The sequence below is a fragment of the Chenopodium album genome, chromosome 25, assembly GCF_948465745.1.
Source record: "Chenopodium album chromosome 25, dcCheAlbu1.1, whole genome shotgun sequence".
In the NCBI taxonomy this organism is placed as follows: domain Eukaryota; kingdom Viridiplantae; phylum Streptophyta; class Magnoliopsida; order Caryophyllales; family Amaranthaceae; genus Chenopodium; species Chenopodium album.
Window position 1 is genome coordinate 21,854,571 of NC_137858.1, and position 72,089 is coordinate 21,926,659.

General features: G+C 37.7%; 2 protein-coding genes and 1 non-coding gene across 3 annotated transcripts; all 3 read left to right on the forward strand.

The window, feature by feature from the left end:
- The first annotated feature begins 12,430 nt into the window (after window positions 1-12,430).
- Window positions 12,431-34,683, forward strand: LOC145613877 (uncharacterized). The gene is made up of 6 exons (XM_081668916.1): window positions 12,431-12,914; window positions 13,187-13,254; window positions 13,309-14,298; window positions 14,392-14,643; window positions 33,466-33,588; window positions 33,844-34,683. Exons 1-6 carry the CDS (start codon window positions 12,431-12,433, stop codon window positions 34,681-34,683), a joined length of 2,757 nt encoding a protein of 918 aa, XP_081525042.1.
- An 82-nt stretch (window positions 34,684-34,765) lies between these two features.
- On the forward strand, window positions 34,766-35,233 carry LOC145613878 (uncharacterized). Its single transcript, XM_081668917.1, has one exon. It carries the CDS (start codon window positions 34,766-34,768, stop codon window positions 35,231-35,233), a length of 468 nt encoding a protein of 155 aa, XP_081525043.1.
- A 10,978-nt stretch (window positions 35,234-46,211) lies between these two features.
- Window positions 46,212-46,318, forward strand: LOC145615762 (small nucleolar RNA R71). The gene has a single exon (XR_014107353.1). It is a non-coding gene; the product is annotated as a small nucleolar RNA R71 (small nucleolar RNA).
- The last annotated feature ends 25,771 nt before the right edge of the window (window positions 46,319-72,089 follow it).

Here is a 72,089-nt window from a genome sequence, read left to right on the forward strand (position 1 = left end):
TGGAAACATAAAGTTTCAATTTTGTGATAAAAATTTGGTTATCTTCATGTTGGAAGATATAATTTTCAAGGATTCATAAAATTTAGATGTTGGAATTTTCATTTGAACATTAAAGTTCATATTTTTCCAACTTCCCCTTACTTTGTCAAATTCTCAAGTTTAATATAAATTGATTAAATTAAAAGTTGTTATTGCACCAAGCTAAACCAATTTAATTAAGAATGGTTCTTGGAAGTATTTTGGTTATTTGCACTTTGAAATTTTATTAAGTTGGACTTGTTTAAAATTTTTTCATTTTTGCTCATTAAGTTAGTTCTAAAATTAATTTAGAATTATTAATTATGTCTCGCGAAATGGGATCAAAATCCCGAGGCCATGGCACGCAAAACGAGGCAAAACCTCACTTGTCTAGCCGAGCTGCATAGCAGCCCGCATGGGGCTGCCAAGGTGGCTGCCCCGCCTTGCGTCCGGCCATATGCGCGGCAACAGCACGCAGCCACGCAACAGCAGCCATGGTTGTGCGTGCGGCAGTGGCAGCAGCTCAAGGCTGCTTGCCGCGGGCCGTGTGTGCGGAGCTTTTGTGTGTGTATGTGCTTGGTGCGGTGAGGTGAATAGCCGTAATATGCTTGGTTTGCACGAGCCGCGATTATTCGAGTTTCCTTGGCAAAACGCTTAAAGCGAAAGCCAGTTGAAATGCGGTCGGCTTAATATTGCTTATTTTGCCATTTTATTTATTTTAATTAATTTTGTTCATTTTAATTAAATTTTTGGGAGGCTAGGTCTCGGTTTTGAGCGACATTGGCAAAATTTTATTTTGACGAGTTTGGGTGCTACCGACTTATTTATTTGGATTAATTAAGGTAAATGCGGAATTTAGTGGGAGCTTCAATTATAAATGACGTCAATTACATAATCGGTTAAACAACTTTGACTAGTTTTAATTAGGCGTGTTAATCGGATTAACCACCTAGATTAGTTACTAGTGCGCGCGTTGTTTAAATGCATTTTACTTGTTTGATATTGTAAATTGCATGGGTCATTCACAAATAGTGAAGGGATGAATGGAATGTATGTTCTCTCTCACAGGTTTTATGAATTGGCAACTAGTAGGACCCGATTAGGATAGAAAATACGGACTACGTGCCGTTATGTATTTTTGTAAATCTAAATACAGTCTACGCACCGTTAAGTATTTTTATACCTTAATATTTAGATTATTCCTTGTCGTAGACACTAGTATATGCATAGTTTGGTTAAGTCTTGAACACGGATTATCTTGGAAGACAAAGCCTTGAATTGCAAGTGAAGACCTTTTGAAGACTTGAAGAATTCAAGGGGTCATGCTAGTTGCCAATATGCATCTATAATTTCGCTTAATATTTTATGCTTATATACATGTGAATTAATCGTTAGATGCATGTGTTAGTTTTTCTTTATGTTGCGATGATTAGTCAAGTTCACTTAAATCAACCAACATAGAAATCCTAGGTCCCTAATAATATTGAGTCAAACTTGCCTTTCCAAAACAACACTTAGCAACCGAACGAGGGTGATGGTAGGCTACGCCAAAGTGAGGTGCCATCACTTCTCCAAGGCTCATAAGGCACACCGGGTGTGCTTGTTGGTTTTGTTTTAACTCGTTGGTATGAGTGAGGAGTCCTCACATACTGTGGCAAAAGAGATACATCGTCAAAGATGCATTAGATGCGACGATTGTCTAACCAAGAGTGGCTTAGAGCCATTAGCAAGGCAATGCTTACCCTAGAAGATTGAGTGTTAAGACAAGCCAAAGCATGCTTAACCACTCTTTGTTTCTTCGGATCTTGGAATCGCCTTATTTTCACAAAACAGGGACAATTTTACGTGTAAATAAGACGTTAAATAAGTATTGAAAATTTGCATGAATAAAATTCAATATTATTTAAATAATTTTGAATGGTTTTTCATTAAAATTCTTTCAATTGTAGAATCATGTCTTTAACTAATGACAATGACCTTATGTACCCGGAACTTCCCGAAAAGTTACCATTTTTGCTCAATTTTGTGAACTTTAAGGAATGGGAAGATGAACTCCGAAAGACACTCAGAAATTGCTACCTAGAGCATATCTTGGACACTCCGATCCCCAATTTCTACTCGAAAGGGATCATGAGTGATGAAGCTCATGAAGAATGGAGCATGGATTGCAAAAGAGTTTCGAAACTCATGGCAAACTCCATCCAGGTTCAATGGAAGGAGGTTTTCTCTAGCTATTTTCCGGACATGATGCTCAAAGCTCTTGGGATGTAGTCAGTTTTAGGGTCACCAAAAGTGCTAGGGGCAATTATGATGGTCACGTGGAGGATGTGAGTCAGTCTCCAAAATGAGGATAAAGCCACCGCAAGATGGTTGTCTCTCGAAAGAAAGACAAGAGGTATGGGGCAAAGTCTACAATGCGAGACTTAGGCCAGGAATTCCACTTCAAGCTCATGTAATTAACATGACAAGGCTATTCAACCATCTGGAGCTAATTGACAAACCAGTGGAAGACGAGCAAGCGGTTATATGCTTCTTAGATCTCTTCACTCGGGATATGTGGGGCTTAAAATGCGTCTCACCGCCAATAGGGATACACTGTCCTTAAGGGAAGTCATCCAAGAGCTCCAAAAGACCTATTCTTGCAAGAAAACTAACTTTTCCCTTAGACCAAGGAAGAAGGAGTTCAAAGACAAGAGGAAGATGCGTTGCTTCTATTGTGGTAACCCCGGATACTACAAAAGAGAATGCGGCATGTATCTGGATGATGACGCGAAAGGAAAAGTAACCTCAACCTCAGGTATCATCTTATACACTTGAATATAAGCAATTTTAAAAGGTATTAGATACCGGAAAATTGACTCACAATACACTCCTTTTTCAGGAACCAAGGGAGCGGTGCTTTTTCAAGTGGAAATGAGTATACAAGTAGGATGAAGATGATCTATCCAAGAAAAGTTGTAATCTCATGTTTTGTCTAAAGAAGTAGAACTTATTTAGTTTTATGCACCATACTTTTGATGTATTTCGACGTTGGACGTTGTTTTCATCATCCAAGACTTTTGTTTTGATGTCTTGAACATATTTATGGAATGACACTTTCACGTGTTTTTAGACAAAATGTTTGATACCAATGACAAGAAAGCTAAGACTACACCGTCTAGTCAAACTTACTTGTGGCATTGTCGTCCTGGCCACATTAACATCAAACGCATCAAGAAGCTTCTTCAAGAAGGAATTCTTGACTCATTTGATTTAGAATCCTTTGAGAATTGCGAAGGATGTTTATTAGGCAAGATGATAAAGCAACCATTCTCCAAGTTAGGAGAAAGGGCTGGTGACTTGTTGGGACTAATACACATCGATGTATGTGGGCCAATGAGTACACCCGCAAGGAGTGGTTATCGATATTTTATAACCTTCACGAACGACTATAGTAGATATGGTTATGTCTATCTAATGTCGCACAAATCTTAATCATTTGATAAATTCAAAGAATTTCAAAAAGAAGTTGAAAACCAACTTAGCAAGAAAATCAAAGCGCTTCGATCGGATCGAGGTGGCGAATTTTTGAGCCAAGAATTCGATGACCATCTGAAAGAACATAATATACTTCCAGAGTTGACACCTCCGGGAACTCCTCAATGGAATGGAGTATCTGAAAGGAGGAATCGAACCCTATTAGACATGGTCCGATCGACTATGGGTCTTAGTGAACTTCCAATCTCTTTCTGGGGACATGCACTTTTAACTGCAGCACTTACACTGAGTCGTGCTCCGTCAAAGGCAGTGGAAAAGACTCCATATGAATTATGGACAAATAAACCTCCAAGGTAGTCTTTTCTCAAGATTTGGGGATGCGAAGCCTATGTCAAGAAACTCATTTCTGACAAACTTCATCCGAAATCTGACAAGGTTTACTTTGTGGGTTATCCAAAGGAAACCGAAGGGTATTACTTCTACAACAAATCCGAGAACAAAATGTTTGTTGCTCGTGATGGTGTCTTTTTGGAGAAGGAGCATCTCTCCAAAATGACAAGTGGGAGGAAAATCAAACTCGACGAAGTTCGAGAGGACGAGAAACAAGGACAAGTTGACAATCAAAGTGCTCACGAAGCAACTGTTGACATTAGTCAAAATCAAAATATGCAAAGTCAAACCGACAAGGCAAATGCTCATTCCATTACCCTGTGTAGGTCAACTCGGCCAAGATCTCAACCTGACAAAGGTGTTGTATTAACTGAAGATCAGGACATCCTAGTAGTGGATGGAGATGAGCCGGCAACCTACAAGCAAGCTATGACGAGCCCCGACTCTGCAAAATGGCAAGAGGCCATGAAATCCAAAATGGACTCCATGTTTGAAAATCAAGTATGGGACTTGTTTGATTTACCCGTAGGTTACACACCTATCGGATGTAAATGGATTTTCAAGATGAAAACCGACAAAGATGGAAATGTATTCATTTACAAAGTAAGGCTGGTGGCAAAAGGTTACAGGCAAATTCACGGCGTTGATTATGATGAAACCTTTTCTCCAGTTGCAATGCTTAAGTCCGTTCAAATTCTTTAAGCAATTGTTGCATATTACAATTATGAAATATGGCAGATGGACGTCAAAACCGCCTTCCTCAATGGAATTTTGGAAGAAACTGTGTACATGACACAGCCTGAAGGTTTTGTCGAGCAGAACAATCCTAAGAAGGTATGCAAGCTTAAGAAGTCCATTTATGGATTAAAGCAAGCAAGCAGAAGTTGAAATCTGCGATTTGATGAAGCCATCAGTAAGTTTGGTTTTATAAAGAATCCAGATGAGTCTTGTGTTTACAAGAAGGTCTGTGGGAGTGACATCGCCTTCCTAGTCTTATATGTCGATGACATTTTGCTCATTGGAAATAGCATTCCGTTGTTAGAGTCTGTAAAGACTTGGCTCGGGAAATGTTTTTTCGATGAAAGATTTGGGAGAGGCTCAGTACATACTAGGCATCAAGATCTATAGGGATAGGTCAAAGAGGATGATAGGAATGAGTCAAAGTACTTACATCGATAAGGTACTAGCTCAATTCCAAATGGAAGGAGCCAAGAGAGGGCACCTACCCATGTCACATGGCATAACCTTAAGCAAGAAGCAGTGTCCAAAGACACCTGATGAGCGAGAAAGGATGAGTCGTATTCCATATGCTTCGCTTATTGGATCGATCATGTATGCCATGATATGTACTAAGCCGGATGTATCGTATGCATTGAGTGCTACGAGCCGATACCAATCAGACCCAAGAGAGGCGCATTGGACTGCGACCAAGAATATTCTGAAGTACCTGAAAAGGAACAAGGATAAATTCCTGGTCTATGGCTGTAAAGATGAATTGGTTGTTGAGGGATATACCGACGCAAGCTTCCAGAATGACAGAGACGACTCCAAGTCACAATCCGGATACATATTCTGTCTCAATGGAGGAGAGTTTAGTTGGAAGAGTGCAAAGAAAAACACAACCGCTGATTCTACAACTGAAGCCGAGTGCTTGGCAGCATCTGAGGTAGCCAAGGAGGCAGTTTGGATTCGCAAGTTCGTTGATGAACTTGGTGTTGTACCCTCCATCAAGGGTCCAATACACCTCTATTGTGACAACAATGGAGCTATTGCTCAGGCTAGAGAGCCACGAGAACATCAGAAGGTCAAACATGTCCAGAGGCGATTTCACATGATTCGAGAATGGAAGACAGAGGGTGAAATCAGAATTTGCAAAGTGGGAACGGATGACAATATAGCTGTAAGCGTCATTTAAAGTGCGCCTACGTAAAAGCATGTTGTGAATATGCTTGGGACTCTTAGGAAGTAGGAATTGACATATACTATTAGGGACACGATTAGGGACAAGGAAAGTAGGGAGCCGCCAACAAGTTTTTAAGGAACTTGTAAACCGTTCACGAATCATAAAAGGCAACCACGAAAAGGGGACAACGAAAGGCAACAACGATTGACCCGTGAAGGTTACACCCCATTCATAATCCATGAGATTACTAACTCCATATGGTTCGAAACCACGAAAAGAGGATCGGGGATGATGGTACGAAGTGAGTCATGGAGTCACATTCGCCCGTATTAGCCTCTACTCGATTCTTATTATGAAAAGTATTCCTGTGAACTCAAAGGCATGCAAACAAAGATTCAATTCGCTCCAAACTATTATTATCCTAAATTGGTTGAATATTAATGCACACATAATTCTAAAATATTAGTGATCACTTGATTAAATAACAAGATTAAAGGAACCTAAACCGATTGTCCAAATTATCTTATTAGGCGTGATATTCAATTACATATTCCCTTTAAACATGCAATATGGTGATCATAAATAATAATAATAAAATCAACATTAATATTGGAAGCAATTCAAAAATACTAGCGTTAGTCCAAATCAAATAAAAATAATCCTAATCATGATACTAGCAATAAGAAAATAAAAAAAGTAATTAAATTAATTAATTACTCACATTCCGCGCGTTCCTTTAAATTGCTACATCATGAATAAATTGTTAGTAACTTCAATAAAAAAAAAATCAAATTGAAATTAAATTAACTAAAAAGTAGAGTTGATTTGGTCCAAACCCTCTGTTAATTATAACTTTCACACCTTGGTTTAAGGTCGAAACCTCGGGTTAAATATGGACTCCTTGGAGTGCTTAGGGGAAGAATGATGTAATTAGGAATATAGGTTTGAGGCTTAGAATATAAGAGAAAGAGAAGAGAATGATTTTTGGTAGAAAAGAGAGGAAGAGAGAAGGATTTGATGATCAAGCTTGTTGATGATTGAAAAAGGGGAGATATGACCTATATTCAAAGGGGAAAAAGAGGGGTCGAATCAAGAAAAGATAAGAATTCAAATCGGATAAAACTCTTGCGATAGACAGCAGTTTTTGCGGTTTTTGTTTTTATCATTTCTTTTGATCCAGAAATCGAAATAAGATTAATAAGATATCTTTGGAAAGCTCTTGAAGTCTACTTTCTAACCCAATTAGAATCAAATTAAAATATATTTTAGAATTAAAGCTATGGCCGAAATAGTGGGACGGTGTCAGTTTTGGATAGAGTTTCGTATTTCGCTCATATCTTTTTCGTTATAGCTCGGAATTAATATTATAATATATCATTGGAAAGATAATTTTGAGAGCTATCCAACTATATAAGAATTAGATAAAAACTATGAATCACAAAAAAAATATCTTACAATCTTTGAACGTCTTTCAATTCGAATCGAATTACTAAAGGAGTTTTATTCTATTTCAAACTCTTTAATCTTATCTTTTTTAAAAGGATAATTAGGATCTTTTAGAAACTTATAGAAGCTTCCAATTAATCCTAATTGTATTAGGAGTGGGATTAAATCCTTTGGACCCTCCACATGATCATTGGGTCGTAGGTAAGGTGGGCTTAGATTCGGTTTGGACTCAGTTTAGTATTTTAGCCATAACTTATTCGTTATAACTCAGATTTGGGCTTATAATATAACATTGGAAAGCTCTTTTCAAGCCCCATCCAACCATATAACCATTAGACCCAGATTATGGACCAAAATAAACTGATCTAAACGTCTTTATAAAAAGAACACGAAATGAATGATTTTAAAGGACACGAATGAATTATTTTGGGTTTAAAGGCACGAAAAGAGGAAAATAAGTTATGATTCGGAAAAATGGGTTAGGAATTGGGTTGGTTTATGAAATGTATTGGGAATATGGATTTAAGTACTCCAAGGTTAAATACTCAACCCGACCAATAATGGCGGTGAAAGGTTGTTCATCATCGGGTTTGATTTTGGGGAGACATTTTTAGGTGTCTACAGAAGCCCCCACTTTGACTGAGTTTGTAGAAACGACAGTTTCAAAAAAGATAGTCAATGTAGTCGATTGGGACGGAGAATGATTTAAGACGTTCTGTGATCTTAAATCACTTTGTATACGCCGATACCTGCAGAAAAATGTTTGTTCCAAAGATAAAAAAGTAAAGGGATAGAATGCATATCTGACACCAGTGTATCGGTGACAAATGAGTTTGGTAGCTTCCTATGCTTGAAGGAATCCACCGGATGATACTTTCCATGCTTGAGGAAAGTCGTCAGATGACGTTGGCAGTTTTCTATGCTTGAAGAAACCCACCGGTTGAGATATTTTCCATGCTTGAGGAAAGTCGAGAGATGACAATTTTCCATGCTTGAGGAAAAACTTGTCTGATGATGAAATTGCAAGTCTCTGTGTATCGAGAACCTTGCGCCGTGAATTGTCTTCGCTTGGGAGATGATCACTAAAATGATGATAGTTGAATTGTTCCCGAACGTGGGCTATAGTTGGTTCGCTTGTCCCCAAACGTGGGCTGTGAAAGGTTTGCTTGTCCTTGAACGTGGGCTGTAGATGATCTGCTTGTCCCCGGACGTGGGCTGTAGATGGTCTGCTTGTCCCCGGACGTGGGTTGTAGATGGTCCGCTTGTCCCCGGACGTGGGCTGTAATAGAGACCTGCAAAATAAAATTTGCCAAGGGACTCGTGTAGACTATGATTGACTTGACCAACTGACTTGACCAAGTTTGACTTGACACGACTTGACATGACATGTGTATGACTTGTGATTGTGTGTGTGTGTATATGTATGATTTGAGTGTATGAGCAAACACAAGCAAACAAAGATGAAAAAGCAAAAATTTTCCGTCATTTTTGTCATGAGAGGAGCGTACCGACTTTCTCCCGAAGAAGAAAGACATGAAAAAAAAAGTTTTATTTTCGAACTTCCCTTGATGAGAAAATTTTGAAAAAGTTTTTTAACTTCCGCAAAAGAAAAATACGAAAAAGGAAAAGAAGTTTAAAACTTCCTCGTTGAGCAAAGAGAAATGAATCGCATGGATTTTCTTCTTGTCAGATTGAACTGCTCGTCTTGAAGATAATGTATGCAATACATGTTCTTAGGCTAGGAGGCTAAGGACAATTACATCATGTGACACGATAGATGAATTAACTTAGGTCATGGAGCTAAGCATCATATATGGTGTACAGAAATGATCTCGAATGTCGCTTAGGTCTGGAAGCTAAGCACGTATATAGATGAAGTGATCGATGTGTATTGCGTAATGAATGTTGCTTAGGTCAAGGAGCTAAGCACGATATGCTTTGCATGATTACAGATCTTTGATATATAAATGTTTCTCAGCACATTATGCGATGCGTGAAACAATGAATATTGCTCAGGTAAGGAAGCTAGGCAAGTATACAATGTTTCTTCTAATGAATGTTGTCTTGAAAGATGATGACATACACAGTGTTGAAACAAGATTTCATGATAAAGGGTTCTTAAAGGGAAGGATGATATGGCTATGTATGTGTGAGTGAAGTGTGTGAAAGTGATACTAAGGTTGGCTGCAAAGGTAGTGGTGATGGAAATAGATTTGTGAAGAGTCAAAGATGATGACTCTCTTTAGGCTGGGTAAGCTAAGAGATGTGGGTTCAAGCCCCCAAGTCTAGCTCTAAATGGGTAAGGGTAAGCATCGGATATTCTTTGACTCGATCATGCATGGATATGAATATGAATGTGGCCGCACCTCAATGTGAGGTTGCCTACGTATCCGTTAAGAATCAGGCCGAACGTCGCTCTAACCGAACTTTGCACAAGTACATGTACATCATAAAGAGGTCTTTTGAGGGTTGTAATGTAGTTAAGCTGATGGTTTAAGGAAGAAAGGGGTAAAAAGGCTCAAGACCCGAGAGAATCCCCCCGAGATGTGTAATTGTGTATTTGAAAATTTTTGAATTCGCAAGTTTTAGTTTTCAATTTTTTTTTTTTTTTTTTTAATTTTTTTTTTTATTTTTTGCTTTGAGCCTTTTTTTTTTTTTTGAATCAATGTAGGCAATCTCAGATCATGCGGTCCATCACTCACTCAGCATTCATGTTTCTCAGGCACGGTACCAAGCACTCGATGAGAGACGTAATTTGAGACGTGTTCATATCAAGGACATTTGGAGCACTTGCTTTTAGACTTTGCTTTTTATCTACATTTTTTTTCGGCTTTTTTTTTTTTTTTTTGCTTTTTTTATTTTAACTTGCTTTTTGGATGTTACACAAATTGCACACCTTCCCATCCCAGGGTTAGGTGAATGTGGGTTGAATAAATAAGGTCAATCGCTAGACGAGGCTCAAAGTGGTTGATGAAGAAATGGATGTAATACCCCTAATTTTTGGAAATATTTTCTTAATTAGTAATTTCTTTAATTAATTGAAATAATTAAATATTTCTAAATTATGATCTTGGTCGGTCCATACTTTATTAATTACCGTTATATTCCGTTTTTAATTTTATTTTCCGGATTTTATCTTAATAATACTTAACAACTTTAGCTTAATTATTATCTCATGAATTACATCTAATCTTAGTTTTGATATTATCTATATATTTTAACTTGATTTAATTATCAAATCTAATTATTTTATTTATTTAAGAATGATTTTCGTTTTTTATTTATTAAAAAAAAAAATTATTTTGGCCGTGAGTTAAGAAACTCAAGCCAAGTGCTTACTTATCTTTATCCTATTTAAACTTATAAATCATTTAATATATCTTTCTTAACCATATTAGTATTTATCTTACTCCATCTCTAATCCTTTCCATTGGATTTTCCCACATGAATTAACCTAGACTAAATTTCACTCATATTCATTTAACAAACTTACATTTATCATGTTCCCATGTTAATCTCAACCCTCCTTTAACTCTATCTTACTACCCCTTAAACACTATAAATAGGCTATCAAGGAGGTGCAGTGTCACGTTCTTTCCTTCACCCTTCTTTTTTTTTTTTTTTTGCCACAAGTCTTGATTATTATACTATGATTATTATTACTAATATTATTCCTTTAAGAAGCTAATAAATTATTTACCACTTTGATACTAATAGCACTATTTTGATAAAAGTTAATAGTTTGGTAGTTCATGCACTAGTGGAGTATTATTTATAGTTTTGTGTTAATTTTGTTAACCTTATATTAATTAAGGTTATTTTAATTGTGTAGGAGGAGTCCCTCGATCATGGTCAAGTTTAGTGATCGTACCTTAATTGTTCTCGTGATCAAGGTACGTATAGGTGGCCAGGTCTTTGATACAATGCGTGTTTTGGTAAATGTTTGTTTGAATGATTGTTTGAATAAACGTATGAATTTTTAAGTTAACGATTTTCATGATAAGTTGAAATATATAATTTTACGATTTAACGGTTTAATCTTTAAAAGTGTTGATCGATTTAATAAAAGTTGTTGATTTATAAATTACTTAATTTAATTAATTTGCTGCTCATTATGGGCCTGAGTATTTGGTATTTTAATTGTCCCTCTACCCGGGACTGGTTAAGTAAGACCATGAGCTTTGTATGATCTGGTCTTTCCTCGAGTATAGTATAACTTGCTTGGGGGGGGGGTGTGCACACTTAGGTGAGGAAAATTGGTTTAGGAATATATCAAAAATTGAGAAGTTTATAAATTGAAAATCTATTGGTTTGGAAAGCTTTTATTGATGAATATTACTACCCTTGGAAGGTTTAATTATTTTTTTGGAAAGTTTAATTTTGGAAATTGACTCGTGACAGGTTTAAATTTAAATGGTTATTTCGAAAGCATGTTTGCCTGATAAAAGTATTTACATGCCTTGCACTTATACGTACTTAGCGTTTTTGCTAATCTGTTTTCCTTTTTGTTTTGGTTCGCCCTGTTTACCATTTTGGTAAGCAGTCTTGATTTCAGGTGTGAAGTTGTTCGTGCGCATACTAAAGTCGGGATTGGGATCACATAGTTAGGAATTGATTTTATTTATAGATGGACAAGTTTTAATTAGTTTACGTTGAAACAGTTATTATGGTTACTCCTATTATTAATAAAAGTTAGTTATTTTTCCGCTGCAATTTGAGTAATTAATTAAGCCTTACGTTTTCACGTTGCGGTAATACGCCCAAGTCTATCTCTACGGTATTTGTATACGTATAAATATAGTATTTACGTAGAGGGAGATTTGGGGGTGTTACAAAGTGGTATCAGATTTCCGGGTCTGAGAATGATTAAAATTGAGAAATAAAACTTATGGGTAGACATAAGATGGGCATATAGGATAGTTTGTGTTATCTCAGATGATGGAAACTGTTAGAAGACATTTCTTTGATCAAAGGCTAGTAAAATCGGATGCTATCTCTGTGCGTGACTTTATAACAGACATTGTTTGGCATGCTACTGATATTAAAAGACACATGAATATGAAATTTATGATTGAGGAACCCTGGATCATCCTACTGGCCTTAGTTCACCTGCCCAACACACCTAAATATAATATATTAATAAAAAAGTATAAGAATTTAATTAAACCTAGTGGGTTGTGGAACATAGATGCCTATATGCATGAAGGAAAGTGGCTAGGAACTTTAACCAATTTTAAGGCAGACTTACATTTTACTGAAGTTGAATGGAGCCAACCCCCAAGACCAGTAGTTGCTGAAATTCCGCTTCAACTTACACCTCGAGAAATACATAACTTGAATAATCTAAACCATGATATGCCACCCTTACCACCTCCACGTTTGCACCTCGACTATACATCATCAGATGACTCAGAAATCCCTCACCCATATAACTTTGAATCTCCACGTCATTCCCCTGAACCCCCTATCCCAAGAGGTCAAGTATCTAGCCCAAACCACAGAACAAATTGTAAACTTAACCCCTATGTTAGCCCGAACCACAATTCTAGCTATGGATCTTGTCGTAGCCCAACTTACAGTGAATATAATCCCACCTTTTTGCTTGAACCTAACCAAAATCCAACCCACATGGCTAAACTTTTAGATCCTGATTCCCCTCAACTTTCCACAGGAAACACAGGTGACGTGGCCAGAAAAGATGATCCAGCAAGCTAAGACCAAGAGTAGAGCTTCAGAATAATAATTGACTGATTTCTTCTATTAGTAGCAAGTTGTTTTGTTTTGTAAGCCAGATAGTGGCCCTTATGAATTCTTAGTGACAAGATTATTTGTTTTAATAAGCCTATGTGGCTAAGTATGAAGTTTCAATTATTAATAAGAATTCTATGAATTTTTTTTATAATAAAATGTGTATTTGTTATTCTAAGTTATTCAGGATGTCTTTGAGAGTAGGAAGTAGTTCCAAAATGAGCTCTACTCTTAGGAGGCTAACTACCATTGCTGAGAACATGAGCCAACTGGTGAGTCAAGGGAACCGTAGCAACGACTTGGATTAGTTTGGGGAAGTTTTTAAGAGGGTGGCAGCTGTAAAGCCACCCACTTACCTTGGGAAGGAGGATCCTGCTAGTTTAGAGAATTGGATAAGGGAATTTCACAAGCTATTTGATGCTATTAACTGTCCTGAAGAATTAAAGGTTAATAATGTTGTGTATTGCTTGAGGGAAGAAGCTGATCTGTGGTGGAGTCAAAATAGGGATAGGCTTTTGGAAACCCCTAACTTTGGATGGAAGAAACTAAAGAAGGCAATAAGAGACAAGTTTTACCCTGCGTATCTGAAGAAGCAGAAATGCATGGAGTTTACCAACCTAAGGATGGGGAATATGACCATTAATGAATATTATAATAAATTTATTGAGTTGATGAGGTTTGCACCAGAGGTAGTACCCACGGAGGAGTTGAAAGCCCAAAGGTTCAAGCAAGGTTTGACCCTAAGTCTTCAGGGGAAGTTGGGAGGGGTAACCTTTGAAACACTAGATGAAGTCTATGGGAGAGCTGCCCACCTATATGGGATTCGAGGGAGAGAGTTAGAGAACTCAACTGGAGGGAAAAGGAAGAGTGATGGGGGTTCACACGGAGTTGATAAGAGGCCTAGGATTGAGGAGAGTTCTGGGGGAAATGGGAAATTCAACAAGAGGGACAATAGAGGAAACCTTGGGAAGGGAGCTAATGGACAGGGAAATAACAATCATGGGAATGGAAATAACACTAGGCCTAAGAGAAGTTACTTTTGTAAGAGATGTGAGAAAAACCACCCAGGGAAGGACTGTGAGGGAAACCCTGTGACTTGTCGTTACTGTCAAAAACTGGGGCATCTGGGGTATGAGTGCTACACCAAGGAGAAGGATGTGAAGATGGGGAAAGTCCAAGAGACCAATAACCCACCTAAACCACCCTTGACCAATGGATTAGCTCAGAGGAATGGAACTAGTAGCGGTGCAAGAGGGGCCCCTAAGGGTCGTGTGTTCGTGATGAATCATCGTAAGGCTGAGGCTTCTAATGATGTGGTAATTGGCACTTTCATTGTTTGTTCTTTGAATGCTAGAGTCATGTTAGATTCTGGTGCGTCTCATTCTTTTGTTTCAAAATCTCTAGTCTAGAGATTAAAGTTAGAGAGTCCATTATTAGTGTCTCTAGATGTTTCTATGCCAACTGGGGAGGTGAGAAATTGGTCTAAGTTACATAAAGGGGTACCTATCACCATAGCTGGAGTAGAATTTCTTTCAGATTTGATTGAGTTTGAGTTGCAAGACCAAGATGTGATTTTAGGGATGAACTGGCTAGGAAAGTATAAGGCTCACATAGATTGTGCTGCTCAGAAAGTGAAATTGTTGGGTCCGAGTAAAGTGACAGTGACTTATAGGAAGGAAGGTGTAGGGAATATTTCAAACATTACGATAACCCCAAACGTGATCCCCACTGTGATCATACACTAAAGTACGGTGGCGTTCCAAAGGGAAAGAAAAAAAGAGCAAAAAGAGTCGCCAACAAGTTTTAGGAACTTGTAAACCCAAAAGACAATCCAAAAGGACCATCAACTACTCCATAAGGTCTTGAACCAAACAGGGTCCGGGGATGAGGGTACGAATCCAATCTACAAAAGAAAGGACCCGCCCTATAAAATAGGCCTCTACTTTGTTCTGCTCGTATTCATGCGCGCTTTTCGAATAACATACAAACATTATATTAAACCTACCCTGTTTAATCTATGTTGGTTGAATATTAATGCACAAATAATACTATTATTGGCGATCACTTGAATTAAAATCACATTAGCCTAAACCAAATTAATAATTATCTCATTAAGCGTGATTTCAAGTACAAATTCCCTTTAACAATCATAAAAGGTGTGATCAAGCAATTGAAATATATCAAGCAACATAATAATAAATCAATAAACAATAATGATAATAGCATGATAAGGCATAAAAAAGCTCAATAATAATAGCAAGATCTTAGGCATGATACTAACAAGGTTAATAACAAACCCCTAGCATGTCACTAAACAATAAAGATCAAAGCTTTAAACCTAACATGGTACTAACATGATATTAGAAAGAGTAAAGGCATCCTAAACATGATACTAGAAAGCATAAAATAACATCCTAACATGATACTACGAATCATAAAACAATAATAAGCATGCTTTCTACATTGAAAGAGAGTAATAAGATTACATACTTTGAAGCCTCGTACCCCTTTCTAATAACAAAATGCACAAGTTAGTAAACTTCAATGAAAATCAATAAAGAATAATTAAAGAATCAAATTAAAATCAAATTAAATAAAGTTTTGACTAGTTTTGGACCAAACCCTCAGAAATTATCAAACCTTGCACGTCTAGGGTGAAGGCAACTTCGAACTTGGCTAGGTGTTTCAAGATCTTGTGAATGCGGAATTGTGTATGTAAAAATCTAGTTTAGAAAGAGAGAGAGAAAGAAAGCATATATTGCTTAGAGGGAGAATAGAGAGATTTAAGGAAGAATTGATGAGAATTGATGAGAGTTCATGATCCTGAAAACAGGGATTCGGACCCTATTTATAATGAAAACAGTCCGTAAAAACATAGAATTTGATAAGGAATAAAACTACACGCTGTCGCCAGGAATCGATTCTGTCGCGACGCGACAGGGTCTGTCGCGAGGCGACAAGGTCTGTCGCGCGGCGACAACCTGTATTAGCGCGTTTTCTTCACGCGGAATCCGATCTTTAATCAACTTGATCTACGGAATCCGTACAGAAGATAAAATACGTATTTTTAAGATAATAATATAATATTTTACTCCAAATAAAAGTCTATTTTAAAATAATTAATTATTAAATCTAATAATATTAGAATTAAAAGGAATCTTCTAGAAACTTCTAGGAAATTATAAATAATCCTAATAGTTTTAGGAATAATAATTAACATTGGGCCCTCCTCTAGATCATTGGGCCGTAGGTAAAATCCGGTTTGGGCCCAGTTTAGTATTTTGGCCATAACTTCCTCATTATTCATCGGAATTGGGCTTATAATATATCGTTGGAAAGATCTTGTCGAGCCCCATCCAACTACACTATTATTGGACCTTAATTATGGACCAAACTAAACTGGTTTGGCTATTTTCAAATAAATAGAGTTATTTTCAAAACAGAGAGAATAGAATTTTAATTAAAACTTAACTGCAACACTTGACTTTCAACCACTTTCACCTTATTCGATAATGGTTCGACGTGAAAGGCATTCATCACTAGGTCTGGTTTTGGGGAGACACAAATGGGTGTCTACAGAAGCCCCCACTTTGACTGAGTTTGAAGAAACTTATGTTTCGAAAAACGAGAGTCAAAGTATTGATAGGGACGGAGAATGATTCAAAACGTTCTGCGATTCCAAATCATTCTTATAACGCCGATACCTGTAAAACAATCATTAGTTAAACAGATAAAAGAGTTAAGAAACGCGTATCTTACACCGTCGAGTACACGTCTCTGAGCGTAACCATTTTGCTGTTGCTTTTGTTGTTTGTGACAACCTCCACAGTGCCTCGTGAACGCCATCATTGAAGATAAACATATGTCGTCGTCTTCAATATTCTTGGTGACAATCCTCCACAATATTTCGGGAACATCGTCGAAAATAACTATATGTCGTCATCTTCAGGTTGTGGCCGTACGTTGCCACGGCAGTGCGTCGCCGCTGTAGACAATCTCATCTTTACCTTGAGGGACCGTCGAAGTTGACCTTGCTTCGCCATCTCCAAAATTTGTGACACTACCTCGCCACGGCCGTGCTTCGCCACTAGACAACTCCTCTCTATGTTGGGACATCGCCAAAGAATCATTCTGCTTATTGACCCTTAATATATTGTTATTATTGTTATTTTTTATGTTTGTGCCAGTACTTCGGTGATTTTGTCTTTGTAAACCATTATTTCGGTGCATTTATTGAACCAATATTTCGGTGCCTTGTTATGAGCCAATACTTAGGCGCTTTAAGCTAAGTGAGACGATCTTTCACCAAGTCGATCACTTAATGCATCTGCAATCAAGCTGACTAAATCATGTCAATTTGCTTAAAGGGGCTAACTGGCGTACCAAGGAACCCAAACAGCTAAAATAGGCCCACAAAGTCATGAGGAGGGGCCCAGTATTCTGTCGCCGCTCCAGCGTTGGCCGGAGACGCCTGTCGCGAGGTTTTGCCTCTGTCGCCACGCGACAGGGTCTGTTGCCTAGCGACAATTCTGTCGTTTGGCGACAGAATCGGGGTTTTAAAACCCGTCTTCTTCTTCATTTCCGCTGCTACTCTGTTTCTCATTCTTTCGCAAAAAATTTGATTCACTCGTTCTTGCTCATTTCTTAACCAAATTCGCTCAAACTTGTTGCAAATCGAAGCTTTTCCCATCTATTTTCCCGATCTATGTAAGTTTTTCTCAAACTCTACTCGGTTTTTGAGGAATTGCACGTTCTTGCTCGCGAATTTTCGAAAATTTCGAAACTCACTTTGCTTAATTTGCCTTGTTCGTTGAATTTTATGCCTTGAATTTGTTTAATTATGCTTGTATATTACCTTGGGAGTATTTTGAGACTTGTTTGAATCAATTTGGTGAAAAAACGAGTGATTCACCATTGTTGGACCTCGTAAGGTCGTGAAGAACAATGTGGGTCGTTTTTTGCATTTTTACTGCTTTTGCTTGTACAATTTGTCACCATATTCATCATATGTTTGCAAGAAATTGTTTATTTGCTTGAAAAATGCTTCCATGCTTGATTGAAATTTTGCTCTGTTTTAGTACTACGTACTCTGTTTTGCGAACATAGTATCATGCGGCCTAGGTGAACCTTAGATACTATAGAGCCTTAAATTTAATTACTTTTACATACTTTAGCATGGCTAGACGACGTGGTTCTGGTTCTCGATCGAGAGACACGCGTCGAGAGGACGAGCCCACCAGTGAGGGCGAGGACGTGCCTTCTACTTCCAGGCTGGGTCTCATGCCAGATTGGGACGAGCGCACCCTGTTTCACGCGTCGGTTCATCATTTGTCGGAGCGAATCCGACGAGGTCTTGCGAGTGGGAGGACCCGTAGCCACGGCTCGGGTAATTCTACCATCATTTCTTTGTACGACAACTTCATCAGTCGCAATGAGGGGCTTCGTCGTCTTTGGGAGTCATGTGGGTTGACTCCTCTCCTGCAGGCCACCCGGGCCATGTTTTCATACGATGGGGGTAACCTCATCGTTCGAACTTTGGTGGAGTTCTTTTGGGACACCACCAACACCTTTCATTTTCCCTAGGGTGAGATGACAGTCACTCCAGCTGACTTCAGCCTCATTACGGGGCTAGAGTTCCAGTCTACTCCTCTTCCTTTTGACGCCGGTGTCACCGTCTATTCGCCGGAGGTTCAGGAGTTGTTGGGGCCGATCGTTGTTCGGACCCAGACTGAGGCTCAGTCGGGACAGCTGAGTTCCCGATGTATCCGTCGCTGCACGCTGGCTGGAGCTTTTGAGGATGATGCTACCACCCGAGAGCAGCGGGTGCGTATCTTTGTGCTGATTCTGCTATCAGGGACATTTTCCCCTGATCGAGGTAGTAGAGTACTTCTTTACTACCTGTCCGCTGTTCGCGATCTTCATTTGGTCGGGACATATGACTGGGCCAGCATGGCCTATGCGGACTTTCTACTGGGCTTGCGGCGTTCCTGTCGTCACAAGGCCTTGTCTGGAGAGGTTGCCCTTTCCAGCTTTTGGAGGGTCGTAGAGGTACATCTCCTTTCCTTTTTGTGGTTTTAAATCTAGATTTAGAAGCAGAATCTTTACTGATTTTTGTCTTTTCATATAGATTTGGTTCTACGAGTACTTTCCTTCTCTTGCGCCTGCGAGGCCTTCTCCTCGCGTGCTCCCCATTGCTGCCAGTTGGGGAGGCCGCAGAGGTCCACCGGAGGTGTTGCGCCTTCGAGAGATGATCCTCTCGGTAGGTTTCCATAACTCATACTTGCTTTTATCATCTTTTAGTATTAGTGCCTTATTTAGCGATTTTTGCAGGAGCCTAGCCCGGTCTATCGACCTTGGGCTACCTTTCCTATTTCTGCGCTGGCGGCGCAGTACACAGCTGAGCATCGTTACTTTCTGGGGACGTACGACGCGGTGGTCTACCTAGGGGAGAGGGTAGCCATTCAGCATTCCTCAGACACTTTTGTCGTTCCTGCTCCTCCACCCCAGCATATGTTCCACGATGCTTTGTAGCGGGATCGTGCTGGTAGACCTACTCTGGGTACTCCTTGGAGGTCCTACGTTCTCCTCGAGCAGAGCTATGAGGAAGACCTGCTACCGTTGCTAGGTCCGGCTACTGTCCTTTCAGAGGAGGCAGCGGTATGCTTTTATTTATTTTTTTTTGTTTATCTTTCTTTAGGTAGCCCCCAAGTATTTTTCTAACTTTTATTCTTGACAGGCTGGCCCTAGGGAGTTCATTCCTCCGAGGATGTCCATACGCTACCAGGGCATGTACGGGCCGATCGAGGAGCTTATTCCGCCGGCTCCAGAGGGAGAGCAGTTTGTGGAGCGGTCTATTCCTCGTCACCAGACTCGAGTAAGTAACTTCTCACCTATTATCTTCATATTTGCTTCGTAATTGTTACTGACTTAGTTACTTTGACAGTTTTCTCGCGAGGTGGTGACGGCTATGGCTAGGTGCATAGACGCCTTTCGTAGCCAGCTTGTGAGGTTGCGGAACCGCGCTACCTGTCGTAGCAACGATGCTGAGGAGGTATTGCTTTTTGCTTTTATCATTTTTGACTTGCTTTTCATTTATACTTGCTAACTTTGATTTACTTTTGCAGGGGCAGCCTATTCCTTCTCCACGCACTCGGTCGAGACCCGAGCCTAGGAGAGAGACTACTAGGTCCGACTCGAGGCGTCGCCGGACTACTTCCGGTGGTCGAGGTGGTCGTTCTGAGGTCGCCGCTGTAGAGGACTCGGCGTCATCACCTGAGGATGTTCTGACCGGGTCGACCATTCGAGGTGGGATGGGTGGTGGGACGTACGAGTTTGGCTCGTCGTCGCAGCATCCTTTGCAGCCCCAGCCTCTTTCTGTCGGGTTTCAGGGTGAGGTTAGGTGGCCTGGCCCTGAGTTGCAGTTTGCGCCGCCTGGTGGCTCAGGGGACGATGATGGACATACTCCACGGAGTAGGACATTCTTTGATACATTTGGCTTCCCTCGCGACTTGCGACCTCCGGCACCGTAGTTGTACCTGTGTTTTATTTATTTTGACTTTTGTAGGACTTTGTCTATTTTATTCACATGATTTATGTACTAGACACTTGTATATATTTGCACTTATTATTTATTAACATTTTATCTACATGACTTATTATTTATTAGTTTTTTATTGTGCATGTGATTGTGTGAGAAAGTGTAATTTTTGCGCAAAATTTCCGTCATTTTAATATTAGTGGAGGGTACCGACTCTCTCCCCCAAAAAAGAAATGAAAAAAAATGAAGGAAAAAAGTATAATTACCGAAAATAAGCCTAAGATTAATTAAGCTTAATAAAATATAATAATAATAAAAATAATAATAATAAGGGTGTATGGATAAGAAAGGAAAATAATAAAAAGTCAAGTCAAAGTCGAATTGAAGCAAGTAAAAACACAGTTTCCTACGCGTAATAGGTGTCGCTACGAAGAAATATACTGGCTCCACGTAATTAAACCTGTCGCCACGCGACAGCCTTTGTCGCCACGCGACAGTTTTGTCGCTTGGCGACAGACTCACTTTTCCTATTTCCTACGGAAATTGAAATATGTCGTGAAAAAAAACTTATAAATAGCCCCCGAATCCTCCGTTTACTGCATTATTAAACCAGTTCATTAATTAATTAATTAACTAGTAATCATGCCTTTATCTAAAAGAACTTTTTGTGGATACATGAATGAGTGGTGTCGTCTTTTAACTTCTAAAGAGAAAAAAGCATTAGATACTTTCCGCATGGGGGGTATGTTTGGAATAAAGGGGGTGAGTCTTGACATGGACTTTATTTACTCTGCCATAGACTATTGGGACACTAATACTCACTGTTTTAGATTTTTCCATGATGAAATATGCCCTTTACCGGAAGAATTTGGAGCCAGTATAGGCTATTATTCCACAGATCTTGCGGTAATGCCTAGAGTTAGTGAATATTATTATAAAGATTTTGAATGCTTTTTTGATCTAAGGGGTACGGCCTTAAAAAATATAGTGCATGGTAATGTAGTTGATTTGACAGAATTTGCACATTACTTTTATGACAATCCTAATCCTGATTTTCGTGTCCATAAGAGAAGGGCTTTCCTCTTTTGCATGTTTAACCAATTACTTTTAGTTAGTGGTAAGGATAATGAAGGCCAAACAATGATTATATCTGTTATAGAACAAGTTGAGTCCGGGAAAAATCCAATGCCGCTAATTGTTGGAGAGACCATGCTATGGTTGGATGCATTAAGAAAGAATCCAGGAGCACCTTTTCGAGGTTCTCCAATTTTATTACAGGTATGAAATAATACTATTCTTAATTACAAAGAACTAAAAATATTTCTACACTGTAATACTAATCAAACACATATTTTACAGATATGGCTCATGGAGAGGTTAAAACTTATTAATCCTCCTGACTATATACACACATATGATCCAAATTGCATAGTTCGGCGAAAGAAACGATTTTTGAAGATAGGTCGCCGTGAATGGAGCAAGGTGTTTGCTGCCGGTGATTTTACCATAATCTGGATCGTCCCTTGGTGGAAAATTGAGGCGATGGTTGGTTGTAATAACCAAGCATAATGTCGTCTCCCGAGCTTGTCGAGATTGACCTTCTATTTTCCTTGTAGAGTTATGAGACAATATGGTCTCGCACAAACCATCCCTACAGGAGATCTCCGTCGTCCTTATGAATTTCATGTGTCATAAGATGTTGAGCGCTTTGACAAATATTGGAGTGGTAGGCCCTTATGGGAGGTGGTTACCCACAAGGATCCACCTTGTTTGTCAAGCAAAGTGAAACAATGGCTTGATGGAAGATTCCAGAAATCGCAAGTCAAGATTGAGAAGACCGATGTGAAGAATCGTCTAGGTGACAAAAAGGTCCCTGCTAAGGAACGCCTAGGGGAAAGGAGCGAATTCAAAACTCCTATTATGCCAAGGAAGAAAAGTTCTAAGAAAGACAAAGGAAAAAGGAAGGTTGACTCTACGAAAAGGAAAGTTTGGGTAGAGAAGAAACATGGGGTTTTAGCGAAGGGGGAAACTATCTATACTAAAATAGAGTGTAGATCTTCTAATGGATGTCTCCTAGCAAAGGTTATGGATCAAGAGGAAGAGAATGAAGACAAAAATTGGAAGAGAATCAAGAAAGAGAAAAAAGAATAGAGCATTGCTTTTCCTTTGATTTATTAGACAAAGTTAATTTGTTTTAGTTAATTTTTCAGCTTTTATTTCATCAATAATGAAATTTCTTTATTAATTAATAAAATTTCAGCTTTTATTTCAACTAACTTTTCAATTAAAGCAATGAAAACAATTACAATATCTATTTTTCGGAGACTTAATTCGAGTACGGAAGTCGAATAAATTTCCAGAATATACGAAACTTGCCCAGACACTCGCAGAAACCTGACGCTGTTATCTAATTTACTGTCCCTGTCAATTTGGCTCTATCGCCTGGCGACAAAATTGTCGTCTGGCGACAGAGGCTATCTTCTGGCGCCAGTCTTGAAATTTTGCAGACATGTATTTTTTACCTCGGGGTTACAGAATTTGAAAAAATTAATGTGGCCGCACCCTGTCTGGGTTGCCTACGTATCCTTTGTTTTGGGAATCAGGCCAAACGTAGCTCTCTTGAGTATTTTACTCAAGTACTTATGGGTAGTATTTCTTAAGTTGGTCAAGGTTTGTCATGTTCGAAAAGTCATTACCATCCATGTCAGCTAACTTAGCCGCGCCTCCTGACAGGATTGTTTTGACAATATATGGTCCGGACCAATTAGGCCTAAATTTGCCTCTTGGGTCCAAAACATTTTTCCTTAATGCTTTCAATACCAAGTCCCCAACCTTGATATTTCTAGTCTTGACCTTCTTATTGAAATGTCTAGCCATGCGGGTTTGATAACATTGGGTGTGATATTGAGCCTCTAGTCGTTTTTCATCGAGTAGAATTAGCTCTTCATACCGTGCTCTAGTCCATTCGACTTCATCAAGTTTACTTTCTAACGCAATGCGTAGCGAAGGTATTTCTAATTCTACAGGTTGTACGGCATCCATTCCATATACTAAGTTGAATGGTGTATTTCCTGTTGATGTTCGGATTGACGTGCGATAACCCCACAGTGCGAAGTGAAGTTTGTCAGGCCAATCCTTATAACTTTCAGTCATTTTCTCAATGATTGTCTTTAAATTTTTATTAGCGGCCTCAACTGCTCCATTTGCTTGAGGTCTATAAGGAGAAGAATGGTGATGTTGAATACCATACTTTTGTAGCAATTCTTCACATTCGGCTTGAAAGTGAGTTCCATTGTCACTTATCATTTCATGTGGGACTCCGTATCGACAAATTATGTTTCTTTCGATAAAGAGTGCTACATGTTTGGCAGTGAGTTTAGCATATGATTGTGCTTCCACCCACTTTGTGAAGTAATCTATTGCGACTAAGATGTATTCATGACCTCCTGTTCCGGGAGGTGTGATCTTTCCGATTATGTCTATTCCCCATGTAGAGAAAGGCCATGGTGAAGTGTATGTGTAGAGGAGAGATGGTGGGATATGTTGTAAATTTGCATAAATTTGACACTTAGGGCATCTCATTACATATTGATGACAATCTTTATTCATGGTAGTCCAATAATATCCTTCTCGCATTATTTTTTGGACTAGCATTTTGCCATTAACATGTGTTCCACATATACCTTCGTGGACTACTCTCATAGCTCTTTGAGCATCCTTTTTGCCTACACATAATAGAGCTCAACCTTTAGGCACCCTTTTGTGTAGTTCATTTCCTATGAGTACAAACTGGGAAGCTAAAAGTCTTAGTGCTCTTTTCGCTCTTTTGTTAGCATGAGGAGGATATTCTCCTTTGGTGACATAATTTAGTATATCTATGAACCATGGTTCTTCTTCATGTTCTTCTTCTTGGATCACTTCATCGTCTTCTATAGCTTGAATATATGCTGGTTTATGCCTTTTTTCTATGGTTAAAGGCATTTGCTCAATTTCCTTAGGAATTCTAACCATTGAGGCTAGTCTTGCCAAGGCATCGGCGAATTGGTTTTTCCAACTGATCAGTGAGAGTTTCCAAATATGTCTGGTAGGGAGCTAAGCTTTCACTTCTAACCTTCCATCTCTTTGAGATTTGATTAATGATTAAAGAAGAATCCCCAAATGTCCGGAGTTTCTTTACACCTAAGGCTAAAGCAGTTTCGAGGCCTACCACGCATGCTTCATATTCGGCTGCGTTGTTGGTGACGTCGAAATCTAATTTAATGGATATAGGAACATGTTCTTCTTTAGGTGATACTAGTAAGACTCCTACGCCGCATCCCTTTTGGTTTGAGGCTCCATCGAAATATAGAGTCCATGTGTCATCCTCTGTCATCATTAAACTTTCATCTGGGAATTCATTCTCTTCAAAGGGTGTCGAATCTTCTATTGGGAAATCTGTTAGAAAATCCGAGACCACTGATCCTTTAATTGCCTTTTGAGGCATAAACCTTATATCGAATCGGGCCAAATTCACTATCCACCTTGAGATACGCCCGTTAAGTGTAGATCTTTCGAATAGGTATTTAAGGGGGTCCATTCGTGAAACTACGTAAACGGTATGCACGAGCATGTAATGTCTTAATTTAGTTGTGGCCCACACCAATGCAAGGCACAACTTTTCCAATGGTGTATAGCGTGTCTCATACTCGAGCATTTTCTTACTTAGGTAGTAAATAGCATTTTCTTTACTTTCTACCTCTTGTGCAAGCATGGCTCCCATTGTTTCCTTTGTGACGGTTAAGTATAACCTTAGGGGTATTCTAGGGAGTGCTGGAGCTAATACGGGAGGATTCGAGAGATAGGCTTTGATCTTTTCAAAGGCTTTTTGACACTCATCGTCCCATATAATTGGTACATTCTTCTTAAGCTTCTTGAATATTGGTTCGCATATTGTGGTTAGCTTGGATATGAACCTACTTATGTATTGCAACCGGCCAATGAATCCTCGAATTTGCTTTTCGATTTTGGGCGGTGGCATGGACATGATTGCTTTTATTTTGGTGGGGTCTATCTCTATTCCTCTAGAGCTTATGACATATCCCAAGAGTTTTCCTGAGGTAACTCCGAAAGCACATTTGGAGGGGTTCAATCTCATGTTGTATTTTCTTAGCCTTTCAAAGAACTTTTTTAAGGCTATTGGGTGTCCTTGGCGGTCTTTTGATTTTACGATCATGTCATCCACATAAACCTCCACTTCTTTATGCATCATGTCATGGAGTAGGGCAGTTGCTGCTCGTTGGTAAGTAGCACCCGCGTTTTTCAACCCGAATGGCATTACCGTGTAGCAATAAGTACCCCAAGGTGTTATGAACGTTGTCTTTTCCATGTCTGCTTCGGCCATGAGGATTTGATTGTATCCTGCGTACCCATCCATAAACGAGAGAAGCGCATGATTTGCTGTATTATCTACCAAAATATCGATGTGTGGTAAAGGGAAGTCGTCCTTTGGACTTGCCTTATTTAGATCTCGATAGTCGACACACATTCGAACTCTACCATCTTTTTTCGGAACCGGGACGACATTGGCGACCCATTCGGGGTATTTAGATACCCTGATAAAACCTGCAGTTATTTATTTTTGCACTTCTTCTTTTATTTTAAGAGCTACGTCGGGTTTCATTCGACGTAACTTTTGTTTTACTGGTTTCATTCCTGGAATTAATGGTATTGTGTGTTGAGCTATCTCTCTATTAATGCCTGGCATATCTTCGTATGACCAAGCGAATACATCAATAAATTCTTTAAGTAGATTAATTAAATCGGTTCTTTCATCTTTACTTAGTGTTAGTCCGATTTTAACTTCTCTTTTAATGGTTGGATCTTTTGAGATATCAACCGTTTCTGTATCCTCAATTATTGGTGTCTTGTTTTCAAGTGTTTCCATTGCTTTAATTATTTCTTTGTCATTTTCATCATTAGTTAAGCAATGCTCGTCATCTTTAGATAAAGAAAAACAAGAGGAATACGGGGAAAAAGACATATTATTGAATTCAGAAATCATTACATCAAATAAGGAAATGTCCGTTGGAACTTGATTGTTAACTATCCTAGGAGTAGAAATAGAAGGCGAGGGTGCTACAACTAAAGGTTTGGAAGACTCGATAGGGGAAGACTCTAACTCAGACTCTGACTCAGACGATTCTTCGAACATTGGTCCTTGTCCTGTAGTAACTGAAATCTTCCTTCCATTTGTAGTGGTTATCTTCACCGTCTTGCGCCATCCACACTCTTGATTTTCTATTGGAGTGATAAATTCCGAGGGGTCAAAGCCTTCACTTTGGAGAACCGTTTGGATGAGTGAAGAATCATCTTCCGCGTATCTTGGCTCATTATTTTCTCTTCCGAAGAGGAGTCGCATGACATTAAAGTCAAAGCAAGGAGGTACCTTCTCCTTATAAATTGGAGTTGGGATCTCGTCTAGGAAGCAACAATCCAAAAAGATCTCGAACCCGGGTTGTCTTATGCCATTTACCACGAAGGGTTAAGGAAATTCATGACAAGGATAATCCTCTCCTGCTCTTATAAATTGTCCATTTAATGTGAGAGGATATTGATCCATGGGTATCTCCCTCTTTTGTGCACGAGCATTCCTTCGTGCTCTTGATTTTTCCTGGGCCCACTTAAGGTCTTCGCGAGTTGGTTCAAAACCAAGTCCGAAAGTATCCAATTTAGGGATGCTAGGTAGTCCCATATGTTTAGCTATTCCTTTCTTCTTTCCTAGAGTCATTCCAGGAAAATGTCCTTGCTTTCTTAAAATAGCATTAGTTGTCATGTTTGAGTGGAGGTCGTAATGAAGAGGGGTCCTTTCGTCTTCCTCTATTAAGGAGACCTCTTCGCTAAAGCCCCACAAATCCTCATCATTTTCATCATGTTCCACATTAATTAGTGGATTTTCTACTGTTTTGATCCTCATGGATGAAGCATCAATGGTAATTGGAATTCCTCCAACTATGGCCTTTACTTGTTGATGAAGAGATGAAGGGACGACCTTTAAATCATGAAGCCAAGGGCGTCCCAATAGCAAGTTAAAGGATGCCTTGATATCCACTACTTGAAATGTGGTGGCATGCTCAATTGCACCCGCCGTTATATTCATGGTAATTGTCCCTAGTGCTTGACTACGTGAGTTATCATAAGCTCTTATGCCTTGAGTTGATGGGGATAAACCCTCATCTCTTATTCCTAACATTCTTGCGGTTCTAAGTGGGCACACGTTAATGGCTGAACCATTATCCACAAGAGTCATAGGAACATTTCATCCTCTTGCATATCACTGTGAGATTTAGTGCTTTATTGTGTTTGTCACCTTCCGGTGGTAAATCCTTATCCGAAAAGGTGACCAAGTTGATTGGACTTGGGAGATCACTCGTGAGGAAGTTAGCAAGTCCCTCAGGAGTAGTGTCCGAATCTATGCCTACTTTAGCCAAAGCATCCATGACTGCAACCCTATGCTCCCGAAATGTAGCTAAGAGCTTCCATACATTCATTTCAACCTTAGTCTTTTTTAACTGTTTGACAACATCGTTGTCTTCTATAATAGGCACAGGAATTTGCTGGATAGTAGGTATAGGTTGTGTTGAAATGGGAGGTTGTATTCTCCCGGACCTGGTGAGGACATCTATGGGTGAATCTTCCTCGTCCCAAATGTCACTTACTGGGTATATTGTTGATAGAGGAGTCTCTTCAATATCCTTGAGGTAAACGTCCTCATCATCACTGTCCCACACTCCATTAATTGAAGCATCTTGTGGAAGTTGAACCAATTTCTTTTCATCAATCAAACGTTGAACCAAGTCCTTGAACTTGAAGCAGTGCTCTATTGTATGTCCCCCTGATTGATGGTATGAACAATAGTATTTGTCCATCCTTTTTAATGACTCAAATGGTCTCGGTTCGAGAGGTTGAATTTTACCATTCTCGGAGAGCATTTTGAACATGCTAGCATACGACGTCCCAATTGGAGTATAACTTTTATTATTTTTCCTGGGAGTGTCAATCACTTGGAGAGAAAAAGGTTTCTTTTGCTTGGGTGGAGGTCTACTTTTAAGTAACTCATTTTTCTCTCTTATAGCCTCAAAGGTTTGTGATAGCAACTTGTACATTTCTGACAAAATTGATGTCAACGCCAAAACTTCTTGCTTAGTTGCAGGTTCTTGGCCATGGAATTCGAGAGCATCTTTGAAGATTTCTTCTTCAATGGTCTCGATAGGCTCTATGCGGCTAGATGGGTCCACTTGATTTTCTTCGTCGGAAATAGCCAAAGAATCTGACAGCGGTGCGGTGTTGATGCTTGGCTTCTTGCTTGCTGGGGGCAATGGGAGCTTGTTACTATCGATCAAGTCTTGAATAGCTTCCTTTAGCCTCCAACAATTTTCTTTAGGATGACCCCTACCTTGGTGATATTTGCAATGTGCATTTGGGTTCCAGCTAGCCGTTCTCCTTTCAACAGGTGGGTCCCCAAATGGTCCAATGGGAGTTATAAGACCTTTTGCATGTAAGCGGTCAAATGCGGTGTCATAACTCATACCAATAGGAGTATAATTCTTCCTAAATGGTTTCTTTTGTCCTTGATTTTTATTCATTGCCAAAACTTCATTTAGATTAAGGGTGCTAACATTGTTTGAGTGGGTGGATTTGGATGAAGAAGGATTGTCGTTCTTCTTATTTTTCCAGCCACTATTTGAGTTATTATTAGCAGCTTTTTGTTTAGCGAGGTCATCTTCAATATTAATTCCAATATCATAGACAGCCTTAAAGGTGTTTAGATTGCTTTGGTACCTAAGGTGTTTAGAATATTTTTCTTGGAGGTTGTTAATGACATCCTGACAGATTCTTTCTCACTAGGTACTTCAACCATTTTTGCAGTAGTTTCCCTCCATTTATTAAAGAAGGAGGTGAAACCTTCATTTTCTTTTTGCTTTAGCATTTCTAGCTCTCTATGATCAGTTTCAATTTGTATATTGCATTTATATCTTTCAATGAAAGCACTTACAATAGATTCCCAACTAGAGGTCTTTTCTTTATCAAGTGAAAAGTACCACTGTTGACATACGGCTTCTAAAGATAATGAAAATACAGAGTGAAATGCTTTTCTATCTATCCCCTTAATGTTCATTACAGTTTCAAAAGCTCTTAGATGAAAATAAGGGTTATCCATAGCCTTAAATTTAGGGATGTCATTGGGATTGAACTTCTGTGGGAGAAGGTCCTTATCCACCGAGACCCCTTGGGAGCTAATCTCTTGGAATCTAAAGTCGTTGGACAGCTTGCCCAAGCTTTCCTGGATTAGGCCCATTTGTTTCTGTTTTTCAGGATTACTTATTTGCGGCGATAGGTTTTGTAACATCTCAGCCAAGTTGGCTACCTATCCCTTGACCTCATTAAGTTCTTCTTGACTAGACATTGCCTTCTTAGCTTTCCTTTTCCTACCGATTGGTTTGTCAAAAAGTAAGACTTGAACAAAAGCGTTGTCCTTGATTAAACGCCCTTCCTTTCTTGTCCACGCGCTGTAAGTTAAACCATATTTGTTTTAATACTTGACTCTAATTGACTTGACTTTATGGTTTAAAAATTAAAAAAGAATAGGCAAAAATGGGGTATATATTTTAAGGGAAAAATTAATGAAGTTGGAAAAATTAATGAAGTTTGAAAATTGGAGGATTAATATCCGACTTACCCCCCTAAAAAAAATGACGGAAAACACGCATTCAAGACTCTCTAGACATGGTCATAATGTGACAAACATGTTATGTGTGTGCTTTATGTGTGTGTGAGTGACATGCTTTGACTCTTAGTGTATGACCATTGGACTTTAAGTGCCTAAACTCAATTAAAGACTTAAACATGGTTTGAACCATTAATAAATTGATAAACCAATTAGTAGACTGTTAATTAGACTCGTCGTGATGACTCGAGCAAGAAAACTAGACTGTCGCTAAAACAACAGGACTGTCGCCACTGTTTAGATCCTGTTGCCAGACGACAAAATTGTCGCCAGGCGACAGACACTAAACTGCAGCGCCACAGTCCAAATTTTTGTGCCATTGCTGGAACATTAATCTGGACTGTTTCTAGTAATTTTACTCTAAATGGACATGCCTAAAGTCGTACTAAGTCGAATTGATTAATTTATTAGCCTTTAATTAATTCAAAATTAATTAATTAGACAAAGTCCTTTTAGTCATTAGTCAATTTATTTAGTCTTTAACACAAGTCAAACAAACGGTTAACACATATATAATATATACAAGCAAGGGTGCACAAGTAGTTCACATAGTCACAATATGATGAGTTTGCAACCTAACCATGGCTCTAGTTCTCTAAAGTTCGAGGATATGGTTAAGTCAAAAAGGTTCATGGTTATGAATCCATATGCATTGCACACAAGCCTACCGGGAGGGTTGGAGCGAATGGACAGGATTCCGCGAGTTCGTGATGAAATCGAACTCGACTCCATGGTTTGGTGGATTCACAAACTTTGCACGTACCCAAATCTGAACTTTGCACATGATAGTGGGATATTCCATTGTGCAGGTGAAGCAGGAACCCCCAGAGGGTTATGTCCATATGTAGAACACATATGGGTTCAGAAAAGTGAGAAAAGGACTCAACCAATAAGCAAAATCAAGCCAACAATGCTAGAAATGGTCAAAGCAAGAAGGCAGACCCCTGGCTCGGTATTGGAAGAACTTGGCGCCAGACTACAGGGACTGTCGCCGCATAAAAGCTCCTGTCGCCAGGCGACAGAAACTTTTTACGGGCGACAAGCCCTGTTTTCTAGAGGCTAGTTCCTACATGTCTTGGCAAGTTTCTGTGTTCTTCGAATTTTCCAGATTTCGCATCATCTTTTCGATTCTAAATAATTGCCAAAATTAAATAAATTTCAGGAATATAAATAGAAATCCTCCCCAGTGAAGTCGCCAAAAACTGTAGGGAATATTTCAAGCATTACGATAACCCCAAACTTGAACCCCACTGTGATCATACACTAAAGTACGGTGACGTTCCAAAGGGAAAGAAAAAAAGAGCAAAAAAGAGTCGCCAACAAGTTTTAGGAACTTGTAAACCCAAAAGACAATCCAAAAGGACCATCAACTACTCCATAAGGTCTTGAACCAAACAGGGTCCGGGGATGAGGGTACGAATCCAATCTAAAAAAGAAAGGACCCGCCCTATAAAATAGGCCTCTACTTTGTTCTGCTAGTATTCATGCGCGCTTTTCGAATAACATGCAAACATTATATTAAACCTACCCTGTTTAATCTATGTTGGTTGAATATTAATGCACAAATAATACTATTATTGGCGATCACTTGAATTAAAATCACATTAGCCTAAACCAAATTAATAATTATCTCATTAAGCGTGATTTCAAGTACAAATTCCCTTTAACAATCATAAAAGGTGTGATCAAGCAATTAAAATATATCAAGCAACATAATAATAAATTAATAAACAATAATGATAATAGCATGATAAGGCATAATAAAGCTCAATAATAATAGCAAGATCCTAGGCATGGTACTAACAAGGTTAATAACAAACCCCTAGCATGTCACTAAACAATAAAGATCAAAGCTTTAAACCTAACATGGTACTAACATGATATTAGAAAGAGTAAAGGCATCCTAAACATGATACTAGAAAGCATAAAATAACATCCTAACATGATACTAGGAATCATAAAACAATAATAAGCATGCTTTCTACATTGAAAGAGAGTAATAAGATTACATACTTTGAAGCCTCGTACCTCTTTCTAATAACAAAATACACAAGTTAGTAAACTTCAATGAAAATCAATAAAGAATAATTAAAGAATCAAATTAAATAAAGTTTTGACTAGTTTTGGACCAAACCCTCAGAAATTATCAAACCTTGCACGTCTAGGGTGAAGGCAACTTCGAACTTGGCTAGGTGTTTCAAGATCTTGTGAATGCGGAATTGTGTATGTAAAAAGCTAGTTTAGAAAGAGAGAGAGAAAGAAAGCATATATTGCTTAGAGGGAGAATAGAGAGATTTAAGGAAGAATTGATGAGAATTGATGAGAGTTCATGATCCTGAAAACAGGGATTCGGACCCTATTTATAATGAAAACAGTCCGGAAAAACATAGAATTTGATAAGGAATAAAACTACAAGCTGTCGCCAAGAATCTACTCTGTCGCGCGGCGACAAAGTCTGTCGCGTGGCGACAGACTTGTCGTTTGGCGACAACCTGTATTAGCGCGTTTTCTTCACGCGGAATCCGATCTTTAATCAACTTGATCTACGGAATCCGTACAAAAGATAAAATACGTATTTTTAAGATAATAAAATAATATTTTACTCCAAATAAAAGTCTATTTTAAAATAATTAATTATTAAATCTAATAATATTAGAATTAAAAGGAATCTTCTAGAAACTTCTAGGAAATTATAATTAATCCTAATAGTTTTAGGAATAATAATTAACATTGGGCCCTCCTCTAGATCATTGGGCCGTAGGTAAAATCCGGTTTGGGCCCAGTTTAGTATTTTGGCCATAACTTCCTCATTATTCATCGGAATTGGGCTTATAATATATCGTTGGAAAGATCTTTTCGAGCCCCATCTAACTACACTATTATTGGACCTTAATTATGGACCAAACTAAAATGGTTTGGCTATTTTCAAATAAATAGAGTTATTTTCAAAAACAGAGAGAAGAGAATTTTAATTAAAACTAAACCGCAACACTTGACTTTCAACCACTTTCACCTTATTCGATAATGGTTCGACATGAAAGGCATTCATCATTGGGTCTGGTTTTGGGGAGACACAAATGGGTGTCTACAGAAGGGAAGAGTTCAGGGATCAAAATCATTTCTGCCTTGCAATTTCGAAATTGTGTCAGGAAGGGTTATCCTATATACATGTGTGGTGTTCAGGAAGTGGGAAAAGAGTATGAGAAGAAAGAGAGTATTCCAGTAGTTGAGGAATTTCCAGATGTCTTTCCTGACGAAATACCAGGTATGCCACCAGTGAGGGATGTTGAGTTCACCATTGAATTGGTATCAGGAACTGGACCTATCTCGAAGACTCCATATAGGATGGCTCCGGCTGAGATGAGGGAATTGAAAACTTAGTTAGATGACTTGTTGGATAAGGGATACATTCGACCTAGTTCTTCTCCATGGGGTGCTCCAGTGTTGTTTGTGAAAAAGAAGGATGGAAGTTTGAGGTTGTGCATAGACTATCGTGAGTTGAATAATGTGACAGTCAAGAATAAGTATCCTTTGCCCAGAATTGATGATTTTTTTGATCAGTTGAAAGGGGCTGGAATATTTTCTAAGATAGATTTGAGGTTAGGGTACCATCAGTTGAGAATTGCAGAGCAAGACATTGCCAAGAGTGCTTTCAGGACGTGTTATGGTCATTATGAGTTCACAATTATGCCATTTGGGTTAACTAATGCACCTGCAGTTTTCATGGATTTGATGAACCGAATCTTTAGGCCATATTTGGATAAGTTTGTGGTGGTTTTCATTGATGATATTTTGATCTACTCTAAAAATAGGGAGGAACATGAAGATCATTTGAGGAAAGTATTGTCGATCCTTAGGGAAAACCAGTCGTATGCTAAGCTGTCGAAGTGTGAGTTTTGGTTAGAAAAGGTAGCCTTTTTGGGTCACGTGATTTCTAAGGAAGGAATTTCAGTAGATCCCTCGAAAATCAATGCAGTGAGTGAATGGCCAACACCGAAGAATGTGTCAGATGTCCGAAGTTTCTTGGGATTGGCAGGTTATTATCGAAGATTTGTGAAGGATTTTTCGAGGATTGCGAGGCCCATGACGAATTTAATGAAGAAGGAATGTAAGTTTGTTTGGACCCAGGAGTGTGAACAAGCATTTCAGACCTTGAAAGACAAGTTAACCTCGGCACCAGTGTTGGCTTTGCCAGATGAAAGTGGACACTATGAGGTGTATAGTGATGCATCAAAGTTTGGATTGGGTTGTGTTTCAATGCAGAATCGGAGGGTCATTGCGTATGCTTCGAGACAGTTGAAACAGCATGAGGTGAACTACCCAACCCATGACCCTGGAGTTAGCTGCGATTGTGTTTGCTTTGAAAATTTGGAGACATTATCTATATGGTGCAACTTGTAAAATGTTCATAGATCATCAAAGTCTAAAGTACATTTACACTCAGCAATATTTAAACTCGAGACAGAGTCGATGGTTGGAATTTATGAAAGATTATAGTGTAAATATCCAATATCATGAGGGGAAAGCTAATGTGGTAGCTGATGCTTTAAGTAGGAAAACCAGTCATTTGATGAATTTGATGATTTTACCAGACCAGTTATGTGTAGAATTTCAGAAGATGAATTTGGAAGTGGTGGAGCATGGAGAGGTCAGTAAGATGTTAAATGCCTTGGCAGTGAAACCTTCTATTTATGATGAGATTAGAGAAAGTCAGTTGGGGGACTCGAAGTTGAAGGCAATAAAAGAGAAGATTGAGGGAGGACAGGTTTTGAACTTTACTATTGCTGATGATGGAAGTATTCGATTTAAAGGGAGATGGTGTATTCCACAACATTGTGGGGACATTAAGCAGAGACTGATGGAGGAGGCCCATAACTCTCCTTATTCAATTCATCCTGGAGGGGATAAGTTGTATAAGGATATGAAAAAGGTCTTTTGGTGCCAAACATGAAGAGAGAAGTAGCAGAGTTTGTGGCAAAATGCTTAACATGCCACAAAGTGAAGATAGAGCATCGAAGGCCACAAGGAATAAATCAATCCTTGGAAGTACCAAAGTGGAAGTGGGATTCGATCACCATGGATTTTCTGGGGGCATTACCAAGGAACAAACACTTGGATCGATTTGGGAATGACTCGATTTGGGTCATTTTGGATCGATTGACTAAGTCTACAACCTTTATACCTATGAAAAACACTTGGTCTATGGATCAGTTGGGAAGGGCATATGTGAAGTTTGTGGTGAAGTATCATGGAGTGCCTACAGATATCATTTCAGATCGTGATTCGAGGTTCTTGTCTAACTTTTGGAAAAGTTTGCAAAAGGCCATGGGAACAAAGCTATTGATGAGTACAGCTTTTCACCCTGCAACTGATGGTCAGACTGAAAGGACTATACCGACCTTGGAGGACATGTTGAGAGCATGTGTATTAGAGTATTAAGGTTCATGGGAAGACCACTTATACTTGATTGAGTTTTCATATAATAATAGCCATCACGCAAGCATTGGAATGGCCCCATTTGAGGCCTTGTACAGAAGGAAATGTAGGAGCCCAGTTTGTTGGAGTGACATAAGTGAAACTGTTGTACTTGGGCCTGAAATGATTGAGGAAACTGTTAAGCAAGTGAAGCTAATCCAGGACAAAATCAAAGCAGCCCAAGATAGACAGAAAAGTTATGCTGATGAGAAGCGTAGAGATGTAGAATTCCAAGTAGGAGAGAAGGTGTTGCTAAAGATATCTCCTATGAAGGGGGTAATGAGATTTGGGAAGAGGGGGAAGTTGAGCCCAAAGTACATTGGGCCATACGAGATTCTTCATAAAGTTGGAAAATTAGCATATAAGTTGGACTTACCCAACAAGTTGGAAAGGGTGCACAATGTCTTTCATGTGAGTCCAATCCGCAAGTATGTTCCTGATGTTGCACATGTGCTAGAACCAGAGACAATTGAGCTAGATGAGAGTTTGACCTATGAAGAAAGACCGGTGAGAATTTTAGATAGTAAAGTTAGAAGCACCAGAAACAAGGATGTGAAGCTTGTCAAGGTTCCATAGTCGAACCATAAGGTTGAGGGAGCAACTTCGGAGGCTGAGGTAGAAATGCGTAACCCTAACCTTTTCATGGTGAGTGTTTAAGTTACAGGAACGTAACTTCCTTTTAAGGGGGGTAGAATGCTTTAGAGTTTCGCGCTTTCCTTTTATGTCTTTATTAAGTGAGTCTTTTAAGTCAAGTCCTTAGGTTGTGCATGAACTTACTAAATTTTAACTAATTTAGGAGTATTAATTCGAGTTATTAAATAATTTTAAGTTTCGGGATGAAACTTCTTTTAAGGGGGGTAGACTGTAATACCCCCAATTTTTTGAAATATTTTCTTAATTAGTAATTTCTTTAATTAATTGAAATAATTAAATATTTCTAAATTATGATCTTGGACGGTCCATACTTTATTAATTACCGTTATATTCCGTTATTAATTTTATTTTCCGGATTTTATCTTAATAATACTTAACAACTTTAGCTTAATTATTATCTCATGAATTACATCTAATCTTAGTTTTGATATTATCTATATATTTTAACTTGATTTAATTATCAAATCTAATTATTTTATTTATTTAAGAATGATTTTCGTTTTTTATTTATTAAAAAAAAAATAATTATTTTGGCCGTGAGTTAAGAAACTCAAGCCAAGTGCTTACTTATCTTTATCCTATTTAAACTTATAAATCATTTAATATATCTTTCTTAACCATATTAGTATTTATCTTACTCCATCTCTAATCCTTTCCATTGGATTTTCCCACATGAATTAACCTAGACTAAATTTCACTCATATTCATTTAACAAACTTACATTTATCATGTTCCCATGTTAATCTCAACCATCCTTTAACTCTATCTTACTACCCCTTAAACACTATAAATAGGCCCTTAATTCTTCCCACTTATTCACACAAAATCAGAAATTCTCTTCTCTACTCTCTATCTCATCACATCCTCTTCTTACTCTATCTAGCTTAAATAAACTCTGCAACCCGCAACCAAGTTGCCGCCACCGAACTACCCCTTCCGCCACCAACGACCACCCAACTAGCCTGCTGCCAACCTTCTGTCGTGACTTGGTATCAAGGAGGTGCAGTGTCACATTCTTTCCTTCACCCTTCTTTTTTTGTTTTTTTTGCCACAAGTCTTGATTATTATACTATGATTATTATTACTAATATTATTCCTCTAAGAAGCTAATGAATTATTTACCACATTGATACTAATAGCATTATTTTGATAAAAGTTAATAGTTTGGTAGTTCATGCACTAGTGGAGTATTATTTATAGTTTTGTGTTAATTTTGTTAACCTTATATTAATTAAGGTTATTTTAATTGTGTAGGAGGAGTCCCTCGATCGTGGTCAAGTTTAGTGATCGTACCTTAATTGTTCTCGTGATCAAGGTACGTATAGGTGGCCAGGTCCTTGATACAATGCGTGTTTTGGTAAATGTTTGTTTGAATGATTGTTTGAATAAACGTATGAATTTTTAAGTTAACGATTTTCATGATAAGTTGAAATATTTAATTTTACGATTTAACGGTTTAATCTTTAAAAGTGTTGATCGATTTAATAAAAGTTTTTGATTTATAAATTACTTAATTTAATTAATTTGCAGCTCATTATGGGCCTGAGTATTTGGTATTTTAATTGTCCCTCTACCCGGGACTGGTTAAGTAAGACCATGAGCTTTATATGATCTGGTCTTTCCTCGAGTATAGTATAACTTGCTTGGGGGGGTGTGCACACTTAGGTGAGGAAAATTGATTTAGGAATATATCAAAAATTGAGAAGTTTATAAATTGGAAATCTATTGGTTTGGAAAGCTTTTATTGATGAATATTACTACCCTTGGAAGGTTTAATTATTTTTTTTGGATAGTTTAATTTTGGAAATTGACTCGTGACAGGTTTAAATTTAAATGGTTATTTCGAAAGCATGTTTGCCTGATAAAAGTATTTACATGCCTTGCACTTATACGTACTTAGCGTTTTTGCTAATCTGTTTTCCTTTTTGTGTTTGGTTCGCCCTGTTTACCATTTTGGTAAGCAATCTTGATTTCAGGTGTGAAGTTGTTCGTGCACATACTAGAGTCGGGATTGGGATCACATAGTTAGGAATTAATTTTATTTATAGATGGACAAGTTTTTATTAGTTTACTTTGAAACAATTATTATGGTTACTCCTATTATTAATAAAAGTTAGTTATTTTTCCGCTGCAATTCGAGTAATTAATTAAGCCTTACGTTTTCACGTGGCGGTAATACGCCCAAGTCTATCTCTACGGTATTTGTATATGTATAAATATAGTATTTACGTAGAAGGAGATTTGGGGGTGTTACATGGATGTGATTGAAAATGGTTTAAAGGGAATGATAGGGTTGCAAAGGTGCCTCAAATCATTGATGTACCTTGTGTTTAGTTCGACAATTGATATTTTTTGCAAATGACATGATCGAATGCAAAGGAAAGAAATGCTTATTGATGGAACATGGCATATAGACATAAGGATAAGGAGAACCTATGCTAGACTTATTAGGGAAAAAGGGTTGGAACGAAAGAAGAAAAAAAAACATGAAATCTTGTATGGAAACTTGTCTTATGCTTCGTTTTCATGGATACTTATGAATTACTTGTTATTGCCAAGAGGGATAACAATTTTGTTATTGTTGATACTTTGATTGGAAGAAAAGAAGGAAGGAATGACGTTCCTCTTATTACTCCAACTCTTGCATAGTGATTCTTGAACTCGTGTACTATGGAACAAAATGAGCTCACTTAATGCATTGACTCAATACTCGGATTGGAAAGGAAGAGTGTATCAAAAAAATTTCAAAACCAATGTGAAATATTCCACTCATTCCTATTATAACGGAAAACGACGCATGCATGGTCCTTGTATACGATCATAAACAATATAGTGCATTACTCGAAGACAAAGTGTGTGCAACGACTCAACATGTGTTATTAGGTGAGTTTATTATGACTCGTGGTAGGAACGCATGGCTAGTGATCGGGCTAGGATAGGTCGTTAAACTATTAACCCTAATCAAATTAAAAATTTATAAAACCTAAACTACCCTAATACAAGTATAGGGGCAAGTAAAGGGTCGAACCACTGAGGAAGCTCACTCGTCCAACATCAATATCACTAATGCAAAAGTCAAAAGGGGAATATTTTTTTGGTTTTTTTTTTGGATAAAAAGCACTAAAACTACGAATAAGCAAAGATAAAGATGAATAGAATTAAGAGAGAACAACGCTAGGGATACGGGGGTGTCAAACATGATTAGAAAGAGGGGAATAATGATAGTTATCATGAAGAACATGCCAAAGAACACAAGATCCTACCTAAACAATTCATTCTCATGCAATAGTTTAGGCAAATCAATGAAAGAGGTCTATGCTAATTAGGATCATTCTCATGCATCCTATTAGACACAAGCACCATCAAGAGAATAAAGAAGCACAATTCATAAAACTCCATTTTAACAACTCATTCCCATGCAATCATTAAAATAGAGGTGATCTTAATCTAGTTCAAATCATTTTCATGCATTTAAACTAGAAGGCAATCAAATAAAGTGCAACAATAATCTCAAGCCATTAAAAATCATGTCTTTCATCAATTTAAGGCATGTATTCAATCCAACCATCATTATTCATCCAACATTCAACACATATTTTCCACCCCCTTCCCCTAGCTAAGAAATTAGCCTAGAAAAGGGAGGTTAAACATAATAGCAATACTAAAAATAAACTCAAGAAGCACAAAACTAAGCATGATTAAAAACAATGAAAACAATAATAACTAGATGAACTAAAAATATTAACAAAAATAAGCAACAATAAAGCAAATAAATTAAGCTAAAGGAAAGGATTAGAGATTACTAGAGAGAGGATTAATGAAAGATGAAAACTTGAAGGAATTGCTTGATTGAAAATTAAACTTGACCAAAATTGATTACTTGGAAGAAAATTGAGCAATAATCTACTTTATCTCTCTAAAAATTATCTAATCTAACCCTAAGAGAGAGAAGCTCTCCTGAACTAACTAAGAAAATAGCATAATATATGATATCCTTCTAATTACCCCAAAAACGGGTATTTATACTAAGCTAGGAAAAATATAGAAAAATAAAAAGAAGGAAAAAAAAGTAAAAAGGGAAATAAAGAAAGAAAATAAAAAAAAATAAAGAAATAAGAAAAGAAAATAAATAAATAACTAGAGAATAAAAGAAAAGCGGAAACTAAAGAAAATAAAACAAAAATCCTAAAAATGCAAAACTATCAGACCCTCCCCCGATTCTTCCTTCCTCTTCAACCTCGGCTGCTCTGTTCTCCATTGAAGCGCATCACCGCCGCACATCACATCATCAATGGCTATCAACGAACATCATCTTTGATCTGTAATCTCAACCATTCGATCTCATTAAATATCATGTGCAAAGCTCGTAATATGGTTCAATATGAACCCAGAAATGCGAGCCCGCGAAGACATCGCGCATAGGTCGCGCAAATGCTACTGCCTCAACTCTGATTTTGGACTCCATTTGTGCGCCTTCTGACAGTGTTGCGCGGCCGCAAGTAGCTCCTATCGAATTGGGGATAAATTTGGGTAATTAATTGCCAATTGCGAGGCTGCAAATTCCGATTGATGGGCGATTGTTGCGAGGTGAGAACAGGGTGTGTGCGCGGCGGTGGCTGGTTCTGCTGATTTGCGGCTTCTGCGCGCAGAGGTGGTGTGGTGGCTGTAGTGGTTTGAGGATGGGGTGATAGAGTGCGTGGGTGAGTAGAGGTTGGAGCAAGGGAGTTGCGAAGAGTGTGTTGCGGGGTGAATGGTGGTTGCTGTTTTGTGTGGTGAAGGGGGCAGCAATGGTGGAGTGCGTGGTTGTTGTTGATGTTGCTGTTGGTGTTGGTGGTGTGTGGGGTGAGATGCGTGGCTGCTCTGTTTGGTTGAAACAGGGGAGTTGCGAAGAGTGTGTGGGTGAGTGGTTTGGTGGTGATTGATGGTGGTTTTGGCGGTGGCTGGTGTATTGGTGTGATTGGAGGTAGTTGTGGAGTGTAGTTGCTGTTACAGTTGGTGGTGTTGAGAAGGCAGGGAGCAGGGGATTAGTGTGTGGTTTGTGCTTTGAGTGGTGTGTGTGTGTGGTGGAGGTTAAGAAAATGGGTGGTGATGGTGTGGTGTAGGTTTAGGTGGCAGCAGCTATGGGCTTGTGCATTGTGCCTCGAATCTCGGACTTTGAACTCGAACATGACCTTGAGACCCGGAACACCTACAATTAAAAACACGAGGGTGAATTGGAAGATAAAATAAAATAAAATAAAAATAAACTAAAATAAAATTAAATTAAAAATAAAATCAAAAGAAATTAAATAAAATAAAGTAAAACAAATATGAAAATAAAATAAAATAATACTACTCGTAAGATTAGTCATTTTGATTGCTAAAAAACTCTTCTCCTCTCCTCTCCTCGCCCCTCTCTCCCTCTCTGCTAGGGTTTTCTAAAAGTTCGGCTGTTTAGGTCGGAAATAGTCTAATTTCTTCGAAAATTATACTATTTCCGACCCTTTTTTCCTTGTTTTTCTTTAATTTTGCATTTTAGGTTTCAATAATTCCCCTTTTGTGGGATTTTTGGTTTGTTTTTATTTTTGTGTGTGTTTATTTCCTAGATTTTGATCTATGGAATTTAGGGCTTGTTCATTAACAAGGACTGATGCAGGTTTGCAAGGCGTGTCAATTCGACGGGCACATGAAGATGGATCAGAGGGTAGGTTTCTCTATGACTACATACGCAAAGGCGAAAGCTGTTCCATAGATAGTCTCTCGTGTGATATAAAAGCCTGTGGCGATATTAGCGGGGGACGCTCCCTCACGGAAATTCTATGCGGTGTCTATAGTATTGATGAAGCAATTAGCCTTTTGATTTATTTTGTAATGTTCTTGTTGGGGTTGAATATCTTTGTAGATGTCGTATGGCTTTCTTATTAATGGATTTTTCTTTCTAAAAAAAAAAGAAAATAAAATAAAATAAGAAAATAAAAGAAACTAGGAACTTATTAAATAACAAGAACTAAAAACTTAAAATAAAAACAAAGAAAATAAGATTAATTAAATAAATTAAGAAAATAAGCTAAAAACTATTAAAAACTACTTAAATACTCGAAATAAAGATAAAAGACGAGAATAAGTAAATAAAGAAATAAAGGACAAAAAGGGTTAAATTATTGGAAAAATAAGCCGAAAAACGACTCAATAAACACCCAAAAGTGACATAAAAGTCACTTATCAAACTCCCCCAAGCTTACCTTTTGCTGGTCCTCGAGCAAATTAACATGAAACACGGGAAAAGGAGAATGATTTATTCAAGCAAAGCTAGAACACTAAAGGAGACAAGAATGTACACTAACTCACTTTCGTAGGAATCACGGTCACTTTTAGCAACTAATGACAAGCCCTTTAAACCCCTAGATCGCCCTAGAGGACGAGTGTGCTCTCGTGAGGGTGTCCTAAGAGTTTAACCCACAACTCCAGACAAAACAAAGGCAAAACAAAAAGAAAAAGAAAAGCAAACACAAAAGCAAGCACAACCACGACCAACATGGCTTGACAAGGCTTAAGAAAACCAAACAAGCTTTTAGATAGAAAATGCTCCATTTGGACTCAAAACATAGAGACATGCACCAAAGAATGCTCACCTTTCTTAATTAAATAAGGGAATACACGTTCCGAGATGCTCATGGTTGAAAGAGACAAACCTAAGCTAAGCATAGAGAACTAATGATTTCACTCTCCGCCCTAGCCCCATCCAAGACAGTCCACGTTCTCTCCACTAGGTTCAAATCATCCCTTAGTTAGCTCCTCATGATTCTTCGAGGGAACCGGAAAAAGAAATTTTTATGTAGAATCATAAGGTCATCCCGACATCTCAACTATGCATACTCTCTCCATAGGGTTGAAATCTATCTCCCTCCACCAGTCATTGACCTCACCCCTCTAAAGTCAAAGGGTCTTTACTAGGGTTGTAACGTACGGCTAAGGGTCAAGGCGGGGACAAAATTTGAAAATTTTGGTGATATTTCCTATGTGAAGCAAAAGGGTGATCAAACCTCAAAAACAAACTCAAGAAATCACCAAACATCAAACAAAAATACCAATAATGCCATCTCCCCCAAGCTTATTCGACACCGACACTCAATAAAAACAAAAACGAAGTAACGCTCCCCCCCAAGCTTGAACAAAGCATTGTCCTCAATGCTTAAACTAGGGAAGAAAACGAAACCAAACTAGTTTTTTTTTTTTTTTTTTTTTTTTTTTTTTTTTTTTTTTGTCCTTGCCTTTATTTAACTTTGGACGGCTTTTTCTTAACATTTGCTTTATTTCACACAATATATACAATTTACTTTTCTTGCTTGGTACAAAGAGCATAATACTTTCTCATTTTATTACAACACAAAACAAACTTTTAAACCGAAATGCTTCACAAACTAAGGGTTAGGGAAACGAAAGGTCATAAGGCTTGTAATGTGGCTCATAATCAAGAAAGGGAATAGGCTCAAAAGGTTGGCAAGAGGAGCAAATGCAAAATAAAAACGAAATATGTAACAAAACAAAAAGAAGATAAAGAAAAATAAGAAAAGTGGTGCCCTTTTCCTCCCCTAAAGTTGCTTGGTCACGATCTTGGGAGCTAGAGGACAACACAAGGATTAAGTTATTCATAGTTAAGGATCCTAACTGCCGCTCACAAGAATGATGAAGGCTAGAACAAATGACGCTCACACGGGATAAGAAATAAGCAAATACCAACCAAGGGAATCCTATTCACCATAGAGAGCAACACCATCTTACCACTTTCCCGTGAACTAGGGGTTCAAACGTCCTCAAAAGTTCTTAACCGGGCTACCTTAGCTTAAAATGTGTCTAGTTCAACCCTAAGCACTCTCAAACCGTGTAAACCCTCATTAACTAGGAAGATAAGCATTCAAAGACACATCATCATGAAAGGCACACGAATCCGAATGAATGAGCGAATTCCAAATAAAAATCATTTCAACTTGTCATAGTCATGTTTGTCACACAAAAGGGAAAAACAACACAAAAACAAGAGGAAGAAATAAAAAGGTTCACAAATGAGCCATGTAATTCAAGTAAATCCCAATCGTCATACAAATGACCGTTGATAACAACATCAACGATCCCAGGTTCCTTAGAACCAATGCAAACAACCTCGAACCATTCAACTTCTTCCTAAACTAACCTTAAACTAAGCACTCAAATAAAAATTAAAAGAGTGAAAGCAAGAAAGGTCTCACCGAGAGGTTGGCTTAAAAGAATAAAGGAGCATAAAATCGAGTTCACCAAATGTCACTCCGCTCCAAGCTTCAAAAAAGCAACCTACAAGGCAAGACAAGACATAAAAGAAAACATTAAAAGAAAACAAAGAAAGAAAACAAAAAAGAAAAAGAAAGGAGGGGGAGAAAGAGGGGTAGAAATCCTCCGGGTTGCCTCCCGGGAAGCGCTTGTTTATGGTCTCTAGCTTGACCCTTCACCTCCTTCAAGGTGGAATAAAGAACATCACCCTCATAAACTTGAGGATTGAATAATAGATGCCCCCAAGCTTGAGAACTAGCACTCCTTGAGGTCTCAAATCACCACAAGGGAAAGGAGGGAATGAATCAAGAGCCAATGGTGGCTCATCTTTTCTTTTTCTCTTCTTCTTGTCGTTTCTTCTTCTTTTTTCTGTCTTCTTTCTTTTCCTTCTAAAAGGGCGATGAAGCTTGGAATCCTCGATATTAGGAAGGGAAACCTCACCTTCCTCAAGAGAGCCTTCAAACCAAGCGGGAACTTCAAGAAAGTCATCATACCTCATTGTCACCTTATCATCACATGGAGTTAAGCTCTCATTATCCATCACACCATTGACCACATCAACTCTACATACGCTCACCGCCATAGGGCTCTTCAAAACAACATTCTCAACTAGCCTACAAGGGAAGGGAACCGGGCCTTCAAACTTGTTAGGTTCACTAAAATCAAATGGCTCCTCATTTTGTTCTTGAACCTTCTTCTCAACCACATCCTCCACAACCTTGTCTTCCTTACTTTCATCCGCCTGGCAAGTTTCGGGTTGATAAGTGTATGAAGGGTTAGTAAATGATTGTAAGGGGAGTTTTGCGGTTAAATGGAGAGAAGAAATGTTGGCTAGTTGGGAGTCAACAACTTCATTGTGAGATTTGATCTCTTGGAATTGTTGAGTGAGAATTTGACGTTGTTGAAGAATTTGGGTTTGTGTGTGGTCGGGTGGGGATTGTTCTTCATACGCTTGAGGATTTTGGTCTTGATGTTGATCTTGAAAGTTCCCCATTTGGATGGAAGGGTAAGAAAAATTTTCGGTTAGAGGATTGAAAAGAGGTTCATCTTGGAGGTAGGAGTTTTCTTGTTTTGGAGGTTGTTGAAGTTGTTGAGATTGAGCTTGGGTTACAAACTCTTCTTCCCTCAAAGTCAAAGCCTCACCTTGCTTGGGATTGAACTCTCTACAATACAATGCATCATGATCCGTCCCACCACAACAAGCACATGAGAAATCAATGATTTGTGACGGTTTCGAACCCAAACCAACACTTGAGTTCAACTTGGAAAGACCTTCATTCAAGAGTTCAACTATGTGCTTAAGTTTACCGACTTTCTCCAACTCATAAAGATCACCTTGCTTTCCTTGGGACCTTCTTTGATCTCCCCAAGAATAGCTAGTAGCCACCTCTTCAATTGTAGATTCAACTTGGCTTTGAGGGATCTTAATCAATTGGCCACCGGCACCTACATCTAGATTGGTTCTTGACATTGGCTCCAAGACATCATAAAAGAATCTCATGAGCAAATTATGGTTGAATCCATGGTTAGGACATGCTCTAATCAAATCCTTAAACCTTTCCCATGCTTCCCCAAGAGTTTCATCCGGTTCTTGCTCAAAAGAAGCTATCTTCCTCCTCATTTTTGCGGTTTGCTCATCGGAAATGAACCTCTTGAGAAAGGCCTTCGCAACATCTTTCCATGTGGTGAGAGAGTTGGGCTTCAAAAGCTTGAGCCATTTCTTTGCTCTTCCGGTGAGAGATTGCCGAAAGAGATGCATACGAATGTAGTCTTGGCTCACTTCATTTTTTTGCATCATTGCACACAACTCAAGGAATCGTTCCAAATGCTCAATGGGGTCTTCACCTGCACTTCCGGAAAATTGCTCAACTTGTACCATACTAGCATATTGTGGATGGATTGTGAATTTAGACTCGGTGGTTGGGAGAAGTATACCACTCGTGAGCTCATAGACTTTCGGATTTCCAAACTCCTTAAAAAGAAGGTCATCCTCTTGCCTTGCCATATCTCTCTTTGAATACAACAAATCTAAGCACACGATTAGCAATGACAAGTAGGATTAAAAAAAAGGCAAAATAATAAAAAGAAAGCAAATAAAATGACTCTAACAATAGCAAAAATAAATGCAAAACAAGCCGCTTCCCCGGCAACGGCGCCAAAATTTGATCGGGCTAGGATAGGTCGTTAAACTATTAACCCCAATCAAATTAAAAATTTGTAAAACCTAAACTACCCTAATACAAGTATAGGGGCAAGTAAAGGGTCGAACCACTGAGGAAGCTCACTCGTCCAACATCAATATCACTAATGCAAAAGTCAAAAGGGGAATATTTTGTTGGTTTTTTTTTTTGGATAAAAAAGCACTAAAACTACGAATAACCAAAGATAAAGATGAATAGAATCAAGAGAGAACAATGCTAGGGATACGGGGGTGTCAAACATGATTAGAAAGAGGGGAATAATGATAGTTATCATGAAGAACATGCCAAAGAACACAAGATCCTACCTATACAATTCATTCTCATGCAATAGTCTAGGCAAATCAATGAAAGAGGTCTATGCTAATTAGGATCATTCTCATGCACCCTATTAGACACAAGCAACATCAAGAGAATAAAGAAGCACAATTCATAAAACTTGACCAAAATTGATTACATGGAAGAAAATTGAGCAATAATCTACTTTATCTCTCTAAAAATTATCTAATCAAACCCTAAGAGAGAGAAGCTCTCCTAAACTAACTAAGAAAATAGCATAATAGATGATATCCTTCTAGTTACCCCGAAAATGGGTATTTATACTAAGCTAGGAAAAATAGAAAAATAAAAAGAAGGACCAAAAAAGTAAAAAGGGAAGTAAAGAAAGAAAATAAAAATAAAATAAAGAAATAAGAAAAGAAAATAAATAAATAACTAAAGAATAAAAGAAAAGGGGAAACTAAAGAAAATAAAACAAAAATCCTAAAAATGCAAAACTATCAGACCCTCCCCCGATTCTTCCTTCCTCTTCAACCTCGGCTGCTCTGTTCTCCATTGAAGCGCATCACCGCCGCACATCACATCATCAATGGCTATTAACGAACATCATCTTCGATCTGTAATCTCAACCATTCGATCTCATTAAATATCATGTGCGAAGCTCGTGATATGGTTCAATATGAACCCAGAAATGCGCGCCCGCGAAGACATCGCGCATAGGTCGCTTAAATGCTACTGCCTCAACTCTGATTTTGGACTCCATTTGTGCGCCTTCTAACAGTGCTGCGCGGCCGCGAGTAGCTCCTATCGAATTGGGGATAAATTTTTGGGTAATTAATTGCTAATTGAGAGGCTGCAAATTCCGATTGATGGGCGATTGTTGCGAGGTGAGAACAGGGTGTGTGCGCGACGGTGGCTGGTGCTGCTGATTTGCGGCTGCTGCGCGCAGAGGTGGTGTGGTGGCTGTAGTGGTTTGAGGATGTGGTGATAGAGTGCGTGGGTGAGTAGAGGTTGAAGCAAGGGAGTTGCGAAGAGTGTGTTGCGGGGTGAATGGTGGTTGCTGTTTTTTGTGGTGAAGGGGGCAGCAATGGTGGAGTGTGTGGTTGTTGTTAATGTTGCTGTTGGTGTTGGTGGTGTGTGGGGTGAGATGCGTGGCTGCTCTGTTTGGTTGAAACAGGGGAGTTGCGAAGAGTGTGTGGGTGAGTGGTTTGGTGGTGATTGATGGTGGTTTTGGCGGTGGCTGGTGTATTAGTGTGATTGGAGGTGGTTGTTGAGCGTAGTTGGTGTTACAGTTGGTGGTGTTGAGAAGGCAGGGAGCAGGGGATTGGTGTGTGGTTTGTGCTTTTGAGTGGTGTGTGTGTGTGGTGGAGGTTAAGAAAATGGGTGGTGATGGTGTGGTGTAGGTTTAGGTGGCAGCAGCTATGGGCTTGTGCAATGTGCCTCGAATCTTGGACTTTGAACTCGAACATGACCTTGAGACCCGGAACACCTACAATTAAAAACACGAGGGTGAATTGGAAGATAAAATAAAAATAAAATAAAATAAATAAACTAAAAAATAAAATCAAAAGAAATTAAATAAAATAAAGTAAAACAAATATGAAAATAAAATAAAATAAGAAAATAAAAGAAAGTAGGAACTTATTAAATAACAAGAACTAAAAACTTAAAATAAAAACAAAGAAAATAAGATAAATTAAATAAATTAAGAAAATAAGCTAAAAACTATTAAAAACTATTTAAATACTCGAAATAAAGATAAAAGACGAGAATAAGTAAATAAAGAAATAAAGGATAAAAAGGGTTAAATTGTTGGAAAAATAAGCCGAAAAACGACTCAATAAACACCCTAAAAGTGACATAAAAGTCACTTATAAGCTATACATGATGACGTTGTGAAAAACAAAGGACCAAAAGACCAAATAGCACGGATGACTAAAAGACAAACTAACTTGATTAATTTTGTCCAATTTTATTGTTATGCTATTTACTAGGTGAAAACGGTCCATTGGCAACCGTTAGTCATAAATAAGATCAACCACAATCAAAGACAAAGAACACATGTTAAGGTTAGCACAAAAAAAAAAAAAACACAAGAAACTAGGAAGAGAACTAGAATTCTAGAAGAGTTAAGACTCATGGGTATAAATAAATAAATAAAAATCTATAATACCATGTTATACGAGTTGACACGGATAAAAGGACTTGGCTAAGACTAGCTTGACACGAAAAAAAAATTAAAAAGAAAGAAAATTGACGCTAAAAAGACACCTAAAACTGGACAGACTGTAGTATATCGGTTATAACTTTTGTTTTGTGACTTTGATTGTGGCGAAACCAACGTTACATAAAAGATAAAACTCGGGGCTACAGATCCATATGTGGCACGACACGTAACTCATTCTAGAACTCCGGCTATGACCAAAACAAGTTGACTCTTATGCAAGATACGGGAATAAAAATCCGGGTTGAAACAAAATAAATAATAAAAGTCTATGACTCGACTCTAATAAATAAAAAGAAGGTTTGATAAGAGGAAAAAAAAAAAGAAAAAAAAAAATTAAAAATATGCACACATAAGCACATTGTCACGAATGATGCAATGAAGTTCGGAACCTAAAGTCAAGATCTATGTTCCACTATATATGGTCAAGCTTATTTGAGTGTCAACGGGTACCATGGTTAAGAGTTTGGACACGTTAGCAAGACAGCCTCCCTTGAGGGTGTATGCCAACGGGCGGCTCCGCGAGTTCGTGATGAAATCGAACTCGACTCCATGGTTTGGGTGGATTTAAAAACTCGGATGAACCCTTATTGTCATGAGCGTTTTTGGGTTGATAGAGCTTAAATCCCCCAGGCTAGCCACGTACGTAGAACACGTACTATTGTGGAAAAATAGGTAACCTAATATGCATATGCATATGTGACAATGCCAATTAAATCGCAGGAATACAATTCAAGAATCTTTCAAGTCTCATCCACTCATCTCAATTAAATACCGATCACTCAAATCGATAAATAACCAAGAATCCTCCCCAGTGGAGTCGCGAAATTGTAGGCGTTGTTTGAAGTGCGCCTATGTAAAAGCATGTTGTGAATATGCTTGGCACTCATAGGAAGTGGGAATTGACATATACTATTGGGGACACGATTAGGGACAAGGAAAGTAGGGAGCCACCAACAAGTTTTTAAGGAACTTGTAAACCGTTCACGGATCATAAAAGGCAACCACGAAAAAGGACAACGAAAGGCAACAACGATTGACCCGTGAAGGTTACACCCCATTCATAATCCATGAGATTACTAACTCCATATGGTTCGGAACCACGAAAGGAAGATCGGGGATGATGGTACGAAGTGAGTCATGGAGTAACATTCGCCCGTATTGGCCTCTACTCGATTCTTATTATGAATAGTATTCTTGCGAACTCAAAGGCATGCAAACAAAGATTCAATTCGCTCCAAACTTTTATTATGCTAAATTTGTTGAATATTAATGCACACGTAATTCTAAAATATTAGTGATTACTTGATTAAATAACAAGATTAAAGGAACCTAAACCGATTGTCCAAATTATCTTATTAGGCGTGATATTCAATTACATATTCCTTTTAAACATGCAATATGGTGATCATAAATAATAATAATATAATCAACATTAATATTGGAAGCAATTCAACAATACTAGCGTTAGTCCAAATCAAATAAAAATAATCCTAATCATGATACTAGCAATAAGAAAATAAAAAAAGTAATTAAATTAATTAATTACTCACATTCCGCGCGTTCCTTTAAATTGCTACATCATTAATAAATTGTTAGTAACTTCAATAAAAAATAAATAGAATTGAAATTAAATTAACTAAAAAGTAGAGTTGATTTGGTCCAAACCCTCATTTAATTATACCTTTCACGCCTTGGTTTAAGGACGGAACCTCGAGTTAAATATGGACTCCTTGGAGTGCTTAGGGGAAGAATGATGTAATTAGGAATATATGTTTGAGGCTTAGAATATAAGAGAAAGAGAAGAGAATGATTTTTGGTAGAAAAGAGAGGAAGAGAGAAGGATTTGATGATCAAGCTTGTTGATGATTGAAAAAGGAGAGATATGACCTCTATTTATAGGGAAAAAAGAGGGGTCGAATCAAGAAAAGATAAGAATTCTAATCGGATAAAACTCTTGCGATAGACAACACTTTTTGCGGTTTTTGTTTTTATCATTTCTTTTGATCCAGAAATCGGAATAAGATGAATAAGATATCGTTGGAAAGATCATGAAGTCTAATTTCTAACCCAATTAGAATCAGATTAAAATATTTTTTAGAATTAAAGATATGGCCGAAATAGTGGGACGGTGTCAGTTTTAGATAGAGTTTCGTATTTCGCTCATATCTTTTTCGTTATAGCCCGGAATTAATATTATAATATATCATTGGAAAGATAATTTCGAGAGCTATCCAACGATATAAGAATTAGAAAAAAATTATGAAGCACGAAAAAAATATCTGACAACCTTTGAACGTCTTTCAATTCGAATCGAATTACTAATGGAGTTTTATTCTATTTCAAACTCTTTAATCTTATCTTTTCAAAAAGGATAATTAGGATCTTTTAGAAACTTATAGAATCTTCCAATTAATCATAATTGGATTAGAAGTGGGATTAAATCCTTTGGACCCTCCACATGATCATTGGGTCGTAGGTAAGGTGGGCTTAGGTTCGGTTTGGACTCTGTTTAGTATTTTAGCCACAACTTATTCGTTAGGATTTGTAAAAATGGGTTAGGAATTGGGTTGGTTTATGAAATGTATTGGGAATATGGATTTAAGCACTCCAAGGTGAAAGGTTGTTCATCATCGGGTTTGGTTTTGGGGAGACATTTTTAGGTGTCTACAGTAGCCGATCCACTTACTAAACCTTTGTCTCAAGTGAAGCACAACAAACACATTGAGGCAATGGGAACCAAGCATGTCGCGAACTGGCTTTGATTTCCATCTTACAGTGTTTTAATTAAATTTTGGACAATGTTAATGTAAAGCACTATGATGAACCATTCAGTTTTGGGAGTAATTAAAATTTTTCATGCAATTTAAATCACTCCGTCTCTATTTAATTGCGGTTTAGAATTAAATAATGAGTCCATTCGATTTTAATAAATATTCAAAATAGGGTATCAAGTCAATGGCTTGGATAAAGAAACACCTATTAAGTGAACGTTGAATATTTTAATTGAAAATTATCCCTAATCAAGGTCATATATTTGTGGACGATTAATGACCATTAGAGATTAGTGTGTAGTATGATTTATAGCACCGTTTCTTGTGCTATGAGGATATAAATCATTTGCACAGGTATTGGTTTAGAACCATACTGGATCGACCTATGAGAATACTTTAATAGATTTAAAAATGGTCATAAGTATTTTTCTCATTATTACTATCGGAACTCTTTTCCATAACCATGAGTAGTGGGAGGTCTCTTGTTTGAGTACTAGTCCGCTTTGGTATCCGCCAAACGTCTGCCGTAACTGGAGATTATAACGACAGATAGCGGGCGGCTAGGTCCTCTATCCCAGATAGCCGCCCGCTTTCGATCAGTAATATTAATATAATTAATATTACAGCTTAATCTTGACTGAACCCTTCGGGTCACACCCAAGCAAAATATACGAACCGACTCGACGAATTAATTCGGAAGAAATTAATTCGTCGCCCGAGTGTTAAATATTTAGACGTCGGTAATTCGAGCTTGGAACGTCGAAACCGAGCGTCAGAAGTCGAGTCGAAAAATAATAAAAGACGACACGTGCAAAATAATAATAAATCGACCATATTCCCAACATATCCCTAGCATCGGAGTGCCCCGGGCACCCGAATGCTAGGGGAAAAAATGTCCAAGCATAGATGGCTAGCAAGCGCACCAAGCCGAGCCTAGCATGGCTGGCTGGTGCGTGCTAGCGCAGCAATGCTAATACCAACAAGCTAGCAGCCGCGTGCGCATGGTGCGTGCAGCAGCTAGCTGCAGCAAGCTAGGCGTGCTAGCCGCGCACGCATAGCAGCAGCCCGCACCAAATGTGCGAGGCATGCCACGCACAACAGCAGCCCGCAATTTGGTGCGGGGCTGGGCTCGTGGCTGGGCCATAGGGCCGGTCATATAGGGGAAGCATGAGGAATATGGAAACGAGTGGGTGAGGGACATGTGGCACAAGGAGAGTATTGAGTGGGGAGCACGTATGGCTCCCTACTCTCCATGTGGTCCTCACCACCCTTTTCACATGGTAGTGCCACTTGTAGATTTATTATTAGTTTGCAATTTTAATTTAATTTGGCTTTAAATTAATTTGTGGAATTTTGATCCCACATTGATGGGATAGAAATTCCCACTCATACTTTCCTCTATAAATACCAACCTTGTGATTTGGAGTAAAGTGCTTGAGTGGGAGTTAGAAAGAGCATTCCATATTTTGGGCAAAACTCTTAAACTCCATTAACACTTGGGTTTTGGTCGGACCTTGCTAACTCCAAGGTAACGGACCTATAAAGTCGTGTTCGTCCTTTGTGGGTGGATACCTTGGAGGCATGGCATTTGCGATGCTCAAGTAAGAGCCCGTTTTGAGAGGGCGAAGCTCGCTTCAAGGGTATGATTCGTTCTTCCTTTTCTTGTGTTTATTTATGCTTTATGGTTTTATTAATTACGAGTGGTTCCTTGGGTCGGGGTCGTTTCCACGGTGAGTCGGACTCACCAAACCCCAACATGTAGATGGTCCGCTTGTCCCCGGACGTGGGTTGTAGTTGGTTCGCTTGTCCCCAAACGTGGGCTGTAGATGGTTCGCTTGTCCTCGAATGTGGGCTGTAGATGGTTCGCTTGTCCCCGAACGTGGGCTGTAATTGAGACCTGCAAAATTGAATTTGCCAAGGGACTCGCATAGACTATGATTGACTTGATAAACTGACGTGAGCAAACTTGACTTGACATGACACGACATGTGTATGACTTGTGATTGTGTGTGTATAGTTTGAGTGCGTGCAGACACAAGCAACCGAAAATGCAAAAGCAAAAATTTTCCGTCATTTTTGTCATGAGTGGAGGGTACCGACTTTCTCCCGAAAAAGAAAGATGTGAAAACTGAAGTTTCTTTTTCGAACTTCCCTTGAAAAAGAAATTTGAAAAATTTATTGAACTTTCCCAAAAGAAATTGAAATTTTTTTTGAACTTCCCCAAAAGAAAAGATGTGCAAAGTGGAAGAAGTTTTGAACTTCCTCGTTGAGCAAGACGAAATTGTATGGGTTGAATTGCCTTTCTTGAAGATAATGTATGCATGATGCATGTTCTTAAGCCAGGAGGCTAAGGACAATTACATCATGTATCACGATAGATGAATGAACTTAGGTCATGGAGCTAAGCGTCATATATGGTGTAAAGAAATGATCTTGAACGTCACTTAGGTCTGGAAGCTAAGCACGTATATAGGTGAAGTGATCGATGAGTATTGCATAATGAAAGTTGCTTAGGTCAAGGAGCTAAGCACGATATGCGATGTATGTAACAATGAACATTGCTTAGGTCTAGAAGCTAAGCAAATATACAATGTCTCTTTTGATGTTGTCTTGAAAGATGATGAAACATGCACAGTGTTGAAACAAGATTTCATGAAAAAGGGTTCCTAAAGGGAAGGGTAATGATATGGCTATGTATGTGTGAGTGAAGTGTGTGAAAGTGATTCTAAGGCTGGCTGCAAAGGTTATGGTGATGGAAATAGATGTGAAAAGAGTCAAAGATGATGACTCTTGTTAAGTTGGTTAAGCTAAATGATGTGGGTTCAAGCCCCCAAGTCTAGCTCTATATGGGTAAGGATAAGAATTGGATATGACTTGATCATGCATAAATATGAATATGAATGTAGTCGCATCTTAATGTGAGGTTGCCTACGTATTCGTTAGGAATCTAGCCAAACGTAGCTCAAACCGAACTTTGCACAAGTGTATGTACACCTCAAAGAGGTCTTTCAAGGGTTGTAATGTGGTTAAGATGATGGTTTAAGAAAGAAAGGAGTAAAAGGTTCAAGACCCGAGATCAGAAGCCCCCAAGATATGCAATTGTGTATTTGAAAATTTTGAATTTTGCAAGTTTATTTTCACTTTTTTTTTTATTCTTTTGAACAAATGCAGGCAATCTCGGATCATGCGGTCCAAAGCACAGTACAAAGCACTCGATGAGAGACGCAATTCATAACATTCATGTTTCTCAGGCACAGTACAAAGCACTCGATGAGAGACGCAATTCGAGATGTGTTCGTATCAAAGACGTTGGAACACTTGCCTTTAGACATTTTCTTTATTCATATTTTTTTTATTAGAACTTGCTTTTTGAATGTTACACAAATTGCACACCTTCTCATCCCAAACCAATATTGGTTGAATAAATGAAGGTCAAACGCTAGACAAGGCTCAAAGTGGGTGATGAAGAAATGGATATGTGATTGAAAATGGTTTAAGGGGAATGACAGGGTTGCAAAGGTGCCTCAAATCATTGGTGTACCTTGTGTTTAGTTCGGCGATTTTTTTTTAATTGTTTTTGGCGAATGACATGATCGAATGCAAAGGAAAGAAATGCTTATTGATGGAACATGACATATAGACATAAACATAAGGATAACCTATGCTAGACTTATTAGGGGAAAAGGGTTAGAACGAAAAAAGAAAAAAAAATGAAATCTTGTATGGAAACTTGTCTTGTGCTTCGTCTTCATGGATGCTTATGAATTACTTGTTACCGCCAAGAGGGGAAAGAAATTTGTTATTGCTAATGCTTTGATTGGAAGAAAAGGAGGAAGGAATGATGTTCCCCTTCTTCTTCCAACTCTTGCCTAGTGATTCTTGAACTCGAGTACTATGGAACAAAATGAGCTCACTCAAAGCATTGACTCAATACTCGGATTGGAAAGGAAGAACGTATGAAAGAATTTTAAAAACCAATGTGAAATACTCCACTAATTCCTAATACGACGGAAAACGACTCAACATGTGCGATTAGGTGAGTTTATTAAGACTCGTGGTATGACCGCATGGCTAGACATGAGGACGCTGTGAAAAACAAAGGACCCAAGGACCAAATAACACGGAAAACTAAAAGACAAACTAACTTGATTAGTTTTGTCCAATTTTAATGTTTACGCTATTTACTAGGTGAAAACGGTCCATTGGCAATCGTTAGTCATATATAAAATCAAACACAACCGAAGAACACATGTTAAGATTAGCACAATAATCACAAGTAACTAGGAAGACGAGTGGAATTCTAGAAGAGTTAGGACTCATGGGTATAAATAGATTAAAATCTATAACCCTATGGTATACGAGTTAACACAGATTAAAGGACTTGGCTAAGACTAGCTCGACACAAAAAGATAAAAATAAAAATAAAAGGTTGCACACTAAAAAGACACCTAAACTGGAAAGGCTGTAGTGTATCGATTATAGCTTTTGATCTGTGACTCTAACTATGGAGAAACCAACGCTAAATGAAAGAAAATATTCGGGGCTACAGATCCATAGGTGGCACGACATGTAACTCTTTCTAGAACTCCGGTTATGACCAAAACAAGTTGACTCTTATGCAGGATACGGGAATAAAAATCCAGGTTGACTCAAAAAAAAAAAAAAATCTATAACTCAACTCTAATAATAAAAAAAGGAGGGTTAGATAAGAAAAAAAAATAAAAAATAAAGAATATGCACACATAAGCACATTGTCACGAATGATGCAATGAAGTTCGCAACCTAAAGTCAAGATCTATGTTCCACTATGGTCAAGCTTATTTGGATGTCAAAGGGTACCATGGTTTAGAGTTTGGACGCGTTAGCAAGGCAGCCTCCCTTGAGGGTGTATGCCAACGGGCGGCTCCGCGAGTTCGTGATGAAATCGAACTTGACTCCATGGTTTAGGTGGATTTAAAAACTCGGATGAACCCTTATTGCCATGAGCGTTTTCGGGTTGATAGAGCTTAAATCCCCTAGGCTAGCCACATACGTAGAACACGTACTATTGTGGAAAAATAGGTAATATAAATTGCATATGCATATGTGATAATGTCAATTAAATCGCAGGAATACAATTCAAGAATCTTTCAAGTCTCATCCATTCATCTCAATTAAATACCGATCACTCAATTCGATAGATAACCAAGAATCCTCCCAGTGGAGTAGCCAAATTGTAGGCGTTGTTTGAAGTGCGCCTATGTCAAAACATGTGGTGAATATGCTTGGTACTCATAGGAAGTGGGAATTGACATTACGATTAGGGACAAAGATTAGGGACAAGAAAAGTAGGAAGCCGCCAACAAGTTTTTTAAGAACTTGTAACCGTTCACGGATCATTTAAGGCAACCACGATTAAGGGACAACTAAGGCAACAACGATTGACCCGTGAAGGTTACACCGCATTCATAATCCATGAGATTACTAACTCCATATGGTTTAGAACCACGAAAGGAGGATCGGGGATGATGGTACGAAGTGAGTCATGGAGTCACATTCGCCCGTATTGGCCTCGACTCGATTCTTATAGTGAAAAGTATTCCTGTGATCTCAAAGGCATACAAACAAAGATTCAATTTGCTCCAAACTAATAATTATGCTAAATTGGTTGAATATTAATGCAACACTGTAGACACCTAAAAATTTCTCCCCAAAACCAAACCCGTTGATGAACAACCTTTCACCGCCATTATTGGTCGGGTTGAGTATGTAATCTTTAGAGTGCTTAAATCCATGTTCATTCCCAATACATTTCATAAACCAACCCAATTCCTAACCCATTTCACCAAACCATAACTTATTTTCCTCTTTTCGTGCCTTTAAACCCAAAATAATTAATTTCGTGTCCATTAAAATCATTTATTTCGTGTCCTTTTATAAAACATTTAGACCAGTTTATTTTGGTTCATAATATGGGTCCAATTATTGAATATTTGGATGGGGCTTGAAAAGATCTTTTCAACGATATAATATAAGCCCAAATTCGAGTTATAATGAATAAGTCATGGCCAAAATACTAAACTGAGTCCAAACCGAAACTAAGCCCACCTTACCTACGACCCAATGATCATGTGGAGGGTCCAATGGATTTAATACCATATCCTAATCCAATTAGGATTAATTAGAATCTTCTATAAGTTTCTAAAATATCTTAATTATCGTTTTTGAAAAGATAAGATTAAAGCATTTGCAATTGAATAAAACGTTTATTTTTTAAAATCCTAATTCTATTCGAATTGAAAGATGTTAAAAGATAATCAGATATTATTTTCGTGCTTCATAGTTTTTATCAAAATCTTAAATGGTTGGATAGATCTTGAAATTATCTTTCCAATGGTATATTATAATATTAATTATGAGCTATAACGCAAAAGATATGATTGAAATACCAAACTCTATCCAAAACTGACACTGTCTCACTATTTCGGTGATATCTTTTATTTTAAAAAATATTTTAATCTTATTCTAATTGGGTTAGAAAGTAGACTTCAAGAGCTTTCCAACGATATCTTATTTATCTTATTCCAATTTTTGGATCAAAAGATATGATAAAAACAAAAACCGCAAAAACTGTTGTCTATCGCAAGAGTTTTATTCCGATTCGAACTCGATCATTTCTTAATTCTTCGACACTCTTATTTCCCTATAAATAGAGGTCATATCTCCCCTTTTTCAATCATCAACAAGCTTGATCATCAAATCATTCTCTCTTCCTCTTTTCTACACAAAAAATCATTCTCTCTCTTCCTACACCAAAAAATCATTCTCTTCTCCCTCTTTAGCCTAAATTCGAGCTACCCTATTCTCTTATAATACATCCCTTAAGCACTCCAAGGAGTCCATACAACACCCGGAGTTGTATGCTTAAACCAAGGCGTGGAAGGTATAATTAACTGAGGGTTTGGACCAAATCAACTCTACATTTATTTAATTTCCATTTGATTTATAATTTTTTATTGAAGTTACTAACAATTTATTTATGATGTAGAAATTTAAAGGAACGCGCGGAATGTAAGTAATTAATTAATTTAATTACTTATTTTTATTTTATATTGCTAGTATCATGATTATTATTATTATTTGATTTGACTAACGCTAGTATTGTTATATTGCTTCCAATATTAATGTTTATTCTATTATTTATTATGATCACCGTATTGAATGTTAAAGGGAACGTGTAATTGAAAATCACGACTAATAAGATAATTCGGACAACCGGTTTAGGTTCCTTTTAAATCTTGTTGTTTAATCAAGTGATCACCAATATTTTAGAATAATGTGTGTATAAATATTCAACCAATTTAGAATAATAATAGTTTGGAGCAAATTGAATATTTTGTTTGTATGCCTTTGAGATCACAAGAATACTTTTAGCTATAAAAATCAAGTAGAGGCCAATACGGGCGAATGTGACTCCATGACTCACTTTGTACCATCATCCCCGATCCTCCTTTCGTGGTTCCGAACCATATGGAGTTAGTAATATCATGGATTATGAATGGGGTGTAACCTTCACGGGTCAATCGTTGTTGCCTATCGTTGTCCCTTAATTGTGGTTGCCTTAAATGATCCGTGAACGGTTTACAAGTTCCTTAAAAACTTGTTGGCGGCTTCCTACTTTCCTTGTCCCTAACCGTGTCCCTAATCATATATGTCAATATCAACTTCCTATGAGTACCAAGCATATTTACAACATGCTTAACGTGGGCGCACTTCAAACGACGCCTACAAACACATAATTCTAAAATATTCGTGATCACTTCAATTAACAATAAGATTAAAGGAACCTAAACCGACTGTCTAAATTATCTTATTAGTCGTGATTTTCAATTGCATATTCCCTTTAACATGCAATATAATGATCATAAAAATATAATAAAATATTCATTAATATTGGAAGCAATTCAACAAGAATAGCGTTAGTCAAATCAAATATAAATAAACCTAATCATGATACTATCAACAAGAATAAAAACAAGTAATTAAATTAATTAATTACTCACATTCCGCGCGCTCCTTTAAATTGCTACATCATGAATAAATCGTTAGTAACTTCAATAAAAAAATAAATCAAATGGATATTAAATTAAATAAATGTAGAGTTGATTTGGTCCAAACCCTCAGTTAATTATACCTTTCACGCCTTGGTTTAAGGATGAAACCTCGGGTGAAGTATGGACTCCTTGGAGTGCTTAAGGAAGAATTGATGTAATTAGAAATATAGGTTTTAGGCTTAGAATATGAGAGAGAGAGAGAGAGAGAGAGAGAAGAGAACGATTTTTGGTATAAAAGAGAGAATAATTTGGTGATCAAGCTTGTTGATGATTGAAAAAGGGGTTATATGACCTCTTTTATAGGTGAAAAAGAAGGGTCGAAGAATTAAGATAAAATCCGAGTTTAATCGAAATAAAACTCGATTGACAGCATTTTTTGCGGTTTTTGTTTTTATCATATCTTTTGATCCAGAAATCGGAATAAGATAAATGATATGTCGTTGGAACTCTGTTGAAGTCTACTTTCTAACCCAATTAGAATCAGATTAAAATATTTTTTAGAATAAATGATATGGCCGAAATAGAGAGACGGTGTCAGTTTTGGATAGAGTTTCGTATTTCATTCATATCTTTTTTCGTTATAGCTCGGAATTAATATTATAATATATCATTGGAAAGATAATTTCAAAGGGTATCCAACAATCTAAGATTTAGATAAAAATATGAGGCACGAAATTAATTTCTGACTATCTTTGAACGTCTTTCAATTCGAATAGATTTAGGACTTTCAAAAAGAGGAGTTTTATTCAAATTCAAACTCTTTAATCTTATCTTTTCAAAAAGGATAATTAAGATCTTTTAGAAACTTATAGAAGCTCCCAATTAATCCTAATTGGTTTAGGAATGGGATTAAGCTTTTGGACCCTCCACATGATCATTGGGTCGTAGGTAAGGTGGGCTTAGGTTCGGTTAAGACCCAATTTAGTATTTTGGACATAACTTATCTGTTATAACTCGGATTTGGGCTTATAATATATTGTTGGATAGCTCTTTTCAAACTTCCATCCAACCATTCAATAATTGGACCCAGATTATGGACCAAAATAAACTGTATGCTCTAAACGTTTTTATAAAAAGGACACGAAATGAATGATTTTAAAGGACACGAAATGAAAAGTAAGTTATGGTTTAGGAAAATGAGCTAGGAAATGGATTGGTTTATGAAATGTATTGAATGGAAACAGTAATCTCTAAGCATTTTCATGCATTTAAACTAGAAGACAATCAAATAAAGTGCAACAATAATCTCAAGACATTAAAAATCAAATCTTTCATCAATTTAAGGCATGTATTCAATCCAACCATCGTCATTCTTCCAACATTCAACACATATTTTCCACCCCCTTCCCCTAGCTAAGAAATTAGCCTAGAGAAGGGATATTAAACATGATGATAAAACTAAATGAAAACAAAATAGACATGGAAGCAAACATGATAAAAAACAATCAAAATAACAAAGATGCCAATCCACAAAATAGATAGAAATAAACAACTAGAGTGCAAATAAACTAAGCTAAGAGAAAGGATTAGAGATTACTAAGTAGGCAATGGTAGAAAGATTAAAACTTGCAAGGTTGCTTGATTGATTGAAATGAAACTTGAACCAAAGTTGCATACATGAAGATAACCTGAGTAATACTACACTTTCTCTCTCTAAGATTAGGGTTTAATTGTCTTCTAAGATAAGGCTAGATGCTCCACTAATCTACCCTACGACCTATATATATAGGTCCTTTAAAAGATACAAAAATACGAAATAAAAAAAACTGAACTTCAGCGGTGCGCGCCCGCGCAGATGTTGTGCGTTCGCCCTCGCAGATCTTGTGCGCCCGCAGATCTGTGGGTACGGGGATTAGACCCATGGATGCGCGCCTTCTCTCAGCAGTACTGCGCGCTCGCGCTTGAAGAGTGTGCGCCCGCACACAAGGCGCGCACAAGGCGCACACAACTCCCTGTTTTGGCTCTGCTTCTACTGCTGTCTTGTGCGGGTTCTCCCAGGGCTGCGCGCCCACACATAACAAAGGCGCGCGCCCGCACACAAAGCGCGCACAAGGCGCGCAAAACCTTCTGTTTGAGTTCTGTTCTTGAAGCCTTCCTGCGCGGGTTCTCACAGTGATGCGCGCCCGCACACAGGGGATTTTGGGGGTGAATTGCTCTTCTTCCAATGCCTTGATTCCTACAAAACAAAAACAAAGAAAACAAGGAGAAAGGAAAAACAAAGAAAAGAGGAACAAAAAGGAGAGAAAAAGGGGACAAACAAGCTACAAATGGGAGGGAAAACCCGTAAAAAGAACACTAAATCGTGGCATAAATGCCACTCATCAAATTCCCCCACATTTGCTTCTTGCTTTTCCTCAAGCAAAGGAAACCAAGGCAAAAGACAACATACATAACAAACATAACATGACAAGGTTCAAGAAAATCAATCAAGTACCATGGTGAGAAATGCTCAATTCGGACTCAAATATAATGACATTGATCAAAGAATACTTACCTTTCTCAATTCAAGAGGGAAAACACGCTATAAGATGCTCAAGGTTGAAAGAGACAAACCTAAGCTAAGCATAGAGAACTAATGATTTCATCCTCCGCCCTAGCCCCATCCAACACGGTCCACGTTCTCTCCGCTAGCTTCAATTCATCCCCTAGTTGGCTCCTCATGATTTCGCGAGGGAACCGGAAAAAATTAATTCTATGTGGAACAATGAGGCTATCCCGACATCTCCACTATGCATACTCTCTCCATAGGTTTGAAATCTATCTCCCTCCACCGTTCTTTGACCTAACCCCACTAAAGTCTAAGGGACTTTTATTGGGTTATAACGTAAGACTAAGGGTTAAGGCGGGGTAAAAATTTGAAAATTTTGGTGATATTTCCTAAGTGAAGCAAAAGAGTGGCCTACTCTAAAAAACAAACTCAAGAAGTCACAAAAAATCAAACAAAAATACCAATAATGCCATCTCCCCCAAGCTTACTCAACACTAACACACAATATATACAAAAAAATGAAGGAACGCTCCCCCCCCCCCCCCAAGCTTGAATGAAGCATTGTCCTCAATGCTTAAACTAGGTAGAAAACGAAACCAAACTAAAATATATTTGTGTTTTTTGTTTCTTATTCTTTTTTTTTTGTGTCCTTGCCTTTTTCTAACCATAGACGGCTTTTTCTTGAAACTTCATTTGATTTTCTTAAATTACATCTTTCTTCTCAAACTTTTTTGCATATTCTTTTCAAGCTCAACTTTCAAGACCTTACTTAAACCAATTCTCAAAGTTTTCTTGCTCATATTCAACACTCTAAAAACTCAAACCTCACATGCCAATGCTTCACTAACTAAGAGGGTTGGTAAACATAGGCTATTGGGTTTGTAATGTGGTTAAGACAAGAAAGGGAAAATTAGGCTCAAATTGGTTAGCAAGTAGGTTGATGCAAGATAGAAAATCAAATTTGTAACAAAATAAAAAGAAGATAAAGAAAAATGAGAAAATGTGCCCTTTTCCTCCCCTAGAGTGGCTCGGTCACGATCTTGGGAGCTAGAGGTCAAAACAAGGATTAAGACATGCATAGCCAAGGATCCTAAATTGCCTCTCAACAAGGTGATGAAGGCTAGAACAAATGAAGCTCACAAGGGATTATAACTGAACAAATGCCAACCAAGGGTTTCAAATCCACTATAGAGAGCAACTCCATCTTACCACATTCCCGTGAACTAAGGCTTCATGGACCCCTAAAAGTTCTTAACCCGACTACCTTAGCATATAGTATCCTAGAGTCAACCAATGACACTCTCAAATCGTGCATACATTTACCACTTAGGAAGAAAAACATTCAAGAATACAAGTCCCAAACAATATGTCCAAAACAAGAACAAACAAAACACATTTTGCCAAAATTACCTTGAAAGTAAACAAAAATCTTTTTGGATTTTTCAAAATAAAAGAAAAGACATGGAAATGCATATACTCAAGTGCATGGCATAAATGAATCAACATCCCACCAAAGCATGATAGAATACCCTCCCCCAAGCTTGAATGAGACAATATACTCAAACATAAACCAAATAATCCATGGGAGGGGAAAAGAAAGAAATCAACCCAACAAACCAACACATGTCCAACGAATCACCAACCATTAGAGAAAGATCTAAGAAAGATATTACCGGATATTGGTGGGTGTAAATACCCGCAAATGAACCAATTTAACCTTTCAAAGCCGATTTCCTCTTGAATTGAACCTCGAATTCCATATGCTAGCAAAAATAGGCATTAAACTTCCTTGTTTCTTGATCCAAACCAATGCATAAGTGTATATCAAGTCATGTACCTAGTAAAAGGCACACAAAAATTTCCATGAGAGAAAATCTAATCTAAAAAGAAAAGAAAATGAAAGCAATAAAAACCTCGGGTTACTTCCCGAGAAAGGCTTGTTTAACGTCCAAGCGAGACCGCTCTAGTAAATAATATTGCAACGAACGCAAGAGCTTATCAAATGCACTACTACACATTTCATATGATAACAAGTAGGCAAATGACGGAAGGAGAACGTGCAACAAGATTATTGCACGTAAGTGAGGAGGAAGATGCCAAAAGAAGGAAGAAAAATCAAAAGAAACATTAAGAAAATAAGAAGAAAAAGAAGAAGAAGAATAAGAAAAAGAATAAAAAGGCAAAACCTCCTCAAAATCTTTTTGGGTGGCATAATCACCCATTTCCTCAATAATGTGAGGATGAGAAGGAAGAGTCTCATCAAATAAGAGAGGGTCCTCAATAGGCTCTTTGACAAAAGAGGGGAGGAACATAGGATAGTAGGGGATATGGTCGAATCTCCTTGAAAAAGGGACATGAGGAAGGGAAGGAGAAACAATGGTCTCACAAAGCCTCACATCACCAATGAGGGCATGAAAATCAATCATAGAATCCTCAAAAGAACACTCATGACTCACATCTCCCTCAAACAAAAACTCTCCAAGAAAAACAACCTCATCGTCCTCTCTATCACAACGATGCACAACAACTCCCTCAAGATCCTCAAAGCCTAGAGTCTCTAAACCATGCATGAAAGGATATAGGTTTCTCTCAAACTCATCCCTCTCCCATGAAGCATTGCCAATGAACTCTCTCAAAAGGCTATAATGATTTGTTACACCTTCAATGAACATACTAGTCATAACCTCAAAAGAATCCAAAGACTCATGGATAGAAGGGTCACAAACATGCAAAGTAGACTCATCAAGATGGGGAAGGGGGTTGGAATCCTCAAAATCGACATTTTCTTCATTCTCAACTCTTCCACCATCACTCAAGGGACTCTCAATCACTTTTGATTGCTCAAACTCATCATAATCATCCTCATGAACTCCCTCATTCAAAATGGAAGATGGCTCACTCACATCCTCACCATGGGAAGCTCTCAAAGGGGTGAATAAGGGGGAAGATGGCACTCAAGCTCAAAAGGGGAATGAAAAGGATCAAAATCCTCAAAAATCCTCTCATCACAAGAAAATCTCCCCTCACCTTCACACCCATGGCCCACATCATCCTCAAAAACACTCTCACACTGCAAATGAGGTGCCTCACATCCATTTAAATCAACCATAGCACTCATCACTTGGGCAAGCCTCACTTCTCTCAATTTTTGTTCTTCTTGAAGCTCTTGGAGTTGTTGGGTGAGATATTGCATTTGAGAAAGAATTTGGGGAGCAATGTTATCGGGTTGAGGTTCATGATCAAAATCAAATTGCACATCATCAAAATTAGCACAAACCTCATCACAATGAGCATAAGAGGGGAGGGGGTCAACATGCATATTTGGATCATCACAAGGCACATTAGAAGTATCAAGAGAATTCATGCAAAAATTAAAAGAATCTTGATATTGAGAATCAAAATAAGAAACATTACATTCTCTATCATAAGAATCTCTAGCAAGCCAAGTGAAGAAATTCCAAGCATCATGCATAGACAAATGACAGAATATACCATTGTGCATATTCTCAACCATACCCCTAGTATACTCATTCATGCCCCAATAAGCTATTCCACAGGCATCACTAAGAGAACACCCATGGTAACTAAGGAAACCATCTAATCTATCAAAGTATGCATAAAAGGGTTCATCATCAAATTGAGGAAAAGATAAGCATGCCATTTTTATACAAAGAATAAAGAAAAGCAAACAAAAATCAAATAGTATACAAGAATCTAGCTAATCTAATCAACACAAACTAATGAACGCCTTAGTCCCCGGCAACGGCGCCAAAATTTGATCGGGGGTTAAAGTAGGTCGTTGGTCTACTAACCCAAATCAAATTAATTATTTATAACCTAAACTACCCTAATACGAGTATAGGGGTAAGTAAAGGGTCGAACCCAAAAGGACTAAGTGTATCAATCTATGCTAATTAGACTACTAGGAAGGCTTGTGAGATAGAAAGAGATTCAACTAAACACAACTAAGGACAAATAACTAAAACTAGGGAAGGTGGAATCCAATTACATCAATGCATTCAACAAAATCATACAATTAGATAAAAATGCCCTCGATTAGGAACAATCAACACATTTAACTCACTCTCGCACAATTAAGCATGTTAATTATCCTACTAAACTAATTCACTCTCGTGCAACTAGCCTAGCAAAGGTATGGAAGAATTTAGACCCTCAACCAACTCACTCTCGTACAATTGATTGAAAGCATAATTAAGAACATAGAATCAATTAGCTAGAAAGATTCTAATCCATAAAAGCATCATCCATACACAATAATCAAGAACTAATTTCATACTAACCACAATCAATCATTAAATTAATTAACATAACCTTCATCCATTTCCCTAGAACAAAATCTAAGCTTACATAATGAACAAAAACATGGAAAATAAGGTAAAATAATAATAAAAGAAAGAATCAAATAAAATAAACTAATTAATCTACTCAAATAAACAAATAAATAAGCAAAAACAATAATAAATGAAAGCAATAAAGGTGAGCGAAAGTTAGGAAAACTCATTGAATAATTGAGAAGAAAAATCCACAAATTTGCTTCTTCAAAATCCCAAAAACTCCATGAAAAATCCAAGCTTTCTCCCTCTAAACTACTCCTAACCCTCAGAGAGAGAAAATAAAGGAACTAAAACTACTCTAATCTAATCTAATCTAGGGTAGAATTAAAATGTTGATTGAAAAATTCAGAGGAAATAACCCCAAAGGGGTATTTATAATACAAGCTAAAATAAAATAACATAAAAATAAAATAAATAAAACTAAATAAAACAAATAAAATAACAAAACTAAAACTAAAACTAGAAAATAAAGTAAAAAGGAAAAAGGAAAATAAAAGGGGAAAATAAACCCCAAAATCCCCACATTCCAATTAGAGCCCCTTCTCCTTCTTCTTCGTGGCTGCTCTTCATCACCACGCATCATCCAACAAATCACCACCGTCAATACTCCATCATCAACGGCCATTGTTGCTCAATCACCACCGTTCATCAACTACAATCATCTAGAATCAAATCGTGGCCCTTCGATTTTCATTAAAATCACGTGAGAAGCTCGTGATTGAACCCACAATTGCGCGCCCGCACAGACATTGCACAGAAGTCGCGTAAACCTTCTGCCTCGATTCTGATTTTGGAGTCCAATTGGTGCGCCTTCTAACAGACCTGCGCGGCCGCGGAGGTTTGGGTAGTTGCAATTGGAGTTGCGATGTTGGTGTTGTTGATGTTGTGTTGTCGGTGCTGTTGGTGTTGTTGATGGGGTGAAACAGGGGAGTGAGGGTTGCTGTTTGCGGTGGTTTTGGTGGCTGACGGGTTGCGAATTGGATGGGTTTGGTGGCAAAATGGGTGGCGCAGCAGGTGAGGTTGGTTTGTGGTGTAGTAATTGTTGCGGGGTGGTTTGTTGCTGATTGTTGGCGTTGTGGCTGATGGGAGCAGGGGAGTGCGTGATGGGGTTGTTGTTATTGGTGAATTGGTGGCTGTGAGTGGTGGAGTTGCGTGGTGGGAGCAGGGGAGAAGCAGGGGAAGTGCGTGTGTGTATGTTGCTGAGTTGGGAGCAGGGGAGTGAATGGTGGAGGTTAAGAAGGTGTGTGGTGAAGGTTAAGAGTGCAGCAGGGGTTGGCAGCAGCTTGTGCCTCGGACCCCGGACTTTGAACTCGAACACGACTTTAAAACCCGAAACACCATACTCGACCTACAACAAAAACACGAGGGCATTATCAAAAGACAAAATAAAATAAAATAAAAATAAAATAAAATAAAATAAACTTAAAAAATTAAATCAAAAGAAATTAAATAAAATAAAGTAAAACAAAAATGAAAATAAAATAAAATAAGAAAATAAAAGAAACTAGGAACTTATTAAATAACAAGAACTAAAAACTTAAAATAAAAATAAAGAAAATAGGATAAATTAAATAAATTAAGAAAATAAACTAAAAACTATTAAAAACTACTAAAATACTCGAAATAAAGATAAAAGACGAGAATAAGTAAATAAAAGAAATAAAGGACAAATAGGGTTAAATTATTGGAAAATAAGCCGAGAAATGACTCGATAAATACCCTAAAAGTGACATAAAAGTCACTTATCACTATTAAATTTCAAACTGATTATGTTCTTGATAAATGGTTATACTTAGCACTTATATTTATAGTATTCTAAATCAAATAATATTGTTTCCATGATTGGTAAAGGAAATCCTTGAGAATAGATCTCAAAGACAGGAAAAGCATTTCTAAAATACAATTCTCATAAATACAATTCAAAATACTAGGTAGTTTTGATAAAACATGAGGAATTGAGTTGCAATCTCAAGATTGACAACCAACGTATCCTTTCGCATCATACATAATTGAGTAGGACTCATTGATGTAGTAATTCGAGTAAGAATTAATCGAAAAGATGGAACTTTGTTTTACGGCGCACTAGGTGCTTGATTATGCCTAACAAAGTATAAGAGTCAAGGTACTTAAAGAAATGATTCTTAAAGTAAGATTATGAGATATTGTATGATAAGAAATATAGGAAAGAAGAAACGAAGAAAAGGAATTAGATTTCATTTCAACTCATGAGTTCATGTTATTGTAGTTAACTTAACAATTCGTTATCTTCACAAGTATCGGATATTGCTTGAGTGTTCCACTATGATAGTGACCTCAAACTATTGAAGTTAAGCTAAGTTATCGACTTACAAGCTTAGAATGAAGCAAGAAGAGCTACATCAGTTGTAAAGTCGTATGTTTTGTTTAAAGACCTTTTAAGCCAAAGGCTGGAACAAGTAATGGTTATTATGTCCCATAATCAGCAATTGATCCGTTTACACACGGAAAGACTCACATTCAAAGTAATGAGCAATAGTTGCAAGATTTATTTGAATGGCATGGTTATCCAAGCATTGAGTCAAGAATGCCTGATTATAAACAAACATTTCCCTAAACATGATAAACTCACTAAGTTCAAGTCATGGGCTTGATTTGCATTTCGAACATCTTTAGCAATGTCACATCGACAAGAACGTACTCAAAGGCTCTATTAGATAGACTCTTGATAGTTGCTCAATTTGGAATCCTTCTAAGACAAGCAAGTCTTACTTGTTGAAACCGATAAAACAGAGAGCTATTGTTCTTGGTATAGACAGTTGACTCCGAAGGCTAAAGAGGATTCAATTACTTCAACGTTTCACGAAGAATTTGAAAGGATATGGCTATATTCATCAAATGTGAACAAACTTGACTTGAGTAGCTCAAGAGTCCAGTGAAGTACAGAATCGACTTGGCAAGATATCAAAATGTCTAGATTAGATCGAGCGATGTTTGCTTGAGCCAAGCGTGACCATCTCAAAGTTATGAATGGAAATTTTCATAAAGAACTCCACAAAGAACATAGTGTGTCTTCACGGAGACCTCGGTGTCATTTGAAAATGACTCGAACGATGATGGTTCACAACCCTTCTTATAATGTTCTTAAAGATTTGCACAAATGACTAATGTTACACTAAACAATGTGTCAAAGCTAAGAAAGGACGCCATATTCAGTTATGGATATAAATAACTTCTAAAAGTCTTTTCAAGTATATGTCTAAGGCTCTTAGTCTCAGTGGGAGCTAAGTGGCTCAGTGTGAGCTAGATGGCTCAGTGGAAGCTGAATGGATCAATAAAGACTAAGATAGCTCAAGTGGGAGCTAACTGTTTGTTTCACAACGAACTTTTACCCAAAGACAATATACATGTCTCTTTGTAAGCATTCAAGTGAGACTACGGGCATTACCTCCACATCCTAATTGAGAACATAATGGTTGTTGCTCTAAGTGGTGTCTTTCTAGTAAGTAACACGTTTCCAAAACGACAAATGGGAGGACAATGAACTCGATAACCATCGAACTTAACAACAAACTAGAACTGAGAATCTCGGAAGACCTTAAAGGACTTCATGAGAATGCTTGATCAAGAATACTCAAAAGGACTTTACAAGTGCCTTAAAATAAAATTCATTACTCACAAAACATTAAAAATGTTGGATTAAGATCAACATAATAAAAGGGCTTTGAAAGCGCCTTAAAACTCAGTGTTTGATGCAATTACCCCGTATAGGTAAAGAATTCACCAAAGGCTTGGATTGAATCCTATAAAGTTTCTATTAAGTTAGAAACAAACCTAAGACTTACAAGCATACTATTTACTATTAGATAGTAAAGGAATAATGTCTTGTAAGATAGCTACGACAAATCCAAATTCCGAATAATGGTTAAAGGCCATGAAAATCCGAAATAGACTCCATGTTTGAAAATCATGTTTGAAACTTGATTAATTTGCATGAAAGGTGAAAGACCCATCGATTGCAAATAAGTTTTCAAGGAGAAAACTAACAAATGTGGAAATGTATATGCATACATAGCTAGATTGGTTGTAAAGGATATAATTAATATCAAGGAGTTGATTTTAATAAAATCCCATTCACCAATCAGAATGCTCAAGTCTTTTCGTGATTAATCTAGCAAAATTGCACATATGAAATATGGAAAAATAGATACAAAAACCGCTTACCCAAAATAGGATTTTGGAAGTGACTATGGAATAGTCTAAGGGTTTTGAAAATCTAAATAATGCTAGATTTGAAAGCAAGCACATGGAATCCGTCATAGGATTAAAGGAAGCATTGCATGAAGGAATTGGAACGTGTTTTCTCATAAAGTTAATAAGAGGATTGACTTATGGAGAAACATAGAAATTCTGATGAACAAGAAGTTTAGTGGGAGCAAAAGTAATGGTCCAACAAGAAGTTTACGAACTCTATTGTGAAACAACCATCAAATGCTAAATGTTTAGATTTGAAAGTATTTTCGACAATGAACCGAGCTAAAGACGATACTTAGTACATGTTGGGAATTAAGTTCTATGGTATAGACTTAATTAAATGTTTAAATGAGTAAAAGAAATTACCATGTTAAGCATGAAGGACTTTGAAAGGCTTTCGACCCATATGTATGAAGCTAAGTAAATGTTTGACCTATGTATAAGCTAGGCTAAGTACTAAGTCAAACGAGAAAGACTCTAGTAGGAGACTTTCAACCACATCATATAGCGAACAATTTGGCAAGACTTAGTGTAGCTGTATGAGCTAAATGTTACATGGATGGAATAAAATTGAGAATAATTCTAGAATTAAATCCATCATGTAAAGCTATGATATGGAATCGTCAGATGACTTAAATGCTTAGAGCATGTGAAGTACGTATATAATACCAATAGACATTAATCTAAGTATTAGATCATTAGATTATAGTCAAGAACATCCAAAGAACTTAGATAAGTAGTTGAATGAGTTCTT

Coding starts and splice junctions, on each gene's coding strand:
- LOC145613877 (XM_081668916.1), top strand. CDS start 12,431: ATGCATGAAGGAAAGTGGCTAGGAACTTTAACCAATTTTAAGGCAGAC. Junction 12,915..13,186: donor ACTTTCCACAGGAAACACAG/GTGACGTGGCCA, acceptor CTTTGAGAGTAG/GAAGTAGTTCCAAAATGAGC. Junction 14,644..33,465: donor TGGGTCCGAGTAAAGTGACA/GTGACTTATAGG, acceptor TGTGGTGTTCAG/GAAGTGGGAAAAGAGTATGA.
- LOC145613878 (XM_081668917.1), top strand. CDS start 34,766: ATGAAAGATTATAGTGTAAATATCCAATATCATGAGGGGAAAGCTAAT.